Raw genomic sequence first — 72,089 nt, forward strand, 5'->3', positions numbered from 1 at the left:
CCGTACTCTGAGGGAAGAGCAGAGTCGTCCTAAGAGCATTTTGGGGCCCCCGGGCAAATTGATTTTTTTAAGACCTCCCTACCTAACTAGAAATGGTTACACAGTGCCGCAACTAGATGATTGGTCAGTCGGGGCAAGCCCGCATTTTAGTGCCTCCTTTTAATATTGAAGGAGAGGTTAAAGGTTGAAATTTTGCACCCCTTCTAGTTCAGCACCCAGGGCACCGGACATGACTGCTCTCCCCTAGTTGCGGCCCCGTGATTGCTTACCAATTTGCATGCTTAATCTCGAACGATATCTCATTATCATGAGGGCCACCTCTGCGTGAGACCCCCGGGCCGTGTCCGGGTGGGCCCATGCGTTAAGACTACACTAGGAAAAAAATTATTCCATAATTAATGAAAGAAATGATTCCAGTATTAATGAAAAAAGTAATAATTTAATCTTTTTTCATCTTTAGATGAGTTCTCTATCCTTTTTTTAATACCCAACATTTAGAGACCGAACTGTACATTTCTATGGGCAAATTACCAGGCACGAACTGTGTTTACACCGAGTTACGTGATTTCCTTACATTTGATGTCGCTGCCGTCGCGGTGGCTGCCTGTAGGCTGTACAAATTTCGCCACCCTTCTTCCGTTCCACTCTCATATTCTTGAATACGTATTACTGGAAATATATGCCTCCCATCCGAACTTTCCGCTATGTAGATGTATTGAGAAAAAAATATTAAAAAATAAAAAACTTTTTTTACGAACCGTGATAAGTCATCTCTCTCTGGCCTATAGTATTTGGAAAAATAATCTGGGCTGTTTTTTTTCTTCTTCATTTTGTACCAATTAGTTTGCTTTTAAAGTGGTATGTGTACGAAAATTTGACAAAAAAGTTTCGAATTGAATTCTAAATTGGAATCTAAAATTGTGTCTGTGTTCGAGTTTTTGCCTGGAATGGAGAAATATTTCTACAATATTTTAATATAAACAGCTGAAAGGCATTATATATGCTAATGTTTTGCATATATATAATGTTTTTCGCAAAAAAGTCAGATTTTTTCAAACACCGCTTGTTCAAGTGTCTTTAAACATTGTGTCTCTCTCAGCACTGAGGTATTACATGCTTTTTCATAATTTTTTAAAAATTAAAATGCCGAGAAGGAATTTTAGGGCACAAGATATGGGTCAATTTTGGTTATTTTTGCAAAAGGTTCCATGTTGTTGAAGTTAATATTCGAAAACAAATAACAACTAAAATTGTAAATGCTGTCGTTCAATTGTATAAATATATCCACAGAATTTGAGGAAACAAAATCGTGTTCCTAAAGTGAATAGTAAATTTTTAAATGATTTTTAAAAACGGGGATGTTTCTCATAGGAAAGCATGGGAAGCCACGGTTTGTTTGGGCTTACTTGGTCCCTTTAATAGAGCGATCACTGGCTTCATCTGGCAACCCAGATTCCCCATGCTTTCTCAATGGAGGCGCTGGTCGCGTCACCTCCTGTTATTCTTTCCTCCATGGCTCCCTCCAGTAATATAAGCTCGATGGCAGATACTTATACAGTCGAATCCCGTTATAGAACTCCAAGAGACCGGAGAAATCACTTCGTTAAATTGAAATTTCGCTATAAAGGAATTCCATGTTTTTGAATTGTTCTTATGTAAACTTATCTGAAGGATTAGAAAAGTGTTCGTTAAAACGCGAATTTCGCTATTACGGTATTCGTTAAAACAAGATTCGACTGTATCCCCTCCAGTGATTCAGTGGCTGGATAAGAGGAGCCGTATTTGGTGGCGAGAATTTTATTCTGATGAAATATAATTCTTCAACCAAATTTCATCGAAAAAAAATATTGTAATCTCAGACTTCTAAAATACGTTTCTTCCACGATTTAGATCGTTTTGCGTGATCGAATCGTTTTCTGTAATTTCCAAGCGTTCTTCCCCGAGTTAGTATGGTCAGCTTGGTGATAATAATTATAACGGGAAAAGAGACTTATCTGTGATGTCCTGACCTAGTCTCAATCCAATATGGTCAACAGTCATATATGTATGACAAGCTAGGCGGAAGCGGCCGGAAGTGTACTTTTTCTCACATTCGCGGGTGAAACGCCTTGTACTAACAACATTAGTACGAAAGTTACAAGTTTTGAGAACTGCCTCCAGAAAAGAAAATAGGAAGTTTAATGTGTTTTAAATTGATTCAAAGTATAATAATGTCAGCTAAATACTTAAGTAGGTTTACAATTTTTTGGAAATAGACGAATATAGTTAATTTGCCTATTGATCGTTTATTAATATTGTTGATTCCGAGTGTGTGGGGATGTTTATTTTTATACCGCTTCACACTGGATAAGTCACCTCACCTTTGCTCATTTATGTACCAAGAAAGATAATTAATTTCGATTTTTCCGTGAACGCAATTTTATTTTGTCATCTTAGTGTTTCGACAAACTTGTAAATAACTTTCTTAGATGAACCTATATGAATTATCTCGATCAAGTCGTATACCTCTAGCTGTTTAAAGAGTGTGACACGACTTGTAAATCTTGATTCGAATTATTTGTTTAGGGGTCATTAAAGTATTACTTCAGCATCAATGGGGGATGAGAGGGTGTTCAGATTCGCTGACAAGGGAAGAAGGGTTTGTATGATGCTTACGTTATCAACCACCCTTTATAAAAATGTGAAATATTCTTAGAATCTTTATCTAGTTTGTGGGCACCTTAACTAACATGCCCTATTGATAAGTCCTCCTTCTCTAGTAGATCTCTACAGTCCCCCCACATCCTGTCTTACTTATGGCAAGGGTCGGGCTATACTGTTTTGTGTTCACTCACCGCATGGCGTGCGCTGTCCTTGGGTGATTTGCTGGGCTGCCATACATAAACGGATACATGCTCTTCGAATGGCGGAGGATGTGGTTCACCGAGGGTGTGCATGGTGACAGGGGGAATTGTCTACTTTTTCCCTGCCTCCTATGCTAATGGTACAATGTTTCGTGAATGGCAGATTGCCATCACCTTCCCCTCATCTCTGCACCGTTTATGCTCCTATATCATGTGGATGAGAATATGATTTTCTTGTATGATGGAAAGTTGCGACAGCAACTGGTTTATGCCTAGGTGGGATATTAGAAAAGAAGCAAATGTTTGGAGTTTAAATTGGTAATCATTGGCTTGCAAAAGCCTTATTGTCTCTCTCTACATCCATAATAATTCTATCAATCATATCGATAACTAAATAGAAAGGAATTACTTCAAAATATTCAAATAGTTGTTTTTAAGCGACCATCTTGTCATTGACTGATCAACATCTCTGGAATTTAGAGAAGTAATGATGAATAAGATGAAAGACCTTCAACTAGCTACAGCAATCTATACCACTCCTTTACTTGATACTAAATTTAAACCAGTAATTAACCAGTCAAGTGGTTACGACGGCGTTTGCTGTCGCTGCCATACGTAATGTAGGTGCTTACGACGGCATTTGCAGACGCGCAGACTTTTTTCGGTCTTTTTCACCAGTCAAGTGGTTAAGACGCCATTTGCCGTCGCTGATATACGTAATGGTGTTGCTTATGACGGCATTTGCCGGCACAAAGACTTTTCTGTCTTTTTCACAGATATGACGAAATGATTTGTCATACATGTGCTGCCATCTTTGTACAGCCATCCTTCTACTTTATTATCTCATCACTAGATGGAGTTGACAATTATATTTCAAGGTCTGAGATTATTATTACTATTGTCTTTGTCATGTTTTGCAAAGCTGCATCCCCATCGCTATTTTTTTTCCAATTCCCTTACGAAGATGCATCTGTTTTATTACTCATATATCTTTTAGCAAAGGTTCAACTACTATGGTTCCACATAAATCCATCAACAGCATTTCTTTTAGTCACAGGACATTATGACACCCCCTCCCTCCACTTTTGGGGTGTCATATTATGTCTCGACACATTCGAGCTATAAAAAAAACATGCTATAAAAAAATATTTTAATATTTCAAACTTCCAAGAAAAGGAAAAAAAGGGAAAAAGCATGCGCATCTTAAAAAAAAGTGGGCACTGCAGGTAACGCTCTGAGAAATTAATTGGACAGTTGACTGGTTAATAAACTTAAAACAAGTTTAAAATATAGTGTTCAGTCTATAATCATGTGAAGAATAATCCCTGTGTATACATAGCAAAGTTCACTACAGCAGTGTCAGATGGTCAGGGGTGGGAACTCTGCGCCAATTGCGCCGCACTGCGCCAAAACTAATATCTTGCGCCATCCTGCTCCAATAGCGTATTTTCGCATTTTTCTGCGCCAAATAGCGAATTTTGCTTCAGTATGCCCGGAATTTCGGAAAAGACGCCAAAAAACTTTTGTTCGTGCTAGCCACTAAACTTTTCTTTACGAGAAGAACGTGTTTTATTCCACTATACTTAAACTATCACCTTAAACTTTCCATCGCGAAACCCCGATATTGTCCGTGATCATGGAACTGAAGATGGTTTGCTATGGCTTTCAGCTTTAAAGTGCAAATTCGAGTGTTTCCGTTTAAAAAAAAAAGTTGTCACTGGAAGCAGCAGAAATTACTGTAGTCGATTGTCATAGTGTTAAATCCCGATGTTTCATGAAAAAAATTTTCATTCCGGGTGTAAAAAGCGCATGTCCGCCGAATTACGAATGTTAGTTTAGAAACTTTGCCGAGCCGAATAACGAGCATTAAATCGCCAATGTTACCGAATAATGAGCGTTAAATCGCCAATGTTGCCGAACAACGAGCGTTAAATCTTCGATATCGCCAATGTTGCCGAACAACTAGCGTTAAATCGTCAATATCGCCAAATAACGAGCGTTAAATGGCCAATCTCGCTAAATAGTGAGTGTCAGATCGCCAATCTCGCCAGATAATGAGTGCTGAATTGCCAAACATTGAGTTGATTCTTCCGAAATTCTCTCCCATTTTGCAACAATTTCTTTCCAAGTATAAAAAAATTAAAAACGTATAAAATTTTTTTAGCTCATTTGAAGTGCTGCTGTTCAAGGCAGCAAATAGTGCCCTCAGTAAGCAAAAATCATCTTAAATAGACGGGTGCAAAAAATTTTATGACAGCCGCTCTTTCAAACAAGGTGTCAAAAGCCTAAAACACCAAAAACAAAAATCAAGCTGACGAAAACATGTTTGACAACAAAAGACAGTGCAGATTTATTTTTAAAAGGGTTGAGGGTTAATGAAAATATTCTTGTTAATTTCACTGCTCAAATTTATAAATATCTGCTCCGAATCCCATATTTTGCTGCTCCAAAATTGCTCCAAATCCCGAATTTGCTGCTCCGAATCCTGAATTTGCTGCTTCAAAACTGCTCCGAAATAGACTTAGTCACTTCCCACCCCTGGATGGTGGTGGTCAGACTCACTATGTATATTCTCAAAAGCTAATTCCCATTGTGGCAAACGTAGGATTGACCTTTGGAGGGAGCACAAAATGCCGGGGTTGTGTAAGGAATTTTGATTTATTAGTCTTCAAATATCATATAACAGATAAAAATATTTTCTTCTGATGTTTAATTTTTTTGCATCAAAAATAAATTTTTGATTGTCCAGGAGGGGGTGGATAAAAAGCTTGTGTCGTGTCCCCCCACGCGTAAGCATCTGATCCAAATATGCATTAGGAGGTACAGAGGCAGAGCTGATGAAATTTTGCTGAAGGGGGGGGGGGGTCAGAGTTTTGCTGGCAAGGAGGGATTGAAAATGGCTAAAAATCCTGCTGACGTCATACTTTAATGGCCCTGTATACCTCTAGATCACAGCTTCCCAAACTTTTTGTTCCATTGCCTCCTTCAGATATTTTTCTCTCATCGCCCCCACTCAAGTGAACCCATAGGATTCTATGTTAAATCAGTAGCTTCTATCGTCCCTCTGGATCATTCCATCGCCCACTTTGCGAAACACTGCTCTAGATGATTAAAGAATGTTCTCCACGTGAAACATGACTTGTAAATCTTGATTCAAACTATTTGTTTCTCTCCTTCAACTGAAGATAATCTCTACCTTTACCTATGAAAGAGTGGCTGGAATTTTTTTTTTTAATTTTTCAATATAATAGAAGGATATTGCTGAGATAATACAGAATCTATTTTTTTAAGGGAAGAAATAGATAATCAGACATTTCTTTTTTAAATTTTGAAATGTTAAACTTTCAATACCATTTGTCAACTTTTTTTTTTATCATAACAGAATGCTTGAAATAATATCAGTGTTTTAGGGAACATTACTAGAACTAAGTACAGTGAAATCTATATGAATCTGAAATTCAAGAGACTATAATAATACTCTGTACTAGGCAGGTTTCCATTTTATAGAGGTGCACATTAAAGCACTGATCATTGATGGGATTATCTTTTGATTTAGTTCAAGACAGTTTCTAAATCTCACACAGTGGCAGGTTTCACTGTATTTGTTCATTGCTATAGTATTTATCATGAAACATCCTCAGGACGTGTCAGTTAATCCAAGGGTTTCTCAAAATTGTGGTTAAGAAGTGCTGGACTATGTTTTAAAAAAAACTATAGCTTGTTGACTTGAGCTAACATAGATATAATGCTTCAGCTTTTATACTTACATACCTTCAAGTCTAGTATGGAGTGTTTTTGATCAATTGCAAAATTCAGCTGATCTAATGAGACATATTTATATCACACAGTGTAATACTTTCCATATAACGTCTCTCACACGTACTCAAGATGGCAAAGCATGAAGAAATTCGAAAGACAACACAGATTTATTTCATAAAACAGCTATTTACATGTATTCACAAGCAGCAATTTGACAGAACATGCTAAACAGAGAGCGGCTTCTCTCACATATAAGAGATCTCTTATTGTAAAAACTTAACAAAACTCCTTATAGTTCTCTTCTGGTGGCACTTCTGGCAGAGAAAAGTCGGGAAGCTTCTTGAAGGATCTTTTGAGGTCATGACATCGTCAACTTATCAACACTGTTGCCGAATGTGCCAAGTTAGTTGTCAATTTGGTGAGATTTACCTAGAATTGTGTTAATGGCTATTTGCAGGCAAAAAAATGACATAATAAATGATAAATAAGAACTATTTACATAATTTTCATAACATTGCTCCCCTCCTTTAGAATTGTTTATCTCTGGCAATTCGGTCCTCAAATCGGCAGGTCACACTTGATTACTCACTATGGTAAGGAGCTAGCCTGTTGAAGTTGACCACCACTTCAAAGATGGTGTCCTTTTTGAATCAGAACTATGACATCTATAACGTAACCATAGACTGCCGTCACAAAGATCCTCTTGTCTAGTAATTTTTTATATACATGTACTTACTTTGTTATTGTAACGTATCGCCCCTTTGTGTCTCACGTTACGTGTTACCGATGTCCCGATAATCCCCCCCAGTTAACTAGCTAACATCAGGTCCTTCCCCCAGGCGAAGACCTGGTTGTGCTGGAATGACTTTTTGTGATTAAGTTCAATTTATGTGATTATTTATTATAGAGAAATAATTGTTTTCAATTACCTTGTTTAATTAGTGGAGTGCTTCAGACTTTCGCTGGTTACGTATAATCCATTGTCTTGGTCTCACCCTCAATAGCTTTACCGATATTGTGGGTGAAGTCCGGCCTGCTTCCTTCATGATTATCAAACTGTTGCCAACCAAAAATACAGAATATCTAAAATTCTTGTTATTGTGTCAGAATATGCAAATCAACGGATTGACGTCATAGTTTCTCCGATGTGCACACGTTCTTTCAGTGCGTCGAGAATTACAAATAAGCTGGATAAATCAGAGGCGTGGCATTCAATCTTCTAACTTCGAACAGTTCATTCTACTCACTCTACTCAGTGAGGTTGATGGGTGACTAACCTCTACTAACAACTAGTTGATGTTGTGATGTTACTAATGTCGTAAAAATGCGATCTCCTGAGCTACTCCGGCTGGTCCAGGTAGTTGTAGAAATGTAATCCTCCAGTTGTAGAAATGTAATCCTCCAGTTGTAGAAATGTAATCCTCCAGTTGTAGAAATGTAATCCTCCAGTTGTAGAAATGTAATCCTCCAGTTGTAGAAATGTAATCCTCCAGTCAACTAATAGTCATTTATCATGCGTTCTAGTCAGTTGGAAACTGGTTCCTTGAAAGGGTCAGATGATCCTTAAAATGATACGTCAGCCTGCAGTTATGTTCTACCTAGGTCTTCAACCAGGGGCGTAGCCAGAAATTTCGTTCGGGGGGGGGGACCACTTTCATTTCGGGGGGGGGGACCAAAGTGACAGAACAATGGATTTGGCCATCTTTTTCCCTTTTTTCGGTCATTTTCTCACATTTCGGGGGGGGGGGGACCAGACCCCCAAGTCCCCCCCCCCTGGCTACGCCCTTGTCTTCAACTTTCTTTCTTCAGCCGATGATCGATAGCATGTTTGATGGATGTGATTCAACGAAGTCAACAAATTGTGCAACTTCGGAAAGGTGCTCTGTCTCCTGTAGGTTCCTGAGGTGTTCTTTCTCAAGTGGTCAACATCATCTGCCTCACTTGAAAACGGGACACTTTGTTCTCAACGTAGGACTTAAGAGTTGTTCTATGATGTCTCGCTGATAATAGGAGTTGATCCTCGGCTGTATTGGGTGAGACCTTTCGTGTTTTGCGAATCATAGTGTAGTTGTCGATTTCAGAACTAACATGTTTTCTATTGAACTCTAACGTGTAACTTGTTTAAAGAATGTTGTAGTAATAAATGTTTTGATCTGGAACATGCCTTGTTCACTAATTATTGCCTGTTGAATTGATTGGATCTTTGAATCACGGGATTGTAGCACATAAATACGCTACATTATGTCCTCAGAGATTGGTCATGTGTCGGTGATCGTGGCCGATCGTCTTTACCAGATTCCGAATATCATAATTAATCAGTGTTGTAAAATTGTGTAAGCGTGTGTAAACCAGTTTCTCCGTTCAAAATATTATGCTAATGCCAATACCGAACAAGTCTCAAGCAGATTGGTTGCTGAAATCGCATGATGGGGAATTTCCTTTTATGGCCAGTGTATGTGTTGTAAACATTCACACTCTTTTATCCTAATTTAGACATGATCTGAGATTAGTTCTCCTGAGTGCTTGGGAACTTCCTGAATCTGCCTTGGTGGGCGCTTCTTGAAATGAATGGAAGGTAAAAATTTCCTCCCGGAAATTCTCACCGGTACTTCATCTGCAAAGAGGTCCTGCAGATCGTGATAACTAACTACACAAAGCATTGGAATTCCTCCGATTTTCCTGTATCGGCAGATCGAGAGGTGGTGTGGATCCTCATGGACCTTGACTGAATGAAACTGGTGTTGGCTTCACAGATGGAGTGGCAGTTCCTGTGACATTTCGACATGAGCGACATTCTAGCCAGACCAATCTGGTGGACTGTTCAAATTTTAATGTGATAGGCCTACTTCTGTGATATGCAGTAAAACCTGTCTTTAACAGAATCGCGAGGGATCTAGATTTTTTTCTGTTGAACACAGGTTTCCACTTAATACAGGTCCAATTGACATAATGTGTAAAATTATGTAATGATCTCGTATGAAATTTAAAATACATAAAATAATGTAGGCCTACATTATTTACTCTATAATTACTAAATATTCAAAGGTTTTCACAGCATCTGTAGGCCTATATAACTTTACCCCTCACTGTTCATCTGAATTAACAACATTTACGTCTTTTTACTTTTCTGAAATTTTCAATGACAGTGTCGGTATCTGTCATTTCAGGTTCAGTTTGTACATTGTCGTCTATGTAATCCTCAGCACCAGAGCCGTAACTAGGATTTTTGTGGGTGGGGGGGGGGGCAACATGACTTTGCTGTCCCGACTACTAAAATTCAATTCTCACCCTTTAATTTTGCCACCCTGCAACTTTAATTCCGGTCCTGTTCGGCACTGATCACCGAAAACATACAATTTTTTGTAAGTCTTGCATATAATTTAAAAATCCAACCCTTACACTGATTTCTCGTGTAGAAAAACCTGCTTTTCCAAAAACTATTTTTTACAGTTTGAGAAAGCAACTGTACCACTACATATGGCTTTTTAAACCATAGCATCAAGTACGGAAACAGTTTTTGCTAATTTTAAGGGTGGATGAAGTAGAACTCGCATTGGTAAGCAAGAATTACATAAACAAATTAATTTGATAGAACTCTAACATTTTGTATGATCCTTTGGTATAGTGTTTGTGTGAAATTTTCCGTTAGGAGGGTAAAATTTTCCTTTCTGTTTCAGCGTTAGACAGGTTCCGTTTAATCCAGGTTTTCTAACGTGTATTTTGGCATTGAAATCACCTGACCAACATTTTCTTACCATTGAAAACAGGTTCCGTTAACGACAGATTTTACTGTATGAATCTTTCTACTGTATGTTAGAAATTTAAAACTCTGAAATTTACATAGTGTTATTGGAAGGACCTAAAACTGTTAAATTGTAATTTAATCTTAACATTGTTAAATAAATGTTTTTCAGCTGAATTTTTTTTGTCATTCGTTATTGCATTGCGCTGATGATTTATTGTTGGGAAACAAAAAAAAACAGGAAATGTACTAAAGAAATCAGAACACATCGTTCAGTTTCTTCATAGTTCTGTAGGGTCAGTCTCATGATGTCTGGTGGCATGTAGAGAAGTCGTTACTGCAATTTTTGAGTCAGGTCTGTCCTAATGATGCTCACGTTGGCTCCAGTGTTGATGACCATCCTACATGAACCTCCATCAATTTTGCCTCTCACATAGAGTCCATGGTCTCTGCTATGCAACAGCGAGACTTACACTCAGCATGGCACATCTCTTGTACCGGCAGCCGCAACTGAGCATGCGCTCCTCAGGTGGCCTTTATCATGGCATTTCCAGCACACCAATGACTTGTCTCTCCGGTTCCCATGATCATTCCTGGCACTCTTCAGAGTTCTTTTAATTTTCTGATGTCTGTGCCATAGAGTCCTTCCTGACATCACAGAAGCATAGCTGCCAAGTCTCCCGAATTTTTCGGGAATCTCCCGAATTTTATCTTCATCGCTCGATCTCCCGAAAAGTTCTTAAATCTCCCGAATTTTTACGAAAATCACAAAAATCCCTAATTGTCCCTAAAAATTCCCTACTTCATTAAAAAAATCCCCGCTTATGAAAACAATCCCTAAGGAATTTCTTGTGGGGCATGAAGCCTCTTTTTTTTCCCTTTCGAAATGACGTCACACGTCGTAAATGGGGAAATTCCCTTTTTAAGGAAGTTTTACAAACCCTCTGATGGTAACAAGAAAGTTGTTTGTCTTATCGTGCAGGGAAATGGCTTAGCAGCCAATAGTCCTGGATAATAATTGAAGATTATGGTGATGCACATGTGGTCAAAATTTCTTTTGTTGAAGTTACGTACGTGCGATATAACAAAGCATGAATAATGATAAGCATTTATCAATATTTAATCAATTTTAAAGATACTTATTCCGATGAATTTCCTTTCATCAAACGTTCCAGAAGAGGACTGACTTTTCCTTTTTGTACAAGTTGTGTTACGGACATAAACATCGGTCATGGAAAGACTGCCATCATCAGTCGTGAAGTGAAAAAAAAACATCAAGCAAGTGTCACAAAAAGTCAGTGTTCTTCAAAAATTGACGTTGTTTTCCTTCATCTTCCGATGATTTTGGGGTCATTCGCGCAGAATGTTTGTTCACAGCGTTTCTGATTGAACACAATATTAATTTTTACATCATTGAAGTTTTGGCCTCCAATTTCACTTGTTTTTTGCGTAGGAATTTTATTCCCAAGGGTTTAACTTCCATGTGTGTAAAATCCCTATTTTAATTTGACTTCAGTTTTCGAGTAGGGATTTTATTCCCTATGCTTTAACTTTTATGTTTGGAAAATCCCTATTTTATTTGGAAAAATCCCTATTGTATTTATTAGGGGGTGGTTTTAGCATAAAATATTGGTGTGCGCGAAAATCTCCCGAATTTTCATTTTCAAAAGTTGGCAGCTATGCAGAAGGCTCATCATTCTGTATTTGAGACCTGTCAGGCTGCCTCAAACTTTATATCATAGACAAGAGCATTTCTCACACCCTTGTATTCGCCCAGACCCAATGCCTGCTGGATGTCCGGATCCTTGACAGAATCAACAAAGCCCTGTAGTTCATTCATTCCTGATGTTTGGAAATCAGTCCGGGTAAGCCAACTGCGAGAGCCTCTTGATGCCCATGGCCATTTCTTGAATTATCCTCCTCCTGACATGTTCTGGATAATGTCTTTCACAATCTCTCGCGATGGCATGAAGAAAATCTAAGGACAACAAACATTTATTTCACAGAAAAGCTATTTATGTAACTTATCCATATACCCCCAGCGGAAGGGTCCTTGTCTAGTCATTTTTAATATTCTTATTATGCCTTGCCATGCCATCTGGGATTGATCTGTGTGATTGTGTGCCCCAGATCGCGGCTGATCAGTGTTACCTGATCTTCAATGTTTACAATTGTGTTGATGCCAGATTTCGATTGTCATAATCAGTCGGTATTATAAAATTAGGTAAGCGCATGTAAACTAGTTTTTGTCTGTCCAAGATGTTATGCTAATTTCAATATCGAGTCTCAAAGCGGATTGACTCTGGTGAATTCCCATGATGGGGAGAATTTCCCTTTATAACCGGTGTATGTGTTGTGAACACTCACTCTTGTTTGCTCTTGTATCTTGTTCTAGACTTGACCTGAGATTAGCTGTCTTGAGTGCTTGTGCACTTCCTGAATCGTTGGAGTCCTGTAAGCCTAGCCTTGGTGGTTGTTCCTTCACTGCCATTGAAATGATTGGGAGGTAAAGATTTCCTCCTGGAAATTCTCGTCTATACTTCAGCTATGATGAGATCCTGCAGATGGTGATAACTTCATAAAGCATCATAATTCCTTTGATTTTCCTGTGTCGGCTGGTCGTGAGAAGGTGTAGATCCTCATGGCCTCTTAACTAAAAGAAAACTGGTGCTGGCTTCATGGAGGGACGGTTCCTGTGCAATAGACTTTGGGAGATGTTCTAGTTGGACAGATCTGGTGAGACTGTTCAAATTTTAATTGTCATACTTGTGTGATATATTTAACTTTAATTCTTTGAGAACTTTAAAATTTGCATTGTGTTATTGGAAGAATCTAAAACTGTTAAATTGTAATTTTATCTTAACTTTGTTATGACATGAATGTCGCTCTCCACTTGTTAATACAAGATATACAGAAGATTGGATGTTGTGAAGATATTTATTATTTCAGATGTTAATTTTTTAAGGAAGGAAAAAACTCATCTCTGCCTCTACCGGGAGTCGAACCCGGGTCCCTCGATTGCCGGACGAGTGCTCTGACCACTAAGCTACAAAGGAGATAGAGATTTTCCTTCACTAGAGCGTATATATGCCGAACGGAACCGTGCAATGGACGGTGCAACCGATCAGCTAATAGCTCATGGACGACGAGCCACCAGATGGCTATATATATGACATGAATGTCGCTCTCCACTTGTTAATACAAGATATACATCTACAGAGGATATCTCCTCTGTAGCTTAGTGGTCAGAGCACTCTTCCGGCAATCGAGGGACCCGGGTTCGACTCCCGGTAGAGGCAGAGATGAGTTTTTTCCTTCCTTAAAAAATTAACATCTGAAATAATAAATATCTTCACAACATCCAGTCTTCTGTATATTTTGTATTAACAAGTGGAGAGCGACATTCATGTCATATATATAGCCATCTGGTGGCTCGTCGTCCATGAGCTATTAGCTGATCGGTTGCACCGTCCATTGCACGGTTCCGTTCGGCATATATACGCTCTAGTGAAGGAAAATCTCTATCTCCTCTGTAGCTTAGTGGTCAGAGCACTCGTCCGGCAATCGAGGGACCCGGGTTCGACTCCCGGTAGAGGCAGAGATGAGTTTTTTCCTTCCTTAAAAAAAAAAAAAAAAAAAATTAACATCTGAAATAATAAATATCTTCACAACATCCAGTCTTCTGTATATCTTGTATTAACAAGTGGAGAGCGACATTCATGTCATATATATAGCCATCTGGTGGCTCGTCGTCCATGAGCTATTAGCTGATCGATTGCACCGTCCATTGCACGGTTCCGTTCGGCATATATATGCTCTAGTGAAGGAAAATCTCTATCTCCTCTGTAGCTTAGTGGTCAGATCACTCGTCCGGCAATCGAGGGACCCGGGTTCGACTCCCGGTAGAGGCAGAGATGAGTTTTTTCCTTCCTTAAAAAAAAAAAAAAAATTAACATCTGAAATAATAAATATCTTCACAACATCCAGTCTTCTGTATATCTTGTATTAACTTTGTTAAATAAATGTTTTCAAGTGGAAAAATTGCTGTCATTCTTTATTGCTGTCCGCTGATGATTTATTGATAGGAAACAAAAAATTAACCATTAATGTGCTAGAGAATGGTATATTAATTACACGTATTCACAAGCAGCAATTTGATGAAACACACTAAACAGAGAGTGGCTTCTCTAACATACAAGAGATCTCTAACATGAGGGGCCCATGGATTGTCCGTGATGCGAGACCCCCATGGTGGGTTGTCGTTCTCCTCAGTTAAAGAAAATGCTATACTAAATGTATAGTATGTTTTTAGTTGAAATTATCTGGAAATGTGTTTATATATAAAGTAAGTGCAATATTTACCATCACGCAGATTATAGGCCATGGAATGCAGTACAGTTTATAACTATATGAAAATTTTCAACCTGTCATAGGCCTTATGTTGTAGACCCCACCCAAGTCTTCAATGTTTAAATTTGTGTTGTTGACAGATTCTGAATATTATAGTTGCACAATATTGTTTTATTATATAAATATATGCAAAGTAGATTTTGTCTATCAAAAAATGTTATACTAATTCCAGTGCTGTCAAGTCCCAAAGCTGATTGGTTCGTGTGTGATGGGGAATTTCCCTTTATATACCAGCAGTGTGCTGTGTACAGTCACATTTCATTCCACTTTCCTCCTGTGTTCTCTAGGAGCCATGTGTTGATATACCAGAGCAGCGTGCTTTGACACCTGATCCATCGAGTCGCAGTACTTGTGGTCCTGGTGGCTATCACTGTGCCTGTGCAGAAGACAACCGGAAAGTAATGGTTTTCACATAAAAACTTGTATCAATGTCTCTCATCAGTAAAGGAATCTTGCTGAGAATGACATGAGACATTCTCCCTGGACTCTCTCAATGCTGTTCCTGTGGGACTCGAATCTCTCAGAGGTGTTCATCCACTTTGCTCAACTAAATAATGTAGCAATGGTTCCTGTAAAAAAGGACATTTTGAAAAGTGTCTAGTTGGAACAATCGGGTGAGAACATTCCGATAACTGTGATATTTTTAGTGCTAAAACTCTAAAAAAATTTTGTTGCATTATGTTGTTCAAACTTAAAAATGTTTAGTTGTAAACTTTAAAATTTAACTTTGTTAATAAATGATTCAAGTGGAAAATTGTTGTCATTCTTTATTGTCGTCTGCTTGATTTATTCTTGGGAACAAGAAAAAAATTAACCAGAAATGTAGTGGAATGGTACATTTCGTATTATAAAAATTCAAAACTCTTTACAGTTTTCTCCTGGTGGCGCTTTTGTATAGGCAGAGAAAAGTCAGGAAGCTTCTCAAATGATGTTTAGGTGTCATGACATAGCCAACTTATTAACACTCTCGCCAAATGTACCAAGTTCGTCGTAAATTTGGCAGGATTTACAGAGAATTGTGTTAATCGCTGTTTACAGGCAAAAAATTTCATGATTGTTAGTGCAAAGGTATGCTACCTATGGGATTACACGGGAAAGAATTATTGCATGTTTGGTTAGTATGTCATTGTGAGTAATATTGGAGCATAATGTTAGTTATTAACTTTTTCTTTTTATATTTTTATTTTCTAATATGTGGTTAGGTTAGCACGAGGTTACCAGATTTATCGCTGATTCGTCATATAGAGATAATTAAAATTTCTTGTCAACCTTGTACGTGAAGTGGTTAAATAGATGATAAATCCCCATCTGTTGATTAATCACTTTTCTAATGATTTGCATATCAACCTTTTTGTATTAAACCCGCACCCCATAACATTCTAACATTTTTCAGAAAAGTTTGAATAACTTTCATTCTTTTTTTAGCTGGGGAGTTGCATGTAATTTTGCACATTTCTATTTTTCTGTAGTCAAAGTCCAACTGCTTCCTTAATTCAATTTTTTTGTCTCATCCTGAACATGTTTTCCTTTTGCCTTTGAGTTCTGTAGTGCTATTTCATTTATAGCGAAGACAGGGTAGTCAGTATGACTCACTTTAAGTCTTTCATCAGAGATAATACTTAGGCAAGATTAACTTTAATCTTGATATTTCTTCACCTTAGTCATCCATTTATAAAGTTGATGATTCTGTATCAACTTATTGTTTTTGGTCTCTTGAATTGTGAAATTTTAACAACTACAAAGAGATGGGGGTTGTTCACATTGAGCAATTGAGATTTCAAGCTTTCAATATAAGTCTGCTGTGCATGTTAACCATGATTCTCTTCGAGAATCCTTTTTTTCTTTTCTTGGTAATGATCCATATTCTTAAAAAGTGACATGGCATCTTTTAAATTCCTGTTCTGCTGCATACATGGTATTGCTTTTTCCAACAGTTAGCAATACTAACTGAAGAGTACTTTTGTATATTATTTTCGCTTATAATATTGCAAAATTTTGAGGGGGAAAAACTTTGCTACTTGTTAAAACAGGAATTTGGTAACAGTTTTCTGTTCTAAAGTAGGGGTCTTCAACCTTTCTTGAGTGCATCTATCAGTGGTTGCCTCAGGTTTGATAGAAAAATAACTTATCTATGTCTTTCCCTAGAATAGAAACCTTCACGATAGTAGATGAGCATCTTGCCACTGTGCCACTCGGCTGCTTCATTGGGCTGGTGAAGGTGAAATAATTTCACTAGTAACACTTGTTAAGGTACATAGGTTGATACCAGTAAAAAATTTGTCATTAGCATAGGCGGGAGGGTGAGAGATGAACATTCACCCACCCGTTTGAGGAGCATGTATTTGCTTCTACTAAGGTAACATAGCACACATAATTAAGCAGTTTCAATAATCAGAATGTCTGATTTTTAATGTCTGATTAGTTTTTTCTAACTTTTATATATCAAAATGGGTGTTGAAGTTTTCATAGCCAAGAATTCATATTTCAAGGCTTTTAACTGCAATTAATGTAAATGTTTCTGTTGCATACCCTTCATATAGGCAAATTTAGAAACTAATTTTTTTCTTCTGTAGAATATTTCTTCCTATGTCATTATTAGTCCTTATATGATATTTCATGCTATTTCAGTTATTGGATTGAGCTGTGGATGTCCTTGAGTAGTGTCAGTTTAATATGCCATCTTGTACATTCATGATATCAGGACCAGAACTACAGGAGGGCACAACTGTTCCAGGTGGGAAATTTAAGGAGCGGTAGTTTTAAATGGGAACAAAGAGAGAACCATTATAAAATTATCAAATTTTGAAGTTGTGGAGTGTGGCAAAATCATGTTTACCCTGGGCAGCAAAAACCCTAGTTACAGCCTTGCATGATGTATATTTAAAATACTGTATATTTAAAAAGCAAAAGGTGAATTATTTTAGAATTTCATATTTGTGCAAGTTCTTTTTTTTTCTGTAATTATTTTATTCATTTAGATTTTTATTTTTTAGGTCAGGCTGAAAATGTATTTCCTGGTGTTATATACCCTGGAATTTTGAGGTTACTGAATACTTCTTGAAGAAACTATTTATTGTGCTTAAAAATGAAATTACGAACTTTTCTGTTCCTTTTGGCAACCTTTACATTTGTTGCAGTCGTCATATTTTTCATGGGCGACCAGAACTTTTGGTATCAATCTCAGGAAAGACAAATTCAACATGTCAAGGTATATTCAATATTAAAGTTTAAATACGTATTATAGTAGTAAAATAGCATTACATTTTTAAAATAGTATTTAAATAAATTAGTATAAATAGTAAAATAGTGCTTAAAGTAGTATTTCTCACATTGAAAAAAATATTTTATAAAATTATTTTGAATGTAATGACCATAAAATAAACCACATGATCTCTGAATTTAAATACAGTAAAACCTCGTTAAGTCGTCATCCTAATAAGTCGTCACTCTGGTTAAGTCGTCATTTTTCTTCAGGCCCTTCCACCTCTCATAGACAACAATGTTATTAAACCCTTGTTTACTCGTCGCTAATTTCGGTTAACACGTCACTATGAAAAAAATTGAGAAAGTGGAACAGACTATTTTTATGGCTCCCATTAAAAAAGAGCTTGTTAACAGCAGTGTCATATGCTTAAAAAAGTCACCATAAAATCCTATATACCCAAACGCAACAGTTTAAGTAACGAAAGTTACGCTGAGGAAGTTCATTTGCAGACTAAGGTTTTTGGAACGTTGGGGACTGTTCAAGCGAGATCTCATTTCTGCATGGGCTCTACTGGAGAAACCGCGAAACACCCAGGCTCTGTCACAAGAAGCAACGTAAGCACTTCGGCCCCCCCCTGGGGGAAGGACTAGGGCATCTCCGGCAAAACCAAAATTTATTCTGTTTACTTTTCCCTGCCCAGGGCCCCTCCACCAAGTCAAAAGTGTTCGAGATTACTTTGTAGTTGCATCATGAACTACTGATGAAGAATTAAAATACTAAAATTTTTTAAATTTGATTTATATGTAAAATTTATGTGCAATAGAGAGTTCTATTATGAAGAAAAGCTACTTATATAGCTACTTAAAGCTACTTATAGCTTTAGACTAACAGTTGCTCTGTTAGTCTAAATTAAAAATTCCTAAAAATTACTAGTATAAATCAAAGTGTTCAGTTCATTTTACCACAATAATTTAAGTAATAAGAGGTAAAAAAGATAAAAAATTGCTATTATTTATTCTTTCACGATCTATGAATTTTATTAATATTGTTATTTTGATTCGTACTTTAATAAATTTCATATTACTTTAAATTTATATGATTTTCACAACATTGCACATTGAAACTGACGGCACTCCGCTTAAGCCATCATAATTTTTCTATAACTTGAGGTGACGACTTATCGAGGTTTTACTGTAGTGCAAAAATATGACGACCCATGATATGTCAATAAAAATAAAATTTTATAAATTTTTGTTTATCTTCTGTCCCTCATCATGATTACAAATAAAAGAATTGGCTCTAATATATGATTATCCTGAAACATATCAAGACAACAGAATATATCAGAAAGAAAAAATAAACAGTAGAGAGGCACTCCACCTGATTTTAGGGTCCATGTTAGAAGTTTTCAGAACTAGCATTAAGTAAAATAAAATATTTTCACATTTCTTATTGTCATCGTAGATTAAAATTTCTACATTATTAGTCTTTGGGCAGTGCAACATTTTTTTATGGAAATTTTTAAATATATCTCTTTTTAAAGAGTAAGTTTTTGGGGTTTTTCTTAAAAACGAGAATATCAACTAATTTTCATGAAATCTTATGTCGTTCTTTTTCTATCTGCACTATCAGAATGTGGTCGCTACAATTTTTAATTTATTTTTTACTTACCCTGTGTAGGTCAGAGAATTGTCCGGTATATTTAGCATCTTCCTTATTCAATTGATTAGAAACTGCAATATTCATAACTTGCTCTGAAAACCTCAGATTAAAAAAACATGTTTGATGAAATTTTCTTAATACAACATTTTATCTGTGATGTAGTGCATGTAGTTGGTGTTCATTGTTGCCTCCAACTCTGCGAACAATTAGTACAAAAAAGAAATACTGTCTTTATCTTTTATTTTTAGATACCTATTTCATTAGGCTATAGGCCATATTTTCAAACTGTTTCACATCCATGGAAATTTTGGAAATGCGAGCAGTATTTTAACTATATCACAGCACTCCTTGAGGCATAGTAATAGCAGGCTAAAGTGCTGTGGTACATTATTTGGGAATCACAGCTTTATAGTTGCTTTCATTATAATGTTATTACTGAAATATGTGTGTCATGGCGCATCATCTGGGAATCTCTGATATAAAATTTTTTGCTGTGCGTAGTTACTTTTGCACTTTTCATTTTATTTAAATTTTGCAATAAATTGTTATTTTATGGCATTACTTCTAGTGGAATAATGAGTACATTAAATAATATATTTTTAATAATGATAGCTAAATATGACCACCATACCCACCATTATTTTTTTACCCTTAAGGGGAAATTAGCAGTTTACAGCTTAACCCCTCCCCTCCCAGAACTAGGCCAGTACTTCTTTTTGAAAAGAAAAAAAAAATCCTTTTATCAACTGATAAATCAATTATAATTGCTCCTGTGAGAAATTGGCACATTTTTCTCTTGGTAACTGCATTCAGAAAAGGTGTTCTAACATGCCTTTGACTTACGTATCTTGTGCAATGCAGTGTATTGCAAACAATATATACAGAGATCATATGAGAGGATTCTTGATTAGCATGTGCTGTAATTTGCTGTAATAAAGCTTTCATTTCATTGCATTTATTGGTGATATTTAATAATTTTTTTTTGAAAAATTAAGAGGTGTAAATTTTTTTTAATTCAAAATTTTATTTAATCCAGTACTCTTCAGTATGCACATTAAATGCACTTTTTTGTCAGACTTGAATTGTTTCTTTTTTTTGCAGAGTGCTCAGAGGACTGCTCAGGCAGATGACATTGATCCATTAGAAAAATATATGGTGAAACTTGGTTTCTATGAAGATAATTTTTATCCTAACCACAAATGGAAGTTTCTTGCTATTCCAACATTTGTTACTGCTTTTTCTTCTGCAACGACTGATTTAGTTCCTGCATTTTTAAAATCTTTCCAAACTCATCTTCCAAACCATAGCTTAGTCGTTTATATGTTGGATGTTGATGAAAATTCTGAGGATGTAGTTCAGGTAATTGATTAATACTACCGTGCAACCACAATTCTAATTTATTCATTACATTAATAATGAATAAATATTTCATAATTAATTATTTAATATATTTCCTATTTACATTTTTTTACTAAACCTATTTACAGTTCTTTGGATTTCCGGGATCAAACTTTATATAAGAAATATATTTAATTCATTAGAAATTTTTTTTTTGTGGCATGTTATTGATTGCTGAGGCACTGAAATGGACTGAAGGGAAGTGATAGTAATTATGGATATGGTATAAGCAGTGCGGTAGCCAGAAATTTCTTTTGGAGGAAGGCAAAATGTGTTTTGGGGGGAAGGGGCAAAGTGATAAGATTTTACAGTGTTATTCTATGTATAGATACTAGCTGAAGTACAGGGCGTTGCCTGGGCTTTATGGGCAACGTGAAACTAAGATAGGTGATGTGATTTCAAGATTGAAATTGTGTAGAAATATAAATATTTATTTTTTGTAAAAAAAACCCAATAAATTCATTGCTTACCATGTATGACTTCCACAAATAGCAGGAAGGCAACAACGGCGACGGGAATTTAAGATGGGTGATGTGTACTCGAGATGGGTGTCGTGAGCACAACATTTTAATATAAATGCTCTGAGTTCAGACAGGGGCTTATAAACAATCCCTACATTTCTAGTTACATTGTAGAAATTTAGCGCATCATGATTGGCCAAAATGAGTTATGAACCATACGTCAATCCTGATGAAATTTTTGCTGGCGACGTTTAACAATAGATACATTTAGTTGTGCTGGAATCCAATATCCACTATCAAAGATGAAAAAAAAACCAATTTTTTTTCCATCTGCTGGCATTTATTGATTTACTAAAAGATGTTTCTACTTTTGTTTCTGATATAAGCAAATGTGGTTCAGGTGTATCGAGAAAACAATAATAACGGCTCGCGAAGCGAGCACCCAGCTATCATTTTCTGATTTAATAAAAAATGCTTTCATTTTTCGTCAATGAACTTTGAAATTGTTTTGCCCAAAAACTCAGCCTCTCGTGACGTCTTGCTAGTTTTTTTGCTCACAGTAACCAATCACTGGCATGCTAATGCTTCCTGTGTTACTAAGAGAGTAGGGATTGTAATTATGTGACCGGGGGGGGGGGAAGGGTTACAAGATGCCCTTTTTTTTACTTTTTTGAAGAACATGTCTTCCTTTTTGATGTCATTTGAGCATCCTCCCGCGTTATGGAAAATTCTTCCTTTTGTCTTCCTTTTCAGGTTTCTGGAATTATTTTTCTTTTTTTCCCACTTTGAAACACATATCTTCACTAACATGAGTATTTTTGTGGTTTTTTTCCATTGATCAATATTCATTAAAATTCCCAATCAGGAAAAATTTTTGTTGGGGCCGGTTTTATCAGTCAGAATAGTGATGCCTGCTATTGTGAAAGTCAGGGAAAATGGCGTCACTGAAGGTGTGCGCAGGCATCCTCCTTTCTCAGTTTTGAATCTAACTCTGATTAAAAAACTGACCTTCAACAGATGCTGATGTTGATAATGATGTCCTTGGGGAAGAGCATGGGAGTAGAGGTGAATGAGCATGGTATTCAAGAACTAGTGGAAGACCTTGATCAGGAGTTGACCAAACTGATGGATCTCTATTGCGCGTAACAGCAAGAACTTATGGAGGGTATCTTGTCTGAGAAAGATAAAAGGGAGAAGTCCCTCACACTTCAAATAAAATTAGATGTGCAGAGATGTTCATTCAGTGAATGTTAGAATCTGTGCAAAATTTTGTGGAAAAGAACCATCCAAACAAAGCTGTAGCAGTGCAAGCAATAAATCTGTCAAAAAACAATTTCCCATTTCCAAGAAATATTAAAAAAGAGGCCAAAGCAAGTGCCATTGAATAGGTTCTTTTTCAAAGTCACACAAATGAAGAAGACAATTGACTTAAACAGACAACAGTAAGTCTGTGAATCCTCCTACTTGATGGCCCTTCTCTCTCATTGTTTAGAGTAAGTTAATTTATAAACATTATAGTATTGTATGTTTGTTTATGACAATATCGTATTATTTTATTATAAGATTGTATTGTGTGTGTGTGTGTGTATTATGTATATGAAAAAATTGTTCCACTTTTGTTCAAATACAGATTTTAATAGCTATTTTTATGCAAATGAATAGTTGTAGAGCAAATTATATCCAAGTTTTCATTATTTCCTGGGGGGGGGGGGTGATTCAATATACGAATGATTCAAAGTTTCACTAATTTTTTTCTCATTTACAATATGACACGCTCACATGCAAATATCAACACGGGAAGTACAGTAACGATGTGTGTACCTCCTCCTATTCCACTTTTCATGTGCCCCTATCATACCACATTAAAGGGTTATATGGGGAACCAATATTTCGTAAGATTCATACTATACTGTAAATATTATGTATTCATAATTTTTTTACAATGATTAGGGCTCGGAAGCACTAAAAATGGTTAAAATAGGTAGACATAAAAACATTAAAAATGCCTAAAACAAGCACTGAAAAAAGACATTTATAAAATATAATATTAAAGGTCCGAGAAACTGGCTGAAATCTTGGCTGCACTTTCCAATGCAGAATATGCCAAAATCTGTGACATACATCATAGAACAATCAGTGCTACTGTGGAATAGTCTGAAAGAATTTTAAGAAAGGTGTAGAAAACATTTATGGGAATTTTGACTGCAGAACATTTCCAGTCAGCCGAGGGCTCATTGCAGAACAATGAAAAATATTCTGCTTTGGGAACTGCTCCCACTGTTTCATTAATCGATTATAATACCTGCATTATTAGCCAAGTTGATTTGATATAATTATGCCAAAAAAGTGTTTGTGGTCCATCAAGATGAGTTGGAATTTGATTCAATCAAATACAAAATATGTAATTAGGTAACATGCAAAAGAGTGCTAGAGGAAAATGAAGAATAATTAAATCAAATGATAATATTTTCATATGGAATTATTTAAAAACATTCTCATAATGAAATATTTTTCTCAATTTTCTAATATCAATAGTTATATTTGGTCAGTCTGCATCAGTTAAAAAAAAAACTCGGTCTCAAATTCTGCAAAAAATAACTTGCCTTGATTGTTTGCATTTCATTTATCTAATTATGGTGTAAGAAAAAATCAAAATAATAGGCTCTCTAGGGCTAGAGTCAGTGGCGTAGCCATGTTTTTGTCAATGGGGGAGCGAAATCTCAAAAGGCACCTTTTTTCTGTTCCGGTTTTAGGTGCAAATTTAAAATTACGCATTCATTGAAAGTACTAATAATAGTAAATTATCCGTTTAAGACCAATCTCGATTGATCGTGTGGGTGAAATACGTAGCAACATTCATATTTTCGAAAATTTCCCAGTCTTAAAGGGTTAAAAAAATCAATGAATTTATTCCTTATTTTCACAGTTTGTTTTTATTCTAATTAACTACATTAATTGTTTTTAATTGATTTAATTTATTTTTATTTTTTTAATCAAGTTTTATAGACAAGGCCTTTGTTTAACTCATTGTTTGACCAAAGGGTCCTGGGGTAAGTGCTGATTGGAAACCGCTGATCCAGATAAAGTTATGAACAGGTAAAAGGCTTATATCCTGGAAGGGACAGAGCCTGGGTCGTGTCTGGTCTGTCGGATAAAGTTATGAGTAAGAGTAAACTGAACATAGAGGGTACTCTTTTTCTGTGATACAGTAGTCATGGCCCTCACAAGGGTAGGGCTGACAGGGTTCCTGAGACAAGTCTCATTACTTTTGTAATTTTTACATTATAACTTCACTATGGAAGGCCCCATCAAAGATCTCAGCCTATCTTAGTCTAGGGGCCCAGATCAAAGATGTGGGAGCCATGTATACAGTACCTCCCATAATACTCCCCGCAAACGGACACCTCCCATTAAAGGACACTTTTAACAATCAACAGGACTCTATGTATTTTACTATCTTTAATGGACAATTCCTGTTGTGGGACAAAAATTTTTGGTCCCAAGGGTATCCGTTATCGAGAGGTTCCCTGTATTTCTTCAGCTACTTTTTCACATAATTTCCATTGTTTATGAAAGATCTGACAAAGTGCGAGACTGAGTTTTAAAAGACCCATGACTGTGTCAAAGTAGTGTTTTGTATTTCTTTATTTGCGTGGAAACGCTTGTGGGAGAGGAACTTTTTCAAAAGCAAAAAGGCCAAGTGATCTCACAGGCTCTCGTTCTGCGTGTGGAGGGTCCTCAGAACTAAGGCGGCAAAAAAATTTGCTTCTAGGAGCTCAAGCCTGAACGATCAACAGGGGACAAAAAAAGCTTGCAAAGAAATAGGTAAAAATATTCTTTTAGAAGCGGAGGCTGCTCTGCCCATGATTTCAGATAGAGAGCTTGAAAGCAATTTTAAAAAATGATAATAAGGAAGTTCCTGTACTTCTCTTTCTCTCAAATGAACAGCACAAGTCCAGTCAGAGTGAAACTGCGAGAGGAAGCATGTAAAGGAAATTTTGTATCTTTCTCACTTAGGGGTATTTATCCTCTCAGTCAACGAAGGCAGAAATTAAAAAAATTGTTTTTTCTAATAAATAATATATAAAAAATTGTTTTTTCTAATTTTTCTTTTTAATGATCAAAAGTCATTTACGAGAACAGGCACCAATGTAGACAAAACTTTAATTGGGGAAGCAACCCCCTGGCTACGCCACTGGCTAGAGCCCTGTCAGCTCCCAGATTGCTATCTGAAAGCTACATATAGCAGAGATGAAAAGTCTTTGTTATTTCTATGCCTAACACCAATTTTCCTATCTTTCAGGCACTTATGCCTATTTGCATTTAAATGGGGCTAGAAGAAGGAATGGTTTCTGATAAAAATTAATATTAAGTGTTGAAGATTTTATAAAGGAATTTTTTTTTAAAGTTCTCTGCTAAAAATATCCACGTTTTACAGAATATCACCTCTAAAATTCATGAATAAACATAAAACAGTGTCAAAATAGGCATTTCAACAGAAATAATAAAAAAAACCATTTTACAAAAAAATTTAAAATTGGGCAAAAAAAGGTATTTATGACATTTTGCGTGAACTTCTGAAATCTAATGATATCCACAGAAATTGATATCCATATTTCATGATTCTTACTTAAATAATTTTTTCTTTTTAGATTACAGCAAATTGTAACTCATCTAGATGTGCTGTGGTAAAATTTGATTTTAGCTTTTACCCATCTCATGTGCGTGATTTAAAGTTATCTGCATTTAGGCCAATAATAATTCAGGTAATTTTTTTTGTATCTGAATTTTTTTTTATCTAAGTCAATCATATTATGCGTTTGGATGAAAAACTTATTTCAAATAACACAGAAATTTTATCTTATGAAATTACATTATACTGAATGTCAAAAGTCAAAAAGAATTTAAAAATTAATTTTAAAGAAAAAAATTATAATACAAGAGCTCTGGTGCTATCATGAAAAGTATTTTTGGGTGAAACCTCCTCTCTACAGAGGCTCTGGTAGCCCAGGTTAATAATATACTAGCCTAATGTACCAAAGATGTTTGGAGGTGTCACGAGTTTGATACTAGGTTCATCCTTATCAGAAACTTTCCTGACACGGGTACAACAGGTATGGCGACATGACCACAGAAAAAGATTGCTACTGCAGGTAGGAGTTAGCGGTAGGACTTAGCACCAAGGAGTTAGCGCACCAACCTCTTGGCGAGTATAAAAAAGGCTGCAGTTTGGAATCAGCAATAAATTGTTGGTCCCTTGTCTAATTAGCCCTCGTGTGCAGAAAATGACAGTAGTGTGACAAAAACGATCAAATGATCCTCCCTACCAAGGTGAGATTGTTTTTTTTGCATTTACATCCTAGTAAAAAAATGAAGTAACACCCCCTTAGGAAGAACTAAATTAAATGAATGCCTTACTGTTTGGGGACAGTTCTCACTTAAGAAAATCCTGATAACGTTCCTGTATAAGAGTATGCTTTCAACATAATTTAGTTGGAAAAGGACAGTTTTTGAAACAAAATAAATAAAAGGCACTAAAACCCATTTATCTTGAAAAAGTATGCAAATGAAGTGTAACTTAATTGCTAGGTGTATTGTTCAATCAATTCATTTGTTGATATGTGTAGGGGAGACTGTTATACCTTGGCACATTATTTTTCAACCTTTTTTTTCCTCAGTCAATTTTTACTGTAAAGTTTTACTAAATTCATTTTTAGTATCTGTATACTGTATGAAACATCATACAAATTTTAAATTACCTCTCTTTCTTACCGTAATCATAAAAGGTCTTGTACCTTAGAGCATGAACTGTTGTACCTTTAAATAGGGTAAAATTACAAAAAAATAAAAAATAGATATTACTGGAAAAATGATGTAATGAGTATTTCTAATATAAATCATATATTAAAATAAAAACAATGACACAAAATAAGATTATTAATATATATGCATAAAAGTGACTATAATGAAGATAGGGATGTATTTATGCAGATGAAATGCATAGTTATTCTACCCTATACTTGTAGAAAGAAAAATTATAAATGTTTTTAAATCTTTAGTTCTGTCAGCTCATTTGATTGTAGTCAATTTCATTAGAGATACAACATCTGTGTCAACATTTTTATATCTTGTATTGATGAACAATAAAATATTTTCTCACCTCTTTTTCTAAGGAAATTCACTTGGTAAAAGTTTGTGTTCGATGCATTTGTTTTCCAATAAATTTGACCAGGAAATAACCAAAGGTGGATGGGAGAGAAGAAATGGGGGTAAAGTTTTTGTGTAAGAGGAAAGTATAGAACTAAAATATAAATTTTTTGTGTAAAAGTAAAAGAAGAGTTAAAAATTAGTGTAAGTTGAGTATTCAAAGTTAAACTAGGAAAAATTTTCAAATTTTATGCTGTTCCAAGGTACTCAATCTTTCTTGTTTCAAGATACCACAATGCTCTACCTACTCCATCCCAAAGAATTCAAAGATCAAGCATTTTTTTCAAAGCACCTTTGTTATTTAATTTTTGAAAGCCCAAATTGAAAAAAAATATTGAAGTGCATATTAGTAAAAACTTTCAACAGTTTAAGGGCATAGGCCTTTTGACTTGAGCCCCTTCCAAGCCCCATCAGCTTATTCATAGCCCAAGCCTATGAAAGACCTGCTCATCCTCTTGTTGTGTGCGAATGGTAGGGGAGATTCCAAAGTCACGTTCTGCTCTTTTGTATCATTCCGAAAGTACTTGAGCCTTCAATATAAAAATGAGTAAAACTACAATAATGTGCAATAAATGATGATGCCACCAATAATGTCAAATAAATCCACTTGCACTTTTGTAAAGCATTGTAGCTGGGAGATCGTTGTGAAACAAATCGTTTAAGTTTTCATTATTTCTTATGTAAAAATTTGTTTTCACATATACAAGGGCTTTGGATAGCAAGCATGTTCATGTAAAGAATTGCTCTTAAAACTAAAGTTCCACTGTATAATATATCCAGTGATCTCACTTACTATAGCATGTCAAATACTCTAAATTCCATAAAAGTAGCATTTAGTTAATAGTCGAATTGTTTAGTTAACGCCTAATAGTTTAGTTAATAATTAGTTAACACACACAGGTAAACTTGGCTAGTTCAAATTTCAAAGGGACAGCAAAAAAAGTTCAAAATGTAATTCATCAACATAAGATGACTATACTTTCATAAAAAAATTAAACAATCTTTTAATTATGAAAAATGTATTGAATGTTATCACTTACTATGCTAATTTCTCTTTGTTACAACTAGTGTTTGTATAAAATGTAAACAATTACAAAATCTGTTTCATTTGCAAATTTTTTATTTATTTTTGGATGCTTTTAAACATTGCTCAGTCTTCAAGTTGATTTAGAAAATTAAAAACCTAATTTTCGAGCTTCAGCAGCCTTATTTTTTTCTAACATGTCCATAGCTTCTGCAAGTGTTGAAATAGGAACTATTGAACTGTTGCAGTTTCTTAGATTCATTTTCATCCTTTTCGTGAGAAGATTCAATATGACTTTCATTCTCTTATTTTTTCACTTATGTCTGCATCTGTAAGCTAACATTTGTTTTTATAGAGTACTAGCTATAATACCCGGCGCTACCCGGGTTTTCTTCAATGAGACTTTTTGGATCACACGATTTCCCCCTTCTTTCTTTGAGGGACATAGAAACCGTGTCTAAGTTAACCAATTTGGCGACTTCCTGCACGACTCATGAATTAAACAAATCTAGATTTAAAGAAACGTAGAAATGAATATATATATACACTGCTGGCCACCGTAAATGCAACACCCTGAAGGAAGCATGCAAATAATATGAAATTTACAACATGCATTAGCGGAGGTGAGATATGCAAATGATTAGAATTTCAGCGCAGACGCACATCACGCGCGCCTGTGGCGCTACTTCAAAGCGCTATTTAAGGCTTGGAGATTTCGACGATTTGAAGTATGGCAATTGTGTTTTTTTTGTGGTTTTTTCAAAAAAACGATCAATTATGCCTCGTAGAAAACAGCGATCATCTTTTGATCAAGTATCCGAGTGCGACAGAGGAAGGATAGTGGCCTACCGAGATTGTGGATTATCTTTCAGGGAAATCGGTAGTCGTGTTGGACGAAACCAAACAACTGTAATGTGGATATGTGATCGTTGGATGCAGGAGGGTATGACGGACCGACGTGTTCGATCGCATCCACCTCAGTGCACCACTTCGTGATGACAGGCGTATGGCAGTGACGGATCGCGCAGCCACATCACGAACCATAGCACAGCACATTCAGTCTGTACCGCATCATCCAGTGTCTGCGCGTACCATTCGACGCCGTTTACAGCAGAGTGGTCTGTCCGCAAGACGTCCATTGCTTCGTCTACCCTTGACGCAGAACCACAGACGTCTCCGCCGCCAATGGTGCGATGAAAGAAGGATGTGGACGGCACAATGGAATGAAATTGTCTTTACTGACGAGTCACGCTTCTGTCTGCAACACCACGATGGTCGGATTCGAGTCTGGAGACACCGTGGAGAGAGGATGCTGAACAGCTGCGTTATGCACCGCCACACTGGTCCTGCACCGGGTATTATGGTATGGGGCGGTATTGGATATCACTCTCGCACTCCTCTAGTACGCATTGCCGGTACTTTAAAAAGCCAGCGCTACATCTCCGAGGTGTTGGAGCCAGTTGTCCTACCTTACCTTCAGGGCTTGCCCACAGCCATATTTCAACAGGATAATGCGCGATCACACGTGCCACGCATTGTCCAAAGGTTCTTCGTCAATCGCCAGATTGAATTGCTTCCCTGGCCAGCTCGCTCTCCGGATCTTTCGCCGATAGAAAACATGTGGTCCATGGTTGCTCAACGATTGACCCAGATTACATCCCCAGCTGCCACACCAGATCAACTTTGGCAATGCGTGGAAGCTGCTTGGTCTGCTGTACCCCAAGAACACATCCAAAGTCTCTTTGAATCAATGCCGAGGCGTGTGGCAGCGGTGATCTCCAACAATGGCGGCTACTCTGGCTACTGATTTTGGCAGGAACCACACTTCACAGAAGTCTATAAATTTAATCATTTGATGCTTGGTCAACATGTTATCTACAAAATAAATATTGTTGCGATATCTCTTGTCTTTCTTGGTGTTGCAATTTGGGTGGCCAGCAGTGTATATATATATGCACAAAAAGTTGTAAATGTAAAACACGTAAAATTCCAAAATCCCCAAATGGGGATCGTGGCAGCTAATAGGTTAATATTATGCATCTGATAGTCATAAATTATTAGTGAAAATTATTCCATTTTGCATGAAAGTAAGCTTTTGTTATTTAACCGTATCTGTGGCGGAAAAACATGTTTTTGAATAGGTTTTTGACAAACAGTCTGCACAAAAGTGAGAGAGAAATTTATTATTTAAATCGTGCAATTAGAATTTCATTAGGAAGTTTAAGTTTTTTTTACTCTTAAATTTTTCTTAATTATGCACACCAATTAGTGCCCACATATTTTATTGAAATATGCGCTAATTATTTCTTATTATCGAAAACAGTCTACTTATTTCTATAACTTTTCAATGTTATATATTTTAATGCTTAGAAAATATTTTCATATTTTGTATTGCCTTCCTACTCGCATAAGACCAATTTACCATTCAGCACTTTGTGTTTCCAATGTTTTGTATTTCCTAATTAGTAATTCCGAAATCATTATTATTGCATGGATATCCAACTGAAAAGTTAGGTCCGGCTAATTGTTTTATATTTAATTTTCTGAGCTTCATATATCTCTAAGTGAGCTCAATATTTCCAAAATCGAGAATTCAATAGAATTTTTAAAATGATTGATGTGACAGGAAATCCCACCGAATTTCTGCATTTCTACATTAAAATCGACAATTTTAACACTGATTTCTATGAGGATCACTCTTTTCCTGACCCTCAGAGCGATGCTGATGATAATTATGATGTCTATTCAAAAAACCTTATTACTGTGAGTATTGAAAATGTGGCAAACCATCATAAAGGCATAAACTATTATACATGTATTGACAGTGTTGAAGAAATGACAAACTATTGTAAAGGCATATAGACTTCTGAAACACAATGCTAGGGAACCACGGTAACCAAAGTAAATGTTCGGATAGTGATTGTTGAGGCCCAAAAACCATTGTTGTCTGATATTTTTTGCCCATTTGGGGCATTTGCCCTGCTCTGACGAAATTTTAAAGTAGCTTATCATTCAAGTCGGATGCCATTTGGTATATATGTAAAATTTGGTGATGATCGATCTAAAATTGTAGATTTGTATAGAGAACACACACACACAGAAAATCAATTTTATATATATATAGATAAACCTTGTACTGGATGGAAGATGTTTTAATGTGCAGGAAGGCTCCTCCTCAAGATGATAAAAAATTAAAAATATTTTAAAATATCTATTTGAAATAAAATACATTTATCTGGTGTGCCCCCTTCAAAGGTCAATTCTGCATATGCCCCTAATTGGCAGGTACTAATGAAGTCATCCAAAGATACGATAAAACACCAGCTGCAGCAGAAAGAAAAAATGCCAGTGCGTGAAACGTAACAAAATCATTACTTAGAACCAAAATAAAAATCCAGATATTTTTTTTAATTGTAATTTTTTTTAATGCTTAAATGTAGGCTACATGTTATGTTCTGGGAAAGTCCAATAAAATACAGAATAAAGGAAAGGATGACTATGTATAAAAGTTATCTAGGAATTCTGAGAAAAGAGAGAGAAATTTTGCAAAAATGACATATCCGAATCAAACTTCAAAACATTAGGGAAAAAATCAAACTAAACAAGTAATTTCAACATTAAATTGAATAAGAAACTAAATGGAAATTTCTGATATTCAAATTATTAAAAATTTTAAGATAGCCAAGTTCGCATGTAGTAGAATTCAGTTGATTCCTGAATCTTATAGTATACTTTTGCTCAGTAAGGATCCAGATTTCCCAACAACCAAGTTCTAATGATCCAGGTGAGTTAGAGTGACTTCACTTATGGTTTTAGTGAATAACCATTACCTAACACGACTGAATGTTATTGAGATGGATGGGCTGGCTCTAACTGTACAGCATATTCCAGTTCTCTGCTTAATGTCTGAGTCTTAGCAAATCATTTATTGCTACTTTCCTGTTGACTACAGAAATATTCCACATGCTGTGATATGTATATAAATAATTCCACATGTCATAAAATACATGGAAGTATATCTAGTCAAACTTGATATTTCTTTGAATCGTCATATTTCTGCAATATAAATGGGTTTCTAATTTTTTGAACTATTTTTATTTCTGAAAAGTCATTCTTTTGTCATTACTTTTGGTACAAACCTGCATTATCTATCATAATTTCTTCTTTACCTTTAAAATAATTTTTTGATAGTTTTTTAGGACATGCTGAGTGTATGCTATTTGTATATATATGATCTATCATATAGTTGATTTTATTTTCATCATCCTACCAAAACAGGAATTAATTGTAGAAGCTGGTGTTGTCTTCTGGCTTGACTGTGAGTATGTTATTACTAGTGGTCATGTGAGAAATGTCACAACTGCAGCAGAAAAAGCAGGAATATTTTCATGGAGCATTGAGCAACCTACATCTGCTCTTACACATCCTCGTATGTTTGACTTTTTTCATACTGTTCAAGAGAACTATTATTTTCATCGTATGGTTGACCCTAGTCATATTCTTTTGTTCAATACTTTATCTGTGAGCTCAAGTTTGATGAAGCCATGGGTTCATTGTGCTCTTGTGCAAGATTGTATTGCTCCAATTGGTGCTCAGAGCACAGGGTGCCGCTTTGATAAAAAGCCTCTGTTTAGGTATTCAGGCTGTCACAGATATGATGAGTCAGCTTTAAATGTGGCATTAGGTCTCATGTTCAACTTTTCTGCTAGTCAATATGTAGCAGCAGAAAGTGATAGGTTTTTTGAATACCAAGAGATAGTAATGTTACGGAAAGATCCTGGAAAGGAGCTTGTGATTTATGATATTCCTAATCCCATGGGTCCCTTGCCAGACTATTAAATAATTCTATGTTTTTGTGAGTGAGTTTATAAAAAATGCAATTTTTGTTGAACACTGTTATCAGGTATAAAATACTTGAAAACTATCTTGGTCATTCCAGGCAAATTAAAATTTTTTAACTTTTAAGACCTTCATCTTTAATTTTTAAACTTTGATTAAATACACATATATTCAAAATAATATCTGTGATAAAATGCATGAACTTTATGTATCAAGATTGTGATGGCTATAATTAAATTGAGTGATTGTAAAAAACAAATTTTTGCATTCATAATTTGTTAAAAACCAACTTTCTCATTTCTATTCTAAATAACATAGAGATTAGAAACTGAGGATGTGGTAGTTGATGTTTTTGATATGAAAAGGGGACACAATACCTTTTTTTTATTCATCTGGTTTTTTTTTAACTACAGGAAAAAAACAAAAAACTTTCAATGAAATCTTAAAAATTTTCTATTTTCATCTCTCCTATTAATGTTTGTCTAAGACATTAACATTTGTTTCCTTTGGAATGTCAACATTGCAGAAAAGTAGGGCTAACATAGAAAGTATTGAACAATATTCATACATTGTTCACCGGTCATGAGTTAACTCATGTTTTTATACTCGTACATAGTTGGTGTGATGAGTGAGCTTTTCAAAAACCGATCTACAATATGTTAAACAGCAATGTTATTGGGTTGTTCCAAAAGTTTCAAGCATTTTTTTTTATTCAGCAATGAAAAAAAGTTTGAGAAATTTCTCTATTCATCCCTATTTTTCCCAACAACTTTAAACTATTTTTCGGAATTTTCAAAATTCCATTCTTGTAGAATAAATGCAAAAAAAAAAAAAAAAAAAAAAAAAAGAATCTATGACTTTTGACAGCATCCATTTAAAGAATTTCAAAAGGGTCAAAACAAAAATGGGTAGTGCCGTGCCTGGTTAGTATGATGAGCATGGTAGAACATTCCAGCTTATCTCATAGATGTATTTTTTGATGACCAAACAAAAATTTGACCTTTTCTTTCTTTTCAAAAGCATTTTACAAACTGAATGTCAATTCATTCAGTTTTTCTCAGACTAATTTCACGAAATGTTTGTGAACTGTACTTTTCAGAGTATTTAGAATCTCCATTGAGTTTTGAGTTGTTGGCTTTGGATTTTCTTTAATGTTTTTCTATTAACCCTCTGGCTGCTCATCCCGCGATTTCCACGGGCAACTCAAATGTAGCAAAATCTGCTCATCCCGCGATTTCCGCGGGCATGTGTTTTTCTTCCTTTATTGAGGAGCGCATCCTGTTTTTCCCCCGTTTAACCACTGAAATAAATTATACAGTATTAGACGTTTCATTTATGTTTTGGCCAACAGATGTCGTTAGTTGTCCACTAAATTGCGGCATTTGAACGCACGTGGTATTACCGCACAAACTTCACTTTTAAAATTCACTGAAAAAAATTACGCAATTTTTGAAGCAATTTCGGTCCACAAATTGAGCAGTCAGAGGGTTAAGACATAGTCCATTCCAACCCTTATCTTCTTGGCTGAAATTCCTACATTTAAAACTTTGTAAAACCACCAACCTCTTGATTCATTTAAAGTAGTGGATCCTCACTGTTTTTGAGGGCATCATGCAGGTTTTGATCTCCTGCAGGCAGCATTGAAAAGTGATCAGCTAAAATGGATTTTCGGTGGTTTTTGAATTTTGAGACACTAACAGAAGCCATTCTCCCATTTAAAAAAGTCTTTCCACAATGAGCAGACAGCAATAAACATGGTTTGAAGGGAAAGGTGCAGGAAGAAAATATGGTCAATAAGGGAAAAATAGTAAAGCATCACCTCCATGCTTGTGTAAACATTTATACAAGTTTGAACAATATTAGCTTTGTTTCTTTTAGAAGAAACCATAACATCAAGTGCACCTTAATGCAACTTTTGATCAGCTTTATAAAAATATTAAGAACACACCTCTATTTTACTTCCTTGTGCCAATAAAACCAAAATCCATCCAACCCATTGTGCTAAAATTTAGACTAGACATCTATAAATGTTCACTTTCCCAGTGTTGTTGTAAAATGTTTGCTTTAATATGACAAAAAGACACCAGCAGCAGCAGTAGAACATGTGCCTGCCAAAAATGCTCAGAACTTTTGGAAGGACCTCATATATTGTATTTACCTAAATATGAGAAGACATATGAAAGACTCTCACTCTCTTTTGATGGGATAAATTTTATGAAACCTTTTTCACTGTGGGAAAACAGTATCCAAGGAATGAAAAAAATTACTTTGTTTTCATATAGTATATACGTGGACTGCTATTATGGGAAAAGCAGAATTGTAAATTCAATCATCCCTTCAAAAGTCTATGTGAATGCTCCTTCAGAATATATTCATTCATCTGTATACTGAACATATATTAGGCATCAGACTAATGGGTATATTTATTCATCTCGTATAAAACCCCTGATTTTGGAAACAAAATTTGGGAAACCAAACCTTGTCTTTCAGTCGAGTAAATGTAGTGGTTTGGATAATAAATTGAAATTAGATCTGAAACTTTCCAATAAAATTCATAAACATTTCAGAAATCCACTAGAGTGGCTTACTTTTTACTTCCCATATTCTGAGAATGCAACAGCTTTTTTAATGAAAGTTTTTTCAATCCTAGTAACTTATTTTTTAAAAATTAAAAAATTAAAATCAAGCTGAGTATATCCATTGAAAAATGAATTTCTAGGAGTTTGTTTTTATTAGATAATAGCTCGCAGAAACGTATGTTGCATATATGTATGTTTCATATTCATGAAGGTCCCAAATATAAACAAACATGCAAACTACTGAATAATTATTCCTAGAATTACTTATTGTGAAATATGTATTTATTTTCTTGTGTGTGTGAGATATATATAAAAAAATGAAGCTTAAAACCGACTTTCCAACTGGAACACTAGTCACATTGTGATATGAACTTGTAAGTGCTGCTTCTAATTGTAAATTTCTACATTTCTTAAGATTACTGTAGTGTGAGTGTTTTGTGTGAGTTTTATTTAATTTTAGAAACATAATTCAAAATGGCAAGTATTGAATAATGTAATATAAAAAATGAAAAAGATAAAATGATTCTGATTTTTATAGTATGTTTATCAAGTAGAGTCATTAGTAAGATTATGGCTTTGAAAACATAAGATAACTGTTAAATTCACCATATTTGAATGTGTTTTGTTTCATCATTAAATTTGTTGTGCTCGTACGCATTTTATGAATTTTTGTGTATTTTTGAAGTATCACTGGGTATATGATCATTCCCATTAATCTGTGTGATGTTACACTGTACTCTTAAAGTTTTATTGAAAATATATCCTAGTGAATATCAGATTTTTCTATTTTCATTTGGTATTTAGTGCTTGATTCAGATTTGTTTTGAGAAATAAGTGCTTTAAAATTAAAAATACACACACATATATATTTCAAATTATGGCTTAGATGAACAATCACAATCTTTGGTTCACGTAATCTTTGTTACAAAGCTTTCTGTGAGTACTTTGGTTGAAAAGAATTATTAAATATTTTTCGTTTTTAGATTCCCTTTCCTTGAATTTTAAAATTGAACAAACATTGTTTAGATCATTTCCAACTGAAAATAAATATTTCAAGTCATTCAGCATTAAGGGTAAACCAAAAGTATGCATCCTTCACTAATATAAAAATTATCAACTCTAGAGTTTTCCGCCTTGTAATTTCTTCAGTCTCTTTCAACTTCGGTTGGAACTTTTTCAGCTTAACTCATTTTAACCAATACACAGAGTCGGTTGGTCAGTTGAAAGTTAAGAATAAGGTACAGGAATGATTCTTTCCTCAATACAGGGGGGGGGGGGGTAAACAATGTCTTGAGACAGAATTTATCAATGAATAACAGCAGAGAGAGAGAGCTGGAATGGAATTGAATGCATGATTGAATGTGGTTTCTCATATATAGGCGAAGTTTTTGTCTTACATCCTAACTTTTGATGACCTTATAAACATTTATCTCAAACATAGTGAATCAATGAAAATACAGTCTACTGCATTCTGTATTTTATAAAGCAAGACTTCATTAATTTATGACATTTTATAACCCAACATAAATGAATGCATAAGTGATGGAATTTGTTGTTGTTGACCCAGTTTTATAAAGTTTCAATGAGAACAATGTTTTAACTTGCTTCAATTAGTTTTTACACAGATGGAATTTATGAAGGTGATTGGTAATAAGCCTTAGAAATATACTATATGAGATATACATTTTTTTAAACTAAGAAGAAAAATTGTAATAAAAAGAAATGTTTTATTTAATAAATAAAAAATATCAGAACAGCATTGATTACTAACCAGCACATTTCCAGATTATAACATTAGGATTAAAGAAAAGTTTCTCTTAGGATGCCTTTCATAGAAGTCTGTCTTCCATGCACCTTCATACTGATTCCTATATACTCTATGATTCTATAGAGAGTGTGAAGTTTTTGTCTTCTATTTCCCCAGAGGAAATGAAGAACCTATGAAGCATACATACTTAAAGTGCCCACTGTGTTGATTATATTTTTTTATTTAAACCATATAGTGTCAAAACAATATCAAAGTTCATCTAATATTTTTAGAGCTGAAGATATTTATCTCTCAGGCTTTTAAAAACTGAATTTACCCACATATAGTGTAATAATTAAGGAAGATTTAGGGAGTGCACAAAGGTTTTGTCAATTAATGTACTGTCAAACTCATTTAATATAAGACCACAGCTAGTACGTGCATTTCTAAAACTAACTTTGGTTTATTATCATTAATGCATTCCAAATTCCCCACTTTTTGTGTTTATCAGTGTTCAAATAAGTTTAATTAACACACATTTCTTTTTGACTCTGTGCTAATAAAACTTTTGGTAAAATGTAATGTGCCAAGAAACAATCCAAAACCAGTGAATTTTTTCAAAGTATATGATAACAGTACATGTAACCAATGTTAAGGCACATACATTAGTGAGTGGATTATGTAATGTAAGCATTCACAATTGGTTGTTCATTAATTTGTATGGTGTTGTGAACGATGAGTTAATCTTTCTTGAGCCACTCGAACTGGACCACTGGGAGTCAGTTTTTTCAATGAACACAAAGGAAGTTTGTATACCTAAGAACATATTAGAACCATTTCAGGGAGGTCTCACCTTACATGTTCTGCTTGAAAATGTATACGTGCCTTTATATATTTGTTGAAGTGGGTCTCTGGACTCCTAGGCAGAATTCTAAACACTATAAAAGACAAGAATTATATATATAAGTATCAAAGCATGTTTATGTTACATGAAAGTTTGTGTGGTCTCAAATAACTTCAGAGAATTGGAATTTTTTATAGAGTTAGAAAATTTCTCTAAAAGGCAGACCCTTTGATGAATTAGAATTACATAATGCCGGGTTCCTTGATTCATTTGGTATAAAATAGTCCTTCAGTATGCATTGTGGAAAACATATTAGACTGGGGCAATATAATTCCATGCTCAATCAGAGTAGATAATGTATTTGTTATGGTGCTTTTGCAAATTACCAATGTTACTTATTGATTTTCACATTTTTTGATAGATATGATGAGTAACAGTTGATATGAGTAAATGCTAGACTTTTCCCTTCTCGTATTATCAGAGTTCGACTGTATATATTTTTGAACAAAGTATCACGTTGCTGTGTTTGTAGTGTCTGAAAAACAAAGAATATTGCGATGGGTTTTACACTTTTTTTTTGATTTACATACGGCAGAATCTGTTTGCAAATGCCTGCTCAATGTACTGTCAAACCTCGTTAAGACAAAGTCACAGATACACCAAAAATATTTCCTACTAATTGGTGGTTGTATTAAGTGAGTTTGTCTTAACTATAGGTTCAACTGTACTTCTGGATACATTTTTTTTTTAATTTTTGAAATCAATACTACATTATTTCTTCAACAGATTAAGAGGATGTTCTAAGTGACTTGATAAATTATTGCATACACCTTCTATCAAGATATCCAATTCTTTGATATGACCTTTTGTTATTACTGACCTTAAAGGCCTTTACACGTACAATCTTCCCCGCACGCCCGGAGTGGGATGCTCTTGACAGTTAGTTGCACAGCATTCCAAGAGCATGTTAAAAAGAGACACATTCTTGCTCACGCTCTTTTCTGTATGAAGAAAGCCCTGTTCTAAATAGTGTGTGTAAAGGTAAGCATGTGGTGCAATTTAAACACTTTTGCGTGGCGTGTAAAGTTTTGAAAAGCGCAACACTCCACATTCAGGGTTCCCAGCAACCTGGAAAGTCAGGGAATCGGAAAACGGTCAGGGAAAGTCAGGGAAAATATGAAATATTTGTCAAAAGTCAGGGAAAATTCTAAATACTTGGGAAAAGTCAGGGAAAATTTGAAGGGGAAAAAATCAGAGGATAAATAATTCAAATGATTTACCTTCACTTTTTTCCATGGAAGATTATTTTTCGGATCCCCAGGGAGAGGAAAAAAAATCCTTATCAGCATTTTCCTCCAGATCCCCTACTGAGAGAAATGTCTTATCAGTTGAAGGGTGGGATTTTACAATGTTGGCCAAGAAAGAATCTGCCCTCTGAGTAAATAGATGAAGGGATCTAAAGTGGAGAGACCCTCCTTTCCATTGTTGAAAGCAAAGCCAATATACCAGCTCTTAACTTCTTTTCTATTTCTTCGGGAAAAACATTTTATTTTCTTGTTTTTTTTTCCTGCCTGTGGGTAGAGAACCTTTAGGCCCATTTCACACTGAGCGGACCTGGGTCCAGCAGATCTGGATCGCATGCCCTTTCACACGAGCACTAAAGTTCTAAAAAATCTTTAGTTTGAAATTTTTGCATAAAAACTTTTTTCCCCCCAATTTTTGTAATTGTTTTTCTCCTTCACCCCTGATTCAGTGCTCATAGGCAGCCTAGAGCTATTCTTTGGTGGTTTAATCTAGAGCCCCATAGAATAATCTTAATAGTTTAATCTTAACATAAAGATGCCTTTTCAGTTTGATCATCACAATTAGTCAAAGGGAGAATATATCTCAAAATATTTTCAAAAGGTTGTGAAAAAAAATCTAAGATCTGTCTTTTTAGAAAATATGAAAAACAAATTCCAAAAACACATCCAATGATGTTCCAAAAAAAAAAAAAAAAATCAGGAGATATCAAAGACTTTGCAAGTAGAAAAAGGGGGAGGGGTGGAGACTTTCAAAATGTCTGTGCTTAGAAATATTCACATCACAATTCTGTGTTAAGCCTGGATTACACTATAAAAATTTTATAATTCTTTTACAAATGCTACCAATAAACTGATCGGTTGCATTTTCTCGAATGTAACCGATAAATTTATTGGTTGCTTTGTTTCAAGTTTTATAAAATAACTTTCATAAACCTTTTAGAGTGAAATCCCATCCTTAGATTAGTCACATTTTTTTTTAAGTTTATAGACTCAATATCATGTAACGTATATATGTAGGTATTGGGGGTGGGAGACACACACCAAAACTATTCAAGTGCTTAGGGCTTTCAAACGTGTTAATCCACCCCTGAGTGAATGCCGTCCATGGATAACGTTGTTTAATAAAAGTATTTAGTTTTAAAAATAAAAAAAATATTTAAAACAATTTTAAATATTTATATTTTAAAAATTTAAAAATAAAAAAAATTTGTGATTAAATTTAAAAGTTATTAAAGTATTCAGTCAATTATATTTGTAATGAATTACAGAACGGCTTATAATTTTGGTCCCGTCAGTGTTTGTTGTTGGCAGGTTTTATGATATAAAATTGTAAAGTATGGACAAAAGGCAGTTAAAGTTGCTATATCTCCTTTATCTCAGAAGGAAATGGAGGGATAGACATAGACAAGTACATCCTATTGATGCACAGGGACCTTCATATGATGTTTTTATATTTATGTCAAATAATTAAAAAATTCCATGGGAAATCATCTTGAAAAAGTAGCCAAAGATGTGGACTAATTTGACCTGCATCCACGTTGTGTGAATAGCTCCAAATAACCTAATGTACGATACTTGTATGTGCGGATGTGGAGCCCGCATGTAGGTTTTGACACATGCGGATGCCATCCGGACCCACATGAACACTTCAAAGGTGCGGGCGCATTCCACATCGTCTGAAATGCTCTGTATATACCAATTGTTAAAACTTCTTCCGGACCTGCTTCCACATCCACTCCATGTGAAAGGGCCCTTAACCTTTATATGTTGAAGAATGATTTGAATTCAGTTATCTCTGTGAAATTTCCAAGGAAACTAGTGTTGTGTACAAGATCATATACACTGTTTGATTTTGTAAGGAGTGGTGGTGGCGGCAAAATATTAGCATCTGTCTGTAATGTGCTTTTCAATGGTGTATTAACGTGAAATGATATACAGTCGCACCTTCCCGTATTTGTGGTTTTTTTCCCTTCATTGGATTTTTTCCTCAGCAATCGTCATTTACATGTTTTGTTTACAAAATTTGAGTTGTGCCTGTTTAGGATGGCTCATTTGTCTAGTGCTACTGATAATGCTCCGAAAATACAAAAAAAAAAAAAAAAAAAAATTATATATATTGACTATGCTTGGTGAAAGTAAGTCAGTTGCTGCTGTGGCTCACCACCAGATGATTTTCATGATGTAGATCCCTCTATATTACGTTCTTCACATGTAGAAAAATTGGTAGAGGAAGTCTTGTCAACATACTCCAACATGATGATATGAAGAAGAAACTGCAAACAGAAATTACAATGTTCTTTCAGGAAACATCACCAACAATCAATCGCTGCACCCTCGTTTACATTTCCTTATAATTTTGCGTTACCCTGCTCTTCTCATGATGTTCAATAAACAAGATAAACAAAAAATCTATGGTTTCAGTTATTTGCAATTTCCCATATTTTCCCCACCCCCAGAATGTAACCCCCACAAATACGGGGAGGGGGTCGACTATAATTTAGAGCATAGTTTCCTAATCTTTTTTGGCCCATCACCACCCTTCAGAATTTTTTTTCACCCATCGCCCCCAATGCAATTAACCCATAGGATCCTATTTTATACCTGTAGCTTCTACTGCCCCCTGGAACATTCCATCGCCCCCAAGGGGGCGTTAACGCCCACGTTGGGAATCACTGATTTAGTGATATTAGATGGTTTAGAATTATATATGCGTGTGACAGTGTACGTGCATTTGGTCAGGGAAATTTTTGAATTTGGTCAGGGAAATGATCAAGCGGATTTTGCTGGGAACCCTGACATTCCTGGCCAATGTTTTTCCCGTTGGCAGATCAAATTCAGCTGACATTTGCTCAGAAAAAATGCAAATTTCAGAAGCTTATTATTACTATGAGGATTATTCATTTTGAAAGATAAATTCAATAATAATCAATTTCAATACTTCATTGAAAATACTGTTTCATGAATGCTAAAAAATTCCCTGGACAGATCATACAGATCTCTTGGGAATATGTGAGGATCACGTTATTAAAAAAAAATCATAGTACTAACTGTATTTTTAAAATTTAATCTGTTATTCTTGAAATTGCAATTTTACTGGAAAAAGAAAAAAATACAGTGGCATTCAAATACGATTATCTTTTTTTCATCAATTATTGACTAGATATGCAGCCAATGTTTGTTTTCTATAGTACCAGCTAGAAAAATTGGTAAAAAAGCATTTTAAAATTATGCAGGGGTTTATTTTAGATGGTCAAACCTCTCTATCTCGAAACTGCCGGGACTGGAAAAAATTTCGAGATAGAGAGTTTTTGAGAGAGTGTTTTTTTCAGTGAGAAAGGAAAAATAAGCCAAAAATAGTGAAAAATTTGATTGAGAAGGGCTAAAAATACTGTATTATATTTTATTACATATTAATGAAATTAGTAGTTAAGTTACACAATCAATGTTCAATCACACTATATACAAACACGATATTTGTATATAGTAATATAAATCTGTTTTTTTGTTCAATTCAATTTTATTTGCATACCTTATTTAAAATAATCCATAAGCTTAGTTTGATGCATATTTTTTTGCTCATTGAGCCTTCACAATTTCATCTATACTAGCAGGAGCTGTAAATATTTTGGGTCCCATCTTTTCAGTTTGCTCCAGAAAATGGCACAGCGTTTTTATACAGCATTTTTCACTGTTACTTTTTTCTAATTCCTTTAAAGTATTTTCTGCTGTATTTTTGTCTTCCTAATCTGCTTTACATTGAGCAATAATTTCGGTATCAGTCAAGGTGTTGCAAGTTTAGTGAACTGTCCATTTCCACAAAGTCGGCTAATGAAATCTCTAGCTGCAAGTGTATTTAGTAATGCCCTAATGTTTTGAAATTTCATCTTCAACATTGTTCTGAGATTCATTGAAATTTGAGTGAACCACCAGATCTGATTTGATTCATCACTGAGATGACTGGTATTTTAAATTGTCTGTTGGCTGAGGGGTTAGCGCACCAACCTCTCAATGAGTATAAAAAAACAAGCTTGCCGTTTTAGCGAGCCATCTACATGGTATCCACCCACGATTGACAAAACCCATCAACACAATGTGCTGTTTTACTAAATCCTTTATGTTTCTCCTTCACCTCTGGAGAAAAACCAGATTTGCGTGAAAGAAAAGTAAATTCTGTGTTTTCTTTTTAATATCATTGGGCTAGGCCTTCGAGATATTAAATCAATGTTAGTAAGCATGAGTAGCTATAATGATACAAAAAGTAAAAATAAATTGAAATTTTTTTTCTAATCTATAGTATTCTTACATGTGAAAAACATGCTGTTTTGTATTATAACAGCAGTAAAATTAAAAGAGTGAATAGTAATACCTGTCTAGTTGGATATCATTTGTGATATTGGATGGTTTCAAATGAAATCTGCAGTAAGGTGATTTTTGAACATCTCTTGACCTTGGGCATCTTTTGTGATCTTATCATGGAAAATGACAGCACATTGTACACTGAACACATGCTGTGAATTGAATACTTTGTAAAGTTATGAATATATACAACATACAACACGGGTACAACAGACATGACAATATGACCACAGAAAAAGATTGTTACCGCAGGGAGTCCCCCATCAAAGAGTTAGTGCACCAATCTCTCAATGAGTAAAAAAAAAGGCTGCTGTTCGGATTTGGCAATAAATTGTAGGTCCCAGTCTAATTAGCCCTCGTGTGCAGAAAATGACCGTGGTGCGACAAAAATAATCAAATGAATATATACAAAGTTGGCTGGATTTAATCAATGGGGTGGTTTTTTTAAAACAACATCATTATTAACCTTCTATTATCTGAAGTTCTTTCCACAGCCCTTCTCAATCCTTTTAAAGCTTTTTTCTAGTATGTCAGAGTTAAATTTATACTGCCAAATTCAAATCAGATTTTCTTAATCTTTTTAGCAGTGACTTGAAAAACAACACAATCAACTTCATGACCCATATGGATCTATTTCAAATTTAAAAATGCATATTGAATATTTCTAAATAATAAAATCTGCGGGGTTTTAAATTTCTGTAACCACTGAATGGTGTCTTATCAGGTGAGCGAACAGAAATGGAACCGCGGTCCCAAATCAAAAAAGGGCCTCAAGTTATTGGAAAGGTGTCATTTATTTTAAAATTATTTCTTTCTGCAATTCTGGATTTTTATCAATTCCAGAATAATTGATTTCAAAATTTTCACATTCTTTTGCATTGATTATGAATTTACAAGTTTCTATCATTAATTTCAAATTCTAAAACTTATCCTTTCTTTAAAATATTTATTTTCTATAAAAAGAATAAAAATTATTTTCTTTAAACAAATAAAGAAAAAACCCATAGTTTAAGAGCCCCTAGTTGAAATATTTAAAATTTCTTCACACCCTGAGAGTGAATGCAAGCTCGTGAAGTTACCAAAAAATCTAAGATATCTGTAAATCTGATAATATCAGAAAGAAATCAAAGTTTGAAAATTGATTATTGCAATAACCTTAATAAACATGATTACAGTACTTGAAACAAATTTATGATTTCTTTGAAAAATAATTTGTTTTAAAAAAGAAAAAAATCAATGAATAGACTATAAAAAAAATAGAAGCAATATTATCTCTGAAAAAGTATTTACATTGTATAAATCTTTTTTTTAGAGCAATAATGAAAAAAGACGATGCTGGAAACAAAGGATTTGCCCCGTTTTTGCCTTTAGGGCTGCTTTGCGTTTAGTCGTACGATTCAGAGTTTGCGATTGAACACTGGAATGACCAGTTCTAGCGCGCACTCCTAACTGCACACTTTTTTTGCCTTTACACACACGCTCTTGATGGCAGTTCTGGAGATGTTTACAGCTATTGCACAGAAGCATACGTGTAAAGTGGCTTTAAGACTATTAATAATGCACCAAGTTTTTTTTCTTATTTTGATTTATTTGAAATGCACATCAAACTTTGCTCAAGCCATTATCTGTGTACATATTTAAGATGGTAAATTTTCACAAATAGTGTAATTGCAGAAATTAAATTTTATCCCCAAATGTGCAAAAGCTATGATCTTTCTCTTGATTAATTTCTTTTTTTACAGTTATGCATGATTTGATTTCACACGACTGAATTACAATGGTTTCTTCTGTCAGTACACAATTTCTTTAATGTTTTTTATATATATTTTTAAAAACAATTCTGAAATGAATGTCTGTGATATTAATCACTCGTAACACTTGATGCACTTATAATTTTCATTAGAATGCTCAAAATTAATGGAATAATTTTATATGCTTATTGATTTCAACATTTATATTTATTTTACTATTTGCATAGCCGTGCCTTTACCTGTTTCCATTTAAATTTATGTAGTAATGCATGAACAATTCAAGAACAATATTCATGCAAAAAATGCTTTTGTGCCATAAAAAATTAAATTCATCTATTTCATTTAAACTGTTTACAATGTGTATGTCTGCTCTTATCAAAGAAATAAATTCTTACATTGTATGCGTTTTTATAGTAGTGTTTTGAGTGTTTCTTTTATGAAACCTTAGTTTCTTCCCAATAAAAAAACTATTTTATAGAATATTCATGTATGTTGGTGGGCTAAGAGCAATTCTTTCGAGTTTATCAATGATATTTGTATGATTTCAAAATTATTTCTTTCGTTTCGAAAAGGTATTAGTGGTAACCCACATCTATTGATTTGATTTTGGGAATCAGAAGAGGTATATATCAAGTCTTTCTAGAAGCAGCGTGTTTTCCAGTGTCTTTGTTGTTTTACCCTCCCCCTTATCCCATTTTTGAGAAATATTTTATGCGTATCCAGCTTTTTTGGTAAAATTAGCTTTCTGGAATCACCTCAGAACAGTGTGATCGACCCCCAGTGGGCCAAAATGAGTTATGGTAAAGTTTGTTTTATTGATGTAAAGCAATAAGTTGAGCCAAATTAGTGAAAAGATTTTTTACTGTATGTGCTATTTAATCAAACTTGGCACACAATGTGTTAAGAAAATGGTTCAACACGGTAAAATGTGTCTACTTTTTATTGCACTACAGCAGCATTGTAAACGTCATCAAACCTAAATTTAATAGGGAAAAGTGTGAATACACATCCTTCCAATTATAAAACTAAACTTTTTGATCTTTAATAATCCTTAATGAAACTGACATAGTAACAAAATTGAAATGATTTAAAAATTGCTCTATAGGACTGTGATACCTCGGCTAATAAACTCCTCAGCTTACAAATTTTTCAGCTAATGAAGATGTTTGTAGTGATTTATCTGCCTCAGCTAACAAATGTGGATTTGGCTAACAAACATTTTTGTGGACATGGATGCATGCGTTAACATGAAACAGTTAGTAGTCAAGCAAAATTAGATTAGGGGGTCATCATTCAAGTATTACGTCATCATCGATGGGGGGGGATTTGGATGATGATTACGTCATCAACCACCCTTTATAAAAATATGAAATATTCTATAAGATTTTAATGGAATCTTATTCGGCTTGCCAAGAACAAGAAAACCTTTCTGTAGTTTGTGGGCACTTGAACTAACATTCTCCGTATTGATAAGTCCCCTACGGAGCCACTTTAGTGATCTCTAAATGTTTCGCGGATCCAAGTGATCTGGAAAAGTGTCCGGACCGCTTTAAGGAACTGTGCCGCGGATCACTTAAGTAATCTGGAAATGTGCCGTGGGTAACTTGAGTTATGTAAAACCGCACTGGGGGCCGCTCAAGTACTATAAAACTGCACCACATGCCACTCAAGGGATCTATAAATGTGCCGCGGATCGCTTAAGTGTTCTGGAACTGTATCGCGGGTCCTACTTGAGTGGTCTGAAAATGTGCCACGGGTCCCTTAAGCGATCCGTAAATGTGCTGCTTAGTTCATTCATACAAAATTAGGTTTGTGGGCGAGCCACATTTAGCCCGAGAGAACCAAGGGTTTACCATACATGACTTCGAGGGTTGGTAGCAATGAATTTCTTAGAAAGAAATTTTGAGTTCTAGGCCTTCAAATAGCATTGAAAAAACAAATTGATTATAATGACATAAAGGTATTTTATTTCGAAATTTTAATTTTTTTTTTCATTAAAAACAAATTTTTGATCGTCTGTGGGGGAGGGCGACCACGACTCCCGTTATGTCCCCCCGCGTACATCTTTGATCCCGCCAATATGCGTTAAGAGGTAGGGCGCAGAGCTGACGAGATTTTGCTGATAAGGGGGGGGGGGTTCAGAAATGACTAAAAATTTGCTGACGTAATACTTGAAAGGCCCCCAGAGTGGAAGAAGGGTGGCCTACGGGCGGAAATTCCGTAAATGTGCTTCTGACTGAACATCAAAAAATTACACTCAATCTTCAAACCTTAATTTCTCGTTTATGAAAAAAAACTCATAAAGGATGAAAACTAATTTGGAATCGCCTTAGCACGAGTTTCGGAATTACTAATTAGGAAATACAAAACATTGGAAACACAAAGTACTGAATGGTAAATCGGTCTTATGCGAGTAGGAAGGCAATACAAAATATGAAAATATTTTCTAAGCATTAAAATATATAACATTGAAAAGTTATAGAAATAAGTAGACTGTTTTCGATAACAAGAAATAATTAGCGCATATTTCAATAAAATATGTGGGCACTAATTGGTGTGCATAATTAAGAAAAATTTAAGAGTAAAAAAAACTTAAACTTCCTAATGAAATTCTAATTGCACGATTTAAATAATAAATTTCTCTTTCACTTTTGTGCAGACTGTTTGTCAAAAACCTATTCAAAAACATGTTTTTCCGCCACAGATACGGTTAAATAACAAAAGCTTACTTTCATGCAAAATGGAATAATTTTCACTAATAATTTATGACTATCAGATGCATAATATTAACCTATTAGCTGCCACGATCCCCATTTGGGGATTTTGGAATTTTACGTGTTTTACGTTTACAACTTTTTGTGCATATATATATACACTGCTGGCCACCCAAATTGCAACACCAAGAAAGACAAGAGATATCGCAACAATATTTATTTTGTAGATAACATGTTGACCAAGCATCAAATGATTAAATTTATAGACTTCTGTGAAGTGTGGTTCCTGCCAAAATCAGTAGCCAGAGTAGCCGCCATTGTTGGAGATCACCGCTGCCACACGCCTCGGCATTGATTCAAAGAGACTTTGGATGTGTTCTTGGGGTACAGCAGACCAAACAGCTTGCACGCGTTGCCAAAGTTGATCTGGTGTGGCAGCTGGGGATGTAATCTGGGTCAATCGTTGAGCAACCATAGACCACATGTTTTCTATCGGTGAAAGATCCGGAGAGCGAGCTGGCCAGGGGAGCAATTCAATCTGGCGATTGACGAAGAACCTTTGGACAATGCGTGGCACGTGTGATCGCGCATTATCCTGTTGAAATATGGCTGTGGGCAAGCCCTGAAGGTAAGGAAGGACAACTGGCTCCAACACCTCGGAGATGTAGCGCTGGCTTTTTAAAGTACCGGCAATGCGTACTAGAGGAGTGCGAGAGTGATATCCAATACCGCCCCATACCATAATACCCGGTGCAGGACCAGTGGCGGTGCATAACGCAGCTGTTCAGCATCCTCTCTCCACGGTGTCTCCAGACTCGAATCCGACCATCGTGGTGTTGCAGACAGAAGCGTGACTCGTCAGTAAAGACAATTTCATTCCATTGTGCCGTCCACATCCTTCTTTCATCGCACCATTGGCGGCGGAGACGTCTGTGGTTCTGCGTCAAGGGTAGACGAAGCAATGGACGTCTTGCGGACAGACCACTCTGCTGTAAACGGCGTCGAATGGTACGCGCAGACACTGGATGATGCGGTACAGACTGAATGTGCTGTGCTATGGTTCGTGATGTGGCTGAGCGATCCGTCACTGCCATACGCACAATACGCCTGTCATCACGTGAAGTGGTGCACTGAGGTGGATGCGATCGAACACGTCGGTCCGTCGTACCCTCCTGCATCCAACGATCACATATCCGCATTACAGTTGTTTGGTTTCGTCCAACACGACTACCGATTTCCCTGAAAGGTAATCCACAATCTCGGTAGGCCACTATCCTTCCTCTGTCGAACTCGGATACTTGATCAAAAGATGATCGCTGTTTTCTACGAGGCATAATTGATCGTTTTTTTGAAAAAACCACAAGAAAAACACAATTGCCGTACTTCAAATCGTCGAAATCTCCAAGCCTTAAATAGCGCTTTGAAGTGGCGTCACAGGCGCGCGTGATGTGCGTCTGCGCTGAAGTTCTAATCATTTGCATATCTCACCTCCGCTAATGCATGTTGTAAATTTCATATTATTTGCATGCTTCCTTCAGGGTGTTGCATTTACGGTGGCCAGCAGTGTATAATTTATCCGGCCAAAAATTTCAAAAAAAAAAATAAAATTGGCAGATATTGGTTTAATTTTCAGATTTTTTTGTCTGAAAAGATTCTTCTCGTGGTTCAATTCCCGCAGAATATCCGAGACTACAATTAATTTTATGTAGTGGATTCCGCTTATAAAGCGTTCCTCAGGGCCGAAACTTGGAAGGAGGAGGTGAGCAGGCGTGAATTTCTCCTTTTCACGTGCCCTTTAACATTACAAGGGGCACCAAGATGCTGATCTAGTATCTGGTTGCGGAACAGCTCTAAGAACCTTTTCCCGCTTAATACGATTCATTTTCGCGCTTCCATCTTTAACTAATACTCAATATTTCTCTTTTAAAGCGTTTTTCCGCTCACAACGTCATTTAGGACGGTTTTTGGAAAAGCGTTATAAGCGGGATCCACTTATAACACTTAATCCAGGTATTTATTTATTCGCACCTGAACGATTTCAAATTATAAAGCCTAAATTTTCATAGATATTATAAAGAGGCTATGTTTAAATGCTCAACTATTTTTTTTCATACGTTTAGGTTCCACTATAGTGATTTTGTAGCGTGCAAAATCAAAAAATGATGAGAATCGTCCTGAGCCCAGTTAGCTTCACACTGTGGGGCCCCCTGTTAATGCCGTTACCAGTGAGTCCGCAAACGAATGCAGCTTCATTCCCTGGGAAAACTCCAGATGTGCTACAAAAGTAATAGAATTAATTTTCTTACACGCAACCTACCTATTTTAAAACTTTAAAATTTTCACTTACCAAAAAAAACTTTTTTTTCGAAGATCCGGTCAAGCTTGCGTGTTTCAGGAAGTCAAAAAAGGGGGGGACAAGGGCTAGAGGAAACAATGGTTCATCATATTCGATGGCTTGTGCTTTATTATGCGTCACCAAGAAAATTGAAGGGTGTACCTTTTTTTTGCTCCTCTCCCACGCAATAAATTACACGTGTGCCCTTAGGCGCTAGGGGTATATATGGTCGAGTTACAGCGTGACGGCCGAATCTCATGGGGGGAATCCCTATAGAACCTTGGCGGGAATACAATTTACCCTCCTCCAGCTATGGCTTCATTCTTTCGACCTTACCAGCAGGAGAAAGCTCAAGGTCGAACTTCTGCGAGTGCACAAATTTTAGCGAAAGGAAATTTGAGAAAAAAAAAATCAAAGATTAATAAAGAAAAAAAGTGAGGCAACTGGAGTTATGTTTGCTTGAAGGCTCTTGGGAGGGGCGATCACCCCATCGCCTATTGTTCGATGGCTCTTGGGGGGGGGGGAGCGATGGCCCCTCCCTGGATCTGCCATTGATTTGGTGGCAGGATATTGGATTTTATAGGGCTTGAAGACTGGACAGGCTGTCAGAGCAAATTAGGGTTGATTTCTTACTTTGTGTTGCTGCTTCCATTCCTCCTCTGAATTGTCATTTTTCGTGGAGATTACTTCTTCGACAGGTAGCTGCGTTATCTTCGGCCTCTCCAAAGCCCCGCTCTCTCCCGTAACGCTTCGACCTCGAGCTCTAACCTAACCATCTCTAGACAACTCTCGCACTTGAAACTATCTGCTACAACCCCACTAAATCAGGGAAACCTCCCCTTGCTAAACCTACATATAAAGATCTCTTCTATGTCTTTCATCCTCCTGTAGATTCTCATTTATCCAATTTTGTAGCTGTTCATTTTAGCCTTCACTCAACTTTTGTTTTTTTTACAGCGTTCCTCGATGTTTTAAAAATTTATCTTCAAATTTTGGGGGGTATACCGGAACGAATCAAACGATTTTCTATAGAAACCCATGGGGAATTGCATTTCGGGTAAAGAACGAATCGTCTTCGTTAGCCGCCGAGGCATCACTGTCTATATGTATAAACTTCACAGTTTCATCATTACGCTCACTTCCGATATCGCTTATGTTAAGCCAGTGGTTCTTAACCGGGGCTGTTCGCACTCCTAGGGTTGCGGGAGAGCATTTTTGGGGGTGCGAGACACACAAAACAAATTTACAAAATGTTGATTGATTATTCAGGAAAATCCAAATGATAAAAATAGAATTTTGCGGTTCTTAAAAACAAATTTTTGACACATTTTGACACATTATCTTTTAACTTTCGCTTGTAGAAATGTATCATATGAAATTTGCATTGCAAGTTTTTTTTCCGATTATCGTTCGTACTTATATTAGATTTAGATTTTTTATTTTATGACACACTGTATTTCACTTTCAAAACTGGTAGAGTGATTTTTGAACACATTTTGAGTATTATTGAATAGAAACCATACCTTTTTACGACGAATGGTTGAGATAAAGACAAACTTACAGGACACCCTGAATATTGTTGAACTTGCTGGAATTGGTAAGTGAAGAACAGTTCATTAAAACTTTTGCCCAAATTTCGAAAAATGTTAAAAAACAGTAACTTTTTTAGTTTAGTTTTAAACTTATTTCATAAAAAAAGTCAACACATTTTTTAAATTTTAACAGTAGCCGAAAAAAGGAATTAAATAATAAGTATATAAAAAGAGTTTATAAAAATCAATTTTAATACAGATAATTGTGTTGGGGATTTAAGCAGAGATATCATTTGAAAGCATGAAGTTATTCATGGTGGCTTTTCCTTGGTGGCCAATTCGTGAAAAATTCACGACTAATGTTTCTGTTATCACAGAAATGTTGCCGTAAGAGGCTCTATATTTTAAAACTGATGTAGGAAGGTGCATCAACATGATCGAGACATCTTTTTGCAGTTTCGGAAGCACGGAATTTTGTAGCACATCGGAACATTTAATAACACTGATGATGATGATGCAGGGCACTGGACCGCATTGGAAAGCGAGTATGGGACTTTGTGCAATTTACAAAGTAAATTGCACAAAAATTTTCTCTGTTGCCGACTTTTTTCGTTCAATACATTACTCGTTAGGGAGCCTCTGAACACACTTCACTTTATTTTATAAAATAAAAACTTTGAATTTTTAAGTCAGAATTAACTGAGAAGAAATTTACTAACCGATATTATTGAAGAAATTGAGCAGTATGTAGAGTCAGTTTTTGCTACAATATTTGCTGTACTATTGTCACAGTTTGCCCCAGTCGAAAAAATAAATCAATCAAAGGCTATAGCAAGACCTAGAATTCACGCGTACATACTTCACCATGAAAAATAAATATTTTTTATGTTTAATTAAAAACTAGATTTTACGTAGAGCTAATTTTGTATAAAACTAAGAAAATACAAATACAAATACAAATACAAATTGCCCAACGAGGTGGCTGACTTAATAACATCATGGATTCCCGAACCATTTTTCCCCGAGCCCACCCCCCCCCCCCCGCGGAACCCCCAACGAATCGGTATATGCGGGAATGTGCGTGTATGTGTAGTGCAACCTGACGTAAAGTTTGTTTTCTGTGTAATGCTTGTTATGTGTAGTGCTGCCATCTGCCACCAGTTTTTCTAACTATGAGGGAAGTGTTATGATTGAATGATTTATCGTTGTAGGACTGTTGCTCTCTGTGGCGAGACTTTTTAACGGGGAGATCGGCTCGCATTTGCGCCTTGATGTTGGGAACCACAGAAAACCAACTTCAGCCGACCAAAATATATGTATTGTCAGTTCCTGAAGAGAGAAAAAAAATAGTACCAAAATTCGTCTTCAATCGGGAATCTATTGTAAAGATAGATCTCTTGGAAGAGATTATTTTCTTTCTTCTAGAGCTGCTGAGAGAGAGAGAGAAACGGGCATTCTATTAAAAAATAATACATAGAGAATATTCTCGACATCGCAAAAATTCTCGACATCGAAAATAAATACTACAAATCTATACTAAAGGGCAACTATATTTCAAACAACATTGTAAAATATACTGACAGGACAAATTGCTATGTATATTTTGAGGAGGAACATACAAATAACTGTGTCTAGTCAACTGACAGCAGAAAAGTGACAAACGCTACAAGTAAACGCTGGTCTATACATCAAAGTTTTTGGACCATAATCGGCAACGTCCTATTTTTATTTTCTTACCTGCTCCGACCTGTTTCTTGTGTGCATTAAAAGGCAATATACCGTTGTATACTAATGGTGTATTTCAGGGTTGGACAAATTGCAAAATAATCTAGGTGCCAGAACAATTTTTTAGGTAAAAAAAATTTTTTTACCTAAAGAAAAAGGTCCAAAAAAAAAAAATTCTTCTTTTCACTTTTTCAGGGCGTAGTGACCCTCTTTCATGTTTTTGGATATGTTGCTATAAATTCCAAACATTTTGTACTGCTCTCAGCCTGCAATTTAGTTCTGTAAGACCACACAGAGAAAATTTTAGGCGCCAAAACCAATTTTTTTAGTTACCATGGCAACCTGGCACCTGGGAATTGTCCAGCTCTGGTGTCAGGGGCGGCTCGAGCTTACCTCCGGGTGCAAAGCCCATGTGCCGCCCCAAAAGACGACACTGGCGGAAGGTTTACAGGAGACAATTGCCCACTTGCTACTACTTGTGATAGAATACAGGGTGGCTCTTGGTCCATCCGAGCCGTGCAACTGCACGGGACGCCGCTCAAGGGGGAGGGGGCGCTAAATCTGAGGTGAATGGGAGAAAAAAGTTCATCGACAAAAATAAAATGAGAATATGATTTTCGTGCTCTCTGGAGGGGTGCCTAATCTGAGATGAAAGGACGAAAAATAGCCCCTTTTTTAAATTATTTTTTTCCCTTGGGAATTGTTGAGATAAATTGTGAGGGAGGAAATGCCATGATACACGGGCTCACCCGAGCACGGCCCGGAGGTCTCAGTACAGAGGGGGCACCTAAAAATGAGATGAAGTTTAAATTTTCAAAAGTAAACATGTCTGGTGAGAGGTGGGGTGCCTCAGAAGAATCACTTTGCCCAAGGATCCAGGATACTTTTAAGACGGCCATGGAGGAAGGGGTAAGCAGGAGGAGTCAAAAATAAGTCCTGAACGGGTAGAGATTATGTCTCAAGACGCCCTTGATAGATTGCACTCTTGTTTCTGATATTACGGTCCCATGCCTTGTCTGTTCCCTCAAGTTTTCTCAACATCTCCGTCGTCGAGGTTATGACTCGAAAGTGTGATGTTATGTGAATTTTTACAGTTGGAAATTTTTAAAAATTTTCCTTGCTTAAACCACCCCTGCCTGGTGTATTTAATGATTTCACGTGCACGGAATCATTGCAGAAGTTAAAAGTAATTTTAGTGGGTTTCACATCATTCACAAACTGTCGGAGTTCGTAAGTTGCATGATCGATTTCAATTGCAAAAGTTTTGGCAGTTTCACACACACTCCGTTACACAATACAGTATCATTACACTAAACGTGATGAGATATTTATAAAATGATAGCTCAATTCTGGGAATTCGCAAGTGGGGGCGGCGGTGTAACAGTCTTAAGAACATTTACGTATATAGACGTCTTTACTCGTACTTTTGGTGAAATATGTGAGCCTCATCGTATATTAACCATGCAGCTGATCATTTATACCAATTTACTACGATTTTTTTAAGAATAGCAATGCTATTTTCCAACAGGAGGGTACCACACTCAAATTGTTCACAGCTGACGCAGAACTTGCTGCAGAAGCATTCCAGTTGAATTTGTAACATTTGCTTTTCTTCTTACGTCATCACACGTGAATCCCATTGAGAATTTATGAAACGAACAAAGAATTACTTTGAACTTTATTATTTAAAATTAAACTTTTATTTTTTTATTATATAAGATTATTTTTAACTTTATTATTTAAACAATTATTTTGACTTTTATTTACCCGGCTCTGTTAAGGACTTACGTAGGTACTTATGGAATACTGGAAGACAGCGCTACCATGGGAAAACCTAAACCTTATCGAATTCTTTCCAAGACGTGTAGCTGTCTTTTATTCTCGCGAAAGATGAACCAACTTTTGACTTGCTGGTTGGGTATGGTAATTTGTCTTTATAATATATAAATTAATGGTACTGGGTGTGCTCTAACACACATATATATAAGAGAAAAAATTGATGGCATAAGTTTAGAGAAGTATTTACTAAACTGTGAAGATTTTTCTTATTGATAGGTGTGGCAGTTGATTTTTTTCAAGTACGATGGAGTTGAAAAATAGTTACTTTTTTCCCTATTAATTACGCATAGGCCTACATTATGAGATTGCGATTTAGAAAATTATACGTAGGTGATACGGTGCTGTATCTCAAATGAAAAGAATGAAACTAAAACTTAAGCGAAATTCACTATATGTCGATAAATTATTGATAATAGAAATCGAGATCTGTGTAAAGTGAAGTATGTATATTTTCATCAGAGGGACCATTCAAGTATTACGTAAGCAGATTTTCAGCCATTTTTGACTCCCTCCCCCACTTGTCAGCAAAAGTCAGCAAAACACTGACACTCCCTCCTCCCTGTCAGCAAAATTTCGTCAGCAGCTTAGAATATTTGATATCTTCAAAAAGGGGTGGTTGATGACGTAAGCAACCTTCAAACACCCTCTCCCCTTTATCATCAAAAATCAGCAAATCGGAACCCCCCCCCCCCCCGATGCTGACGTAATACTTGAATGACACTAGAAAGAAAAACAAGTGACTTTATCTTTAATTAACTACTCAAGATAACCAGAATAATTTTTTTCCTCTCAAAAATTCGTAACATTAAATATTATCACCGAGTGTCAAACGACTGCAAATAATTTGTTATTTAATTTAATTAAAAGTACTAATAAGGAACTCATGACTTCATCATGAAGAAATTAATTACGTATTTTAACGCGTGCCAGCTGTAGCTCGTGTGATCAGAAGTTTTAATTATAGTTGTTATTGTTAAAAAAAGTGAATTGAGTTAGCAGAAAAAACATGATGTGACGAATTTGGGAAATTCAATTTACTATGTGCATTTATTCAAAAGTGCATAGCAGAAAAATCTAAGAAATCATATTTCCAGTTAAGCTAAAGGGATACACATAGTCGCGAGATTCAGTTAGTACATAAAAAGTTCCAGTGTTCCCTGATATCCTTCGAAACTAATTTCTGAAAAGCCTGTGGATGGAACATGAATTCTCAATAGATTATTAGCGATACAAAAAATTCAACGCATCTAGAAAAATCAGTTTATGACGATAATAATAATGTTGATTCAGTTTTTATTTTATACCAGAAAATTCTCTCTCCTCTTGAAATTAAATGGTGAAAAGATTATTCTTGAACGTGAGTTGCAAAGTTTAGTGTTGGTATTTGTTGCCGCATTGATCCATTCGCGTGGAAATGTTCTACACCACGTTGAAACGATTCCCATGAAACCACCTTGTTTCTTAATTTAAAAAAATTATATATATATAATATATACATAAAAGTAGTGACCTCCGATTTTTGCTAGAAGAAAAGAATTTTCGACCTTGAGGAAAATCTGCTACAACAGACAAAAAAAAACCATGTTTTTACTTCCATTGTACACAAAGTTACCAAGTGTGTTTATTATTCTAGTCATTCAGAAAATTGGCTGGACATTATTATGTACTTGTAAGCAACATTAATAAAACAGGCAAGCTTTTGTTTCTTTTAGTCATCTGTGATTAACACTCGAGGCATACTTCGTTACGGAAAACCTTTCGTTCATTACCTGAGCCTACAACAATCCACAAGCGCAATATCTTATAACCTATAAACTTATTTTTTTAATACGAAGGCAAAGATGTTCATGGTCAAAGAAGCAGAAAAATACATTTATTTTGAACCGGAATAGTCCAAATGAAAGACGAATGAACTTTTCTCACGCTTCTATTTGCATGTTAAGCAAAAAATATGGAATTATGCGACAAAAATGACCAAATGATTTGAACATATGGACACATCTCTTCTAAACTTATAGCCTTATTTAACATCTGTGGCATTGTGTCACAAACCTGCACCAAAGAGGGATATTGTTGCAGTTCGTCTGAAAAAGTGTCTGCGAGATCAGATGCATAAAGTTTTGCAACATGACCCAACGAAGGTGGGTCTGACAGGACTTCATCCCATCGCCCTGGGACGATTCCTATCACTTTTTGTTTTTTCACACTATAAAATCGTTATAGAGGCCCCCGTGAAAAGTCTGGCCTGGGGGCCCACGCAAAAGATTCCAGCTTATGGGCCCTGCTGTAAGATATGGAAGCCGTGTTTTACAAATATACAGAATCTTCATGAAGATTTCATGACTTCATGTCGATCAAACATGCAAACTTTCTTGTTATCGTTTCATAAATAATTTTATGGTGAAAAAGATGTTAAATTAAAGAATCACACACAACATTGACAGATTGAAACACATTTTTTCAGGAGTCGATATAGTCTCCGTTGAATTCAGTATGTCTGGGTCTTTAGGCCTATACTTCGGTGTTTTCTTTGCTCGAAGAATTTCATAACTTTGCTTTGTTTTGTCAGCGCACATGCTGTATACTAATGATTGGTACAATATTAAAATTAATATTTAATAGGATTTGGTAACAATAGGCACTTTGGAAATAGTATGACGTGATTTAAGGAAACTTCTTCCAAAATTTTACAATTTAAAATTTATAAAAATTTGAGTAAAATGCAAACAATGATAAATTTGGAGCCCCCCAAAACATGGGGCTCAAGGCAAATGCCCATGTTGCCCATGCGAAAATCGGGCCCTGGATGTAAGAAGATATGTACGCCAAAAAATCCTAGTCCATTTTTTGGATTCAAAAGTCATGCCTATCAAAATAATTTATCATTCGATTTCTTATAAAGAAATTGTCTTCCTATTCGAAATGCATTTCCGTTTTTGAGAATATCAATAGGATTTTTTATAAATGTGGCAAGCCATTACTACCTTTTCAGTAGCGTAAAAAACTTTAATTAATCTTCATGAAGTGGGGGGGGGGGAGTCGAAGTGGAAAACAAAATTTATAATGAAAGCTATTTTTATATTGCGTCGTGGTTTAAAATATGGAGATGAAATGCATTACAAATGAAGTTATCTTTACGAGTCATTATTTCTCTTGTGGTTACTAAGAATAGCGAAGTATTAAAAATATTGCTTATACTAAGGGTCTGTTTGTTGTTTAAAGTAAATATTGACGATAAAAAAATTATATTGGCTTGCTGGAATTACTTTCAAGATTAAAAGCCAATGTAACGAACTCCAATATTAAACGAATTTCTCAATTTAACGAATATTTTTCTGAAATTCTGACGAAAATAAAGGCCAAATCCTATTTAACGAAAAAAACCCTCGATAAAACGAATTTTTTTTTTTTCGGACTGTCCTTAATTTTTCTTTCCTTTTGTCGTAACCCCAATCCGAAGATTTGACTCTTCAGGGTTTAATCTTTAGCTCTTTTTTTAAAAACACACAAAAAGGGGGAAGCAGGAATTTCTGTACCTTTTTGATTAAAGGAAACAATATAAAGTCATTTAGAGTATGCCATTTAGAAAAGTTTCAGTGGCCAATTGGTGCATACCAGCGGGGACGCGGTAGTCCAGGTCGATAAGATGCTCGCCTAAAGTACCAAAGGATGTTTAGAGGTGTCGCGAGTTCGATACCCGGTTCGTCTTTGTCAGAAAACTTTCCTCACACAGGGGTACAACAGAAACTGCGACGTGACCGCAGGAAAAAACATTGCTACCACAGGGAGTCCCACATCGAGGGGTTAGCGCGCCAACTCCTCGACGAGTATAAAAAACAATCCTGCCGTTCGGAATCGACAATAAATTGTAGGTCCCGGTCTAATTAGCCCTCGTGTGACCGTGGTGCGACAAAAATTATCAATGAGCACACCAGCGGTTGTCAAGTGGGGGTGCCTGGGCCCCCATAAGTTCACGCTTTTTTTACTGGGGTTCATGGCCCAAATGTAGAATTGTAAAAAAAATATTAAGTTGAAAGAAATACGTATAAACGGAAAGTTTTCATTTGAATTAACGCTCAGAAGCACCGCTACAACGTTGGTAGACTGCAGTAGTAATATTGTTATGATTTGACAAAAATTGTACTCGTGGCGACATCTCTCGACAGGAGTATGAAACGTTGTTTTAGTTCTTCTGCAGTCCAATAGATGACATTGCTATCACATCCCTTCACTAGTACTGGCTGGAATGTTCTCCATTGGTTCGAGAACATTCTTGCGCGCTTGCTGTTTCGCTGTAGTTTCTGCTGCTATAAATGGGGGGGGGGGGTGATTTTCGGGATTTACGGGGTGGTCCACGACTAAAAGTATTTGGGAACCGCTGGGGAGTGTACACCAATACCATAGACATTGTGCTGTCCGCTTGTTTAGATTTCAGTGAAGAAATATAGTTACTTGAAGTTTGTGTTCTGTCTTGACAAGTAAAGAATGGCAGGTCATCTGAAGACAAAGCGCATTTCAGTTAGAAAAAAAAAGACAATTTTGACAGTATTTGATAATAATGTCGGACGTACGAAACAAACTACTATCAAACAATTTTTTCATGCATTCTGACTTCATTCTCAAGTTTATTTATTTTTTTCAAATGCGGTCAGTAATAAGTTGTGATAGCAACCCCAAAGTTAAAATTAGCTTTAAGTTTTTTGCAATGTTAAAATAGCTTTCAAAATTTGCCGTTTTAAGTGTGCTCCTGATGAATTTGATTCGATTTAATTATTTCCTCGTTTTGACAAATAAGATTTTCGATTTGTTCTAATTCGTTAAATCGGGGTTCGACGAAAACGCATACAGTGTTGGAAATTTAAAATTAATATTACACAATGTATCCAAAAAAAAGTCCATACCCACGCCTTTCTTCTCAACCGTTGACAAAAATTTCCAATTGAAAAAAAAAATTTAAATGAAATAGAGAGACATTCATATTATTCTTTTGCATAAACAAATTAGTTTTTAAAAAAATTACAAAACTTGACTTGTCATATTTTTTCCCATTCCCTATAGCAGAGGTCTTCAACCTTTTCCTAGTTGCGAGCGCTGCCTGTTCCTTTATCAAAAGAAGAGCACCCTTTTCGGCAAGTTCGACATACAAATGCATGAAATCAGGATGGTTTCAATCCTTGAATGCAATTTGTACAAGATGTTTATTCGGGACGTTGATTAAGTGCTCGCGAGCACGAAATCGAACCGAGTATGGGTGCTTCAGGGAGCTCTGTGGTGTTCGCGAGCAACAGGTTGAAGATGCCTGCCCTATAATGTTGTATCTAAAAAAAGTTTGTCTTTTCAGAAATATGACAAACAAAGCAAATTTTATCACCGTAAAAACCGACCGATAGAAAAAAGAAAAAAAAAACATTGACAAAAATTGAGCGAGATATTTAATTTCAAACTTTGCGACTTTTTCGATTTTCTTTGGTACTTGCAAGCCTGTCATTGAGAGATTAGTGCAAAAAATATAAATTGAAATAATTATAGGTTGGAATTTTCTACGCGTAAGTGAAGTTCTCTAATAATTTTGCTAAGCATTCCGTGTGCAAAATTGACGAATAAAATTAATTAATTACGTGTTATCAAACAAGTAATTTATTACAGTATATTGTACTGATAAATTTTTTTTCATAGCAGTGGAATATTACTTATAATCACTCAATGTATCAACATCAGAGACATGTTTTAAACCGGTATCGAATTATTTGGTACAAATATAACAATTTTGATCTTCGATTTGTAAACGACTCTAGAATTCCCTCTAAAACTTTAAATTTAATACCTCGGATAATATTTGTCATACAGCAATGAAACTTGTTTTGTTTTATATACTGTATTTCCGAAAGGAAAAGCTTATTTCTAGATATGTACAACTATAGGGAATTGGGGAACATATAAAAAAGTTAGATGTAATTTTTGTAAAAACCATTTTTTTACGTTAATTCAACTCAATTAAATCTTATTCTACAACATTAACAAAGTTAAAAGCCTGTAACATGGATATTTACCTGATTTAAAACGTTTTTGTCTACGACAAATGATTGAGAAGAAAAAGGCCTGATACGATATGAAATCTTAAGAAATGATTTACTATACATGGATGATTAAAAGTATATATTGATATGACACAATATTGCGTCAATACGTGGGTTTCTAACAATGTTTGCATATTTAAATTTTTCCTTTTCATTTCAAAACTCTATGAGCTTGTAATTCGAATACTGTGAAGTATCATTACACATTGATAAGAGACAAAAAATATGTATGGGCTTTCGAACATGTTTTGCAAGTATATTTTTATAATTTTATAACACGTAGAAAAGAGAATTTTTTTCATCATAAAGTAAATATGTTTTAAATGAACGATTATAACCAATTTATATAATTTACATATAAATCAGTTGCAAGAAATCAACATTTTATTTCGCTACATTCGAGTAGACTGTCAAGAAAAGGGTGAATAACTTTGATAATAGCGGTAATAACTATAATAGGAGGAGAAAAAATTCAGCAAAAAATTGACTGGCAACCGAAGCATAGCGTCTACTAATGTAGTTCGATTAGCACTAGTGAAGTTGAGTAGAACTCATGTTAAGTTGTTGATTATACTTTGATTGAGGACGTTTCAAGTGGGGAAAAGTTGAAGAAAGTTTTTAAATTAACATTTCACTACTGCGTGGAACCTACCAAGCAGCCTACTCAAAGTTAAAATCCTAATATATAATTAATCCGAAAGTATTGAAATGCCATCATTCTACGTATCTGATACTGTGGATCTCAGAAGGATAATAATAACCTCTATTGTATTTGCGGTTGCCTAAGAGTTAACTTAAAACCTATTTAACATCGGAAAAGACAAGTGAGATGGTGAATAACCACCGGATAAAAGCGAGTTCACTCCAACAGTAGCTAAACATCTTCTCACTTGCTTGCACAATTTGTAATTATAGTTTTAAACAGGACACATATAGGAGAATTTCACGAAACCCTATTCTTCATTCAAGATCTGACTTCTATATAATTCGATGAATTAAAGAGATTCGATTCAAATTTCTAATCGATCAAATAAATCAAGCTGACGGAAACAAGACGAGATCAGTGAAGCAGCCGCATTACGTTAGGTCGCCATTGGCCTTCCTTAATTAATGTTTACCTGTTGGAAGCATTAATTAGATAATAAAAACATCATCGGAAGAGAGGAAGATGAATTCTTCACACTTTTTCACATTCTTCTTTCAAACTTTTAGTGATGTGATTGGTTCATCATCAAAACCACTTTGAATGATAATTCAGAAGACACATCGATATTAAAACATTGACATAGATACAAACAAACACATTGGTTTCTTTAACCCTTTATCTACCGCGCATTAAGAAAAAGTGAAATAACTGTTATGTAAAATTTTTGGTAGATCATTTTGGTTCTAATTAGAGCCTAAAAAGAAAAAAAAATTTTTTTTCAAAAATAGTTAGTACATAACGAATTACTTTGCCTGGTACTTGAACGTGCAGTTGACTCTCCCAAATCCGGCACATATTGTTGGCCCCAGAAGAAAGAGGGCAACAACTTTCTTATTGAAAGTTAGAAAACAGGGGGACCGTATAAAAATTTAAATTTTGTAACTTTTATATTAATAATTTTTTTCATTTCAACGGCATTTAAGATGATAAGCGACATCATTTGAAACATTTTCTCTAATTGAAAGTCATTTCTAAAACCACCGATTCAGGAAATAGCCATTGTACGATGATAAGAGTGGACACCCTGTATATTCTTTGTATTCTTCTGCAATGGTTCTTCAATGGTTTCTGCGTGTACTCACGTGAATTAGACGTCACCCAGATACGACAGTTATGGGCGTTAACGTCGCCATGAAGCGAAAAATTAGCTTCACCTGTCCACAAGATGTTAAAGGTCCAGGTGGGATTCTGTTGGATTTTGGACGCCCACCTCGCAAATGCTTCCCTCTGTACGGTATCCGCTGGTAAAAGTTCATGGCACGACTGCAATCTGCATGGGTTCAGATCAAGGATCCCATGAAGAATATTGCGTATCGAGGATGGTGGTAAGCCCAAGCGTCTGGCAGCTTCACGAGCACAGCTGGTCCCTACAGCTGATTCGGACGCTAACGCTTGCATTTCGGCTGCAACACGCGGCGAACGTGCCTTCCTTAAACATGGTCGTCCGGCTCTTATACGATCCTTCAGCATTCCAGTTTCCTCAAGCCTCTGAACAAGCTTTATGAAGTCTGTCGCTGTTAAAGGCTCTTTTCCAGTCCTCACATTCTTGTGAACTCGGAATTTACGCAAGGCAATGGTCGCTGATTCCTGGTTCACGTAAAACAACTCCACCAACAAAGCTTTATCCTTCGCACTCAGCATCCTTGTTCACATATACGGTTTACAACGGTGAGCTGGTTGTGGATTAGGAGCGCGCCAGTTCTTATAACCGTCTCATTTGCATGTTTTCACCGAAGTCGCTCGTACCAGTGCCATCTATCGGCTCTTTTTTGAGTTTTTTCCTGTCTTAAAAAAAATTCTCGTGACCTAGCGATGCTAACCCTGCAAATCGTTTTTTATTTCTGTTATTTTTCCGGTTTTTATTCATTTTTAAAACTTCTACGGACTTTTTGCCCACTATGTACATGTCACACACACACAAATACACGGTAAAAAAATTCCATTATACCTATTTCTTTTCTCAATTTTTGTTTTTGGTATTTTAGAACGTAAATCTTTTAGTGTCATTTCAATACAAAGTATGACTATGTAAATTCAATACTTTTTTATCCAGAAAGAATTGATTCCTTGTTGGTGTTATTTTTTGAGAGCAGCTGAAATTTTACGAGTTCAGAGATTTATAAAATCGCTCCAAATTGATGGTATTGGGAACAAACTTCAACGTAAAAACTATTCAACTTTGCTAAACAAGATTTTATCTGTTTATAAATAACATTAAAATCAAAGCAAAATGTATATATTTACCCTTAATTAACCATTTTAGATAATCGAAAAATACAATCAAATTAATTTAATTGCTGTGCGGATGTTTTGTTTCGATTAAGAACATGCTAAGAGCACTCATTTACACCCGTATTTTCTGGAAAAAAAGATTTAAACACGTTTTTATAGGAATGAACCATATAGAGTGTTAAAAAAAATTGAATAAAAATAATTAAATTAAAATTCCGATTAATAAAAAAAAACACATTTACAAACTGGAAAGGATCAGATTCCGGCTAAAAAAACATTTATGGTATTTCGTATAAACTTCCGGGATCTAATGAAGATTATCGGAATTATCTATTATGAGGAGAGAGATCCGCCGCTTCAAAATTACTAAGCAAAAGTTATTAAATTTTTTAAACGATAATAACGTTTAATTAAAACCTTTGCCTCCACGCTCAAACGGGAAAAGCCGATATATCGACACCTGGAGCGTCGAAGGGTCAACGTAACTTTACAATAAGTAATTATATTTAAGAGAACTCATTTATATTCACTATTTTCTCTCGGAATATTTTAATGCCAGTCTTTTTTAAATACCTATACGTGCATATCTCTTTTTTTTTCAATCTTTGTTGTTTCGCTTACCTTATGTTCGAACTACCCTACAGTCGACTACACATCTAATTAAGTCCTCAAAAGTTTTGTGTTTGTTGTAGCTTCATCGATTGCAGTGAAGCTGAAGGGTTATTAATTATTCACATTGGCGGATTATTTACACAGTGTATCAGCTTCTTTCAAGGTGAAAAAAATATATATAAGAAAAAAGATCAGCTGTGTGAGTATAAAAATTTTGAAATTTTATAAAAACGATGATTCAATCTGGAAAAAGTGCTTGTTTCATAGCTCTCAGGAGCACCGTCAAATTTTGTCAATCGTGCCGAGGATATTGATGTATATAGGTTGATTTTTAGTAGTGGACAACTATTTATTTTCGAGATATATAGTATACATAGAAGGCTCTAAGTTTTACAGGTCTTCGATGTAACCACCAGTTTTGAGTACAACGTGCTCCCAGCGATACATAAGCCTCTGGATATGCCTAATATCTGAATATTAAGAAGTCACCAACGAATGAGGCAAATACACGAAAAATACGAAAACTCCTAATGCATTTCGACACACAATGGGTGTCGTCTTCAGAGGAAGAAATACTCAACTACTAATCACACTGACCTAGGATCCTACTTGAGTTGAATACCAAATCTCAACTCTCGGTTGCTCAGCGGAAAAAAGTACGTCTGTTCACTTTAAATGTGGTCAGAATGACGTTTGAAGTGAACAGACGTACTTTTAGACGTACGGAGTAGTGTCAGTATAATTAAAGTGGCACTACTCAGATTAATTATACTGACCGACCTATGTAGCGCTCGTTGTGATGGATGCACAGTTTTATTGAATCTTGTCCCCTCCCCTCATGGTCCCCATCTTCTTTATTCTGCACCAAGTTTCATCAAAATACCTCCATCAGAATGGGTGCTACATACGTCTGAGTAGTGTCAGTTTATTTATAACCCCCTCTGTACTATACAATATGATACCAACTGTTTTTTTTAGAATAAAATTATAAAACGGATAAAACGCAAATGTACTTTATATTACCATAATATCAATGATGAACGGGAAGCTTTTCCTTGCTTTTAACTTCCGCCGTGATTACTTGATGATATTAAGAACCATATTTAGATAACACATCTCGTTTTTAATGTTTTTATGAACTTGCTACAGCACATACCGATATGCTTAGATAATTGCGTTAGCGCATTCAATTTCGATGAGTGTTGACTATCTATGTACCATACTGTATATTTTGCGAAGGTTCTCAATCCTCATCACAGGAACGAAATAAGAACGTTTCACATCCACACAATACACATTAGCTCTGCCGTTCACATGAAAAATCGATGTACAGTATAGTTCAGGGGCCAGTCCTGGCCCATCGAGCGGGAAGGGGCTGCCCTGAACCCAAAGCCCCCATCTTCGGCTCTCTTCGAGCCCTGCCCACGAGAGGAAGAGAAAAAGTGGTCTTGTCTTGGGTGTCTTTCTTGACCCCAAGACCCCTCTCGGTTCTCGTCGAGCCCCCAAAATGGAGATGGTCCCTAAAATGGAGATGTAATAATTTCACAAGAGAGGAGAGAAAACTACCATCTTACTTGTAACAGAATAATACATATGTAAATAGAACAGTTCAACGGAGTTCAATTAATTTCCATTTTTTATTCACAACAGCAAAAAAAAACCACCATTTCTTCTGATTCGTATAAGTGTAGTTTCTCTCCCGGTATATTTTTCTCAATTCCAATGGTATAATTTGTAGAACTTCGATAAATTGATAAATCTCAGTTATTATATGATCTATGATAGTAAAAACGTGGCGATTTGGTGTTTTAACCCTCTATGGTCTCATGTATATTTGAATATACAGTGCGAGACAATTATAAGACACCACGAATATTCACGAAAAAAAAAAAAAAAAAAAAAAACGGAAAAAATATTTCCACAATAATGAACCTCAAATACATGTATCGGTCATATTATTGTTTAAAATTGTAAATGAAATTACAAAGGACGCCCGAGAAATAGTTTTTGATATATCAATATTTTTGTGAATTCTCCATTAAGAGAAATTAGAAAGGATAGAATATAAGACATTTTCATTTCAACCAGTTTACTGTAGTGTAGCGCTGCGTTATTTTATGCATATAATTTTTTTTCACTGGATAACAAACCAATAAAAATATTCCCTCTTTGCAACTACCTCATTAGCAGAAAAAAAATGCTACGGCGTACACAGCTGCAAGATAGTGAAATCGTAAAATCATGAACTCGAAAAGGGCCCAGAAACGGAAATCGGTTTGGTGTGACGGAAATAGAGAGGTTACGATTTTGGGTCAAAAGTTTTCATTCAACTCTCCTGAATATATCGCGAACCGTTTGGCTGCTCGGGACCAAATTACGAGTATGCACTGAGAGGTATGTGCCCAGGGAGGTGCATTCGACAGATACCTTCATGGGGGAGTTGACAGGTTTCATTTCGAGAGACCTTTGAAGAATCTCATTGTTTTCTTGCTTTTTATTGCGTATTGTGCTGTATTACTTAATTGTGGTGCACTGCAGATAGTGGTGCACCGCGTGCTGTATTGTTATTGTAATACAGTGGTTTTTGCGTATTGTGGAGCATTTCGTATTATAGTGTTTTGCTCATTGCGATGCATCACGTATTGTGCTGTACTGCGTATTGTCGTGCATTGCGTATTGTGATGCAATTATGCATTACGTGTTGTAGTGCATCGCGTGCTGCATTGCTTATTGTAAAGCAGTGCTTATTGCCTATTGTAGTGCATTGCGTATTATGGTGCTTTGCCTCTTGCTATGCATTGAGCATTGTGGTGCTCTGCTTTTTGTGACACATCGCGTATTGTGCTGTATTTTTTATTGTGGTGCACTGCATATATAGTCGTGCATTGCTTATTGTGGTGCACTGCAAATAGCGGTTAATTGCTGATTGCGGTGCATTGGGTACTGTTATGCATTGCGCATTGTGCATTGTGTGGTGTATTTCTCATTGTAATGCATTGCGTATTGCGTATTATGGTGCTTAGCTTATTGCAATACATCGTGTATTGTGCTGTATTGTTTTTTCTGATATTTTTGAATTCAAATATCTCAGCGAATATTGCATTTAGAAACTTGCGATTTTTTTGTTGGCCTCAAGAGAGACAGAATAAAAACTTTTCAGATGCGTTTTTGAGAACAGGATGTCCATATAAAAAGTTACTTTTTTTAAGGGGTTTGTCCAGCACCTCCTAGAGATAGAAGGCCTCTGCACTGTTTGCCATAAACGTCATTCAGACTACCTAGCAAGTTTGTCACATTTTGAAACACAGAATCCTATTTCGTTTCTTCTTATTTTGGCGTAGAATCTTCCTGATTGGCTCACAAATACCACACAGTGATTGGATATGGGGTATAGAAATCGCCAATTCTGAGCCCGATCATTTCTTTTCCTCACAACGATGATACTGGCACGAGCAGGGGAGTTTTTCCCCTGAATATGCTGAGGGGGAAAATGGACTACTTACTGACGTCACAAGCAGAGTGCGGAGGCCTTTTATCTCTAGGAGGTGCTGGTTTGTCACGTAAGTTTTCCAAAAAACACATTTTCAAATTTTTCAATTTTTAAATACTATGAAATATTCTGCATCTAACTGTGTTCAAGTTTTTGTTCTAAAATGCATTAGAAATATTATTAAAATATTTTGATATATACTGGTGGCAGGCATTTATACACCCAGTGGCCAAAAAATTAGAAACATACCTCACTTAAACTTCGACTTGTCCGTGCAGCACGTGCACTGACGTAATAAACCGGATTTGCTGATGAAAGCTTTCTGTTGGTTAGAAACGCTAGTTAGCGTTGCAATTTGCCTGTTCATGGGGGAAAACAAGGGATTTGTGACTTTGAGCGCTACATGATTGTGAGCACCAGAAAGGGCTGTTCCTGTATGTCCGAAGCCGCTAACCTTCTTGGCTTTTCTCGTACAACAGTATTTCGAGTCTTCAAAGAATGGCAGCTAAGCCATAAAAACTTCGAGCGAAAGCGGAATAGTGGGCGGAATCGCTTGTGAACGAAAGAGGTGCCAGGCGACTTACACGCATTGTGTGCAGCAGCAGAAGAGCTACAATGCAACAAATTGCAGTGCAATAAAACTCAGAATCTTTGCAAAGCATATTCACACACTCTACAAGACGGATCTTAAAACGAATTGGTTTTAATAGCAGGTGACCAACAAGAGTCCCTTTGATTTCACTGCAAAACCGAAGAAAACGGCTTTTGTCGGCTAAAGAATGCCGAACTTGGACACTTGATGAATGGAAGAAGGTTGTCTGGCTTGACGAATCGAGATTTCTTCATGATGTTGATGGCAGGATACGTGTATGGCGCAAGCAGCACGAAGCCATGGATCAGGCATGCCACATGACAACTGTTTGAGCGGGTGGCGGCGGAATCACAGTCGGGGGGGGGGCAGCATTTTCCTGGTATACTCCTGCTCCTTATATCCATTGGAAACATCCGTCAATGCCAGCGCCTACCTCCACACCGTTGCTGACCACGTACACCCGTTTATGGCCATAATGTTTCCTGATGATGATGGGCCATATTTCCAACAGGGCAATGCACCCTCCTACGGGGCTGTAATTATCTCAGATTGGTTTGAGGAACATGATTCAGAGTTTCAATTGTTTCAATGACCCCTTCTCTTTTCTTCATTCGTTTTCGTCCTCCTCATGAGAATATTCAATGTAACTTCATCAATGTCCACATCCACACAGTTTGTTTTTCTAGAGTTAAACTATATAGGTATCAACCTTTGTTTGGACATGGTGAAAAATATTGCTAAGCTACATTAGTATTTCAAAATCAACGAACAATAATGTTAGAGAGACATTTATCTCCAACACATTTTACTGGACAGGACTAGACTGGGATTTCAGCTCCAGCTTTCAAACACTCTCCTCTATGTAGAGATTGCTACTCTTACACACAAATTTTCGTATTTCCTGAAAAGTAGCTTTTGCATCTGCTCTTGGCTGGTGTTACTCCAAGAACCGTTGAAGCACCAGCTGCCCACGGAGAGGCATGTGTGGAACTAGTAACGAAAACATTGCGTCTTATTAAGAGATAGCATGTTTTCGGCCCGAAATATACTGAGAAATTGAATTTTCTGGATGTTATGCCGAAACTATGCCGTTTCGGCATAACATCCAGAAAATTCAACTCCTCATTGCGTCATTGCTAGGAACCACAACAAAAAAAGTTTAGATTTTTTTTATTGTAATTTTTTAATGATGGCTACGTGTTATATTCTTGGAAAGATCAAGTAGACCACGGAATAAAGAAAAGGATGATCAAACTTTATCCAGAAATTATGAGAAAATTGACATTTTGCAAATGACATATCTGAATAAAACTTGAAATAAAACAAAATATGACGAAAAAAGATCGAATTAAACAGATAATTTTAACATTAAATTTAATAGAATACTCGAGGGAATTCCAAAAATTCGAATTAGCCAAGTTCGCCTGTATTAATTTTTACAGTTTCGTTGAAAGTGTAATCCTTATTTATGAAGAAACCTTTATTAACCCTTATTTATTTCACCATCAAAATTATGAATTAGCTTTGATAGTAATATCAAAATTCGGTTGATCAACTTTTGATGATTTCTATGTCAGTTTTCTAATCCTTTTTCAAAGAAAAAAGAAAAGGTTATCTTGTGAGAAAACCAAAAAAATTCATTGAAAATATTCAAGTAGCGATTTTTTGATTATCGCAAGATGCTGATTAATTTATGAAGCGTAAGAAGATCAGTTTAATCTCGTGCCATTTTGGTAAATTAATGAGCTCACGAATATATTTTTTCTATTTATACAATTTGCATTTTTTATTTCTCCCTGGAGTTGCAATTAACAGTCCGGCAATCATTAAAGCATTAAGCGGAAAGCACTAATTGGACCATAGATTTCTTTTTCCTTCCCCGTGAAAGTGAATGTCGAAGCATAGACTTGTGATTTTACTGTCACTAAAAGATAAGCTTCGAGAAAAACAAATTTTACAAAAATTTATGCAAAAATACATAGAAATATCTTAAATTTGTTTTCCCTGTATTTATAGAATTTCTGAAATGTTACGAGAAATTACATGTTATTCTTGCAGAATCAATATGCAGGATCAAAATTTCCCACTCTATACTTTGAAGACA

At 35.6% G+C, this 72,089-nt stretch overlaps 1 protein-coding gene across 3 annotated transcripts; it reads left to right on the plus strand.

The window, feature by feature from the left end:
• The first annotated feature begins 2,102 nt into the window (after positions 1–2,102).
• Positions 2,103–38,208, plus strand: LOC149080074 (uncharacterized). 3 transcript variants are annotated; one of them, XM_089239036.1, is made up of 7 exons: positions 2,103–2,229; positions 12,740–13,080; positions 15,042–15,368; positions 17,748–17,962; positions 20,723–20,980; positions 26,133–26,246; positions 32,990–38,208. In XM_089239036.1, the coding sequence occupies exons 4-7, from the start codon at positions 17,840–17,842 to the stop codon at positions 33,548–33,550; spliced, it is 1,056 nt and encodes a 351-aa protein (XP_089095162.1). In that variant the 5' UTR covers positions 2,103–2,229; positions 12,740–13,080; positions 15,042–15,368; positions 17,748–17,839; the 3' UTR covers positions 33,551–38,208. The 3 variants fall into 3 exon arrangements, with proteins under 3 accessions (XP_089095162.1, XP_089095163.1, XP_089095161.1); XM_089239037.1 differs by lacking the exon at positions 12,740–13,080; XM_089239035.1 differs by lacking the exons at positions 12,740–13,080; positions 15,042–15,368.
• The last annotated feature ends 33,881 nt before the right edge of the window (positions 38,209–72,089 follow it).

Source organism: Pholcus phalangioides, unplaced genomic scaffold (genome assembly GCF_987345545.1).
Source record: "Pholcus phalangioides strain wild (caught in Gottingen) unplaced genomic scaffold, Ppha-v1.0 ptg000011l_1, whole genome shotgun sequence".
NCBI lineage: Eukaryota > Metazoa > Arthropoda > Arachnida > Araneae > Pholcidae > Pholcus > Pholcus phalangioides.

Excerpts from the sequence above, each read along its gene's own strand:
- LOC149080074 (XM_089239036.1), top strand. The coding sequence starts at position 17,840 with ATGAAATTACGAACTTTTCTGTTCCTTTTGGCAACCTTTACATTTGTT. Across the intron at positions 20,981-26,132 it reads ATTCTGAGGATGTAGTTCAG|ATTACAGCAAATTGTAACTC; the intron begins GTAATTGATTAA and ends TTTTCTTTTTAG. Across the intron at positions 26,247-32,989 it reads TTAGGCCAATAATAATTCAG|GAATTAATTGTAGAAGCTGG; the intron begins GTAATTTTTTTT and ends CTACCAAAACAG.